The 72,089-nt window shown below is 34.5% G+C and overlaps 2 protein-coding genes, 1 long non-coding RNA gene and 1 pseudogene across 7 annotated transcripts; 1 reads left to right on the forward strand and 3 right to left on the reverse strand.

The window, feature by feature from the left end:
- Positions 1-15,090: 15,090 nt before the first annotated feature.
- Positions 15,091-19,864, reverse strand: LOC108207132 (small ribosomal subunit protein uS2-like; annotated as a pseudogene).
- A 546-nt stretch (positions 19,865-20,410) lies between these two features.
- On the reverse strand, positions 20,411-21,508 carry LOC135150095 (uncharacterized). Of its 2 annotated transcripts, XR_010288403.1 has the most exons (4): positions 21,214-21,508; positions 21,031-21,105; positions 20,770-20,835; positions 20,411-20,449 (listed from the first exon to the last, which is right to left on the reverse strand). It is a non-coding gene; the product is annotated as an uncharacterized LOC135150095 (long non-coding RNA). The 2 variants fall into 2 exon arrangements; XR_010288402.1 differs by lacking the exon at positions 20,770-20,835.
- A 1,240-nt stretch (positions 21,509-22,748) lies between these two features.
- LOC108209919 (fructose-bisphosphate aldolase-lysine N-methyltransferase, chloroplastic) lies at positions 22,749-48,581 on the reverse strand. 4 transcript variants are annotated; one of them, XM_017381133.2, is made up of 15 exons: positions 48,325-48,581; positions 48,061-48,176; positions 47,136-47,199; positions 46,931-47,041; positions 46,743-46,802; positions 46,353-46,460; positions 45,982-46,051; positions 44,577-44,617; positions 44,396-44,476; positions 43,809-43,844; positions 40,732-40,815; positions 24,646-24,779; positions 23,842-23,930; positions 23,586-23,734; positions 22,749-23,142 (listed from the first exon to the last, which is right to left on the reverse strand). In XM_017381133.2, the coding sequence occupies exons 1-15, from the start codon at positions 48,403-48,405 to the stop codon at positions 23,002-23,004; spliced, it is 1,365 nt and encodes a 454-aa protein (XP_017236622.1). In that variant the 5' UTR covers positions 48,406-48,581; the 3' UTR covers positions 22,749-23,001. The 4 variants fall into 4 exon arrangements, with proteins under 4 accessions (XP_017236622.1, XP_017236623.1, XP_063942591.1 ...); XM_017381134.2 differs by having other exon boundaries at positions 24,646-24,773; positions 48,325-48,522; XM_064086521.1 differs by lacking the exon at positions 46,931-47,041 and having other exon boundaries at positions 48,325-48,521.
- Positions 48,582-51,075: 2,494 nt separating this feature from the next.
- On the forward strand, positions 51,076-51,990 carry LOC135150374 (uncharacterized). The gene has a single exon (XM_064086653.1). It carries the CDS (start codon positions 51,076-51,078, stop codon positions 51,988-51,990), a length of 915 nt encoding a protein of 304 aa, XP_063942723.1.
- Positions 51,991-72,089: the final 20,099 nt, after the last annotated feature.

Raw genomic sequence — 72,089 nt, forward strand, 5'->3', positions numbered from 1 at the left:
GATCAAAAAAATAATCCCCGACGGGGATCGGGCCGAGGATGGGGATTGAGTTTGGATTCGGGGATCGGGACCGGGTATAGCAATCCTCGACCCGAAAGGGCCCGATGCCCATCCCTATTTTCAATCTTATTTTAAAAAATACTACCTTCTCCAATCTTATTTTCAAAAATACTACATTCTCTAAAATATTTTCAAAAATATTTTAGAGAAAGTAGTATTTATATATATAGAGAGAGAGAGAGAGAGAGTCATACTCCAATAGAATCCTCTTTATTCTAGAAACTAAAAACCAAGCTGAAATATCACTAAATCCCAAAGCAAATACCACTAAATTCTTAAACAACCCCATCTCGACTTCCATCTTCACCAACCCCACCTCCACATCCGCCACTGCCACCACCTCCGTCGTCACCTCCTCCATAACCACCACCACCTCTATGCCGCCCGCCCCCTCCATCTCCACCTCCACCTCCATTATTTCTCTAACAACACAATCTCCACTCCATCTTCACCAACCCAATCTTGGTCGCTGCTTCAACCTCCTTCAGCCCCGTTCATACTTCTTTCTCCACCTCAGCTCAACTTCAAAACGCGGCGGAGCCACCACTATTCTGGCAACACTCCAACCCCCTACTTCAAGCCGCCCACACCTTCGCTACAATCATCCTTCCTCCATCTCCACCTTCACCTCCACCACCGTCACCACCATCTGAATCGAAAACGTGAACATGTCTGGAGATTTGAGCAGTTTTTGGAACATATATTGAGATTCTGGGCGGTTTCTGCAAGTTTTCACTAAGTCTTGCAACACTGATCACTAAATCCTAAAGAGAATATCACTAAATTGTACTGAAAATATCACTAACTTGTATTGGTTTCTAGTTTTTATTTTAAGAGTGGTTTCTATTTGATCATGAGCCTATATATATATATATATAGGTGTTTGCTCAAATACAAACTTAATAAGTGTACAAACTACAAACTAGATCTTAGCCATCCATTTAATTTATACAACATTGAATCATGTCCATTAATTAAATAAATATTAAACAAATTAAGCAGATGTTAAAATAACTGTAACGGGAATCAGTTGAAGATTTTGGTTTCTCTCTCTTACCATTGCTTTCTCTCTCTAGCTGTTATCTCTCTCGCGTATTGCAGTTAGTTCTCTCTAGCAGTTAACTCGTGGATGATCTGATATTTTCCGCACTTGATTGTGGAGGTCAGGCTTTGTGAGGTACAGTAATCATCTATACATAGCTGTGTTTATATCTTTCTTGTTTTCTTTCTCAAATTTCATCTATATGTATCGTTATGTTCAATTGAGTGACAAGTTTGTGTCTTTTTTTTGATTTTTTGGTGGATTTCAGTGATGAATTGAGTGAGGTGTTTAACTGAGCTTTGCATAAGCAATCTCTCTCTGTTTATGTTTCTCTCTCTCTCTCGCTGTTTATGTTTCTCTCTCTATACATAGCTCTGTTTATGTTTATGTTTATGAATTTAGTAGTAATTACATGGTGATGAATTGAGTGAGGTGTTTAATTGAGCTTTACATAAGCAATCTCCCTCTCCCTCCCTCCCTCTCTCTATGTGTTTATGTTTCACTCTGTATACATAGCTCATCTTATGTTTATGTTTATGAAGCTGTCACTTTATGATGATTTAGTAGTAATTACATGGCGGCTTTAGTGCTTACTACTTGTGATTTGTATTTTTACTGATTTGTCTACTAATTTATAGTGATTTGTTTTGTTAGTGATTTCGTGTTTGATATGATGTGATTTGTTGTTACTGATTTACTAGTAATTACATGATATGATGTAATTTCGTGTTAGTGATTCGTGTTTATAGTGATTTGTTGTGTTAGTAATTTAGCCTAGAATGAGTACTGAGGCAGTAAGAGTGATATTAAATACAAAGAGTGGATGTAAATTATAGTGATTTTTTACTTCTGTAGGCAATAAGAGTGGATGTGCCTCAGTTCTTGTAGACGGATGAGGTAGACGGATGAGATGGACTGATTATTGGATCTTGTCCACATCGCTCTCAATCGTCTCTGAAAGGATATCTTCGATATATAATTATTTATATATTTGTTTCGGTATTTGTGACAAACATTAAATTAAATTTACCTAGTAATCCTCCCAAATAGGTCATTAATTTATTTGATTAATTAATTAAAAGTGGAAAGTTATTTTGGGCAAGTAATTTTTAATCTCTAAATCTTCCTTCACATCAAAATACATTTATTTTCAAGGAAATTTTTCTGATTACGCAATAGTGGCGCAGAGGCGTTTCGTGAGACTACGATTACCTCTTTCTTGCTACTGCAACATTAAATTACATGAAGCTCGAATGAGGACTATCAATATTTGGTATTCTTTAGAGTACTCATGTTACATTATTTACAAAAGTTATATTTAAAGTAATTTATTCCATATTCAAACATTTATTATCTCTCGGAATAAATTAGTTTAAATTTTTCAAAAATTATCAAATCCTTCATTCCTCAAGATTTTTTCTATCCAAGGAAGGATTTATTTTTCTTCATATTAATATTTGTCACTAAAATATTAATATCATTTTTATACCTCTTCTGGAATATTTTCTCCCAGTATCTCAAATTCAGTATTTTTCGGAGAAAAATATTCACAATACTTAGAAAGCCCTTTCAACGTATCAAATTCATGTTTTATCATGAACAATATTTTTCTAAGTATTTTGGTATCAAAACCTTCGTCAAGTATCCTTTTGTATTTTTCAAAAAACGAAGTGTTTCGGTTTTTCGTAAAACGGCTTTTATCTTAGAAAATCGGTTTAAATACCTTAAGATTATTCCCGTCCCTCGAAAGTATTTTATCTTTATGGGAATATATTTTAAGTATTTATTCAAGTTTTAAGTTTGGCCATAATCCCTCTCTGATAATTTCAAAAGAATTATCGTATTTTATTCGAAACCCGAAAATATGATTTATCATTTTAAATTCAAATAAAATACTTCCACTTGCCAAAATGACTTGAAACTTGAGATTAGACAATTAAATATTATTCTTAGTGTATGGTTAAATTTTCGTAATTTTCTGAGAACTTTCATTTCGGAGCGTTTTCTATCTGCCGACCCGATCACTGGCTGAACGTTTGACCAAGCTAGGGTTGACAAAAAATTACCAAAATTTCCAGAATGTCATTTTCTAATATTCTAAGATTTATCATATTTTTTCCGTAATTTATTTCGCACGTTCGAAATATCGCGTTTTTAATGTAACGGTTTTTATCGGTATCTCGTAAAGCGTGTCTGTCTTTTAGTGCATTAATTGCACTGAATTTTTAGTCCAAGATGCTGGTCAAGAACACCTTTTTAGGTGTGGGGGACAAGGGGACAAAGTTGAGTAGTGGCCAAGGTTTGGTTAAATTACCATTTGCATTTTTACTTCTACTTTTCTTACATTTACCCCACCCATTCTTGCCTATAAATACACCCCTCCACCCATTCATTTCTCCTAAGCTAATAGCCAAATATATGCTGAGATTTTAGAGAAGAAACACTCTCCCAAAGTTTATTCAAGTGCCCACTTCTTCTACTTCATCTTTAAAACCTTCGATTCTTCATATATTCCGATATATACAAGGTTTTAAACCCCGAAGTTTCGTTCCACCCAACCAAGCCTCGCTCATCTTAGCATTTTCATAAACCACTCTTTTCAACCTCCCGAAGGGCTGCCCAAATTCATTCGTGTGCTTAAAATCGTATCGAACCTCCGACGAATTTTTCCGGCGAACTTTCGTGCATTAATCGTGTAAGTGGTTTCTTTTAGCTTCAATTATCCGAGTCTTAATCGACCATTTTCAAAGGGCTTTTTAAACAAATTTCTCTTCATCTTAAGCTCTCTTGATTTCAAAATACTCGAGTTGGCCACTCATTATTATCGGGAATATTGTGCACTAACCTTACTTGCTCACTAACTCATAATTTGTGCTCCCATTCCCATCACTCCCAAACCCTTCTTGTTTTAGTGAGACACCCATTTTTCAGCCCTGTGCTCGGTGGGGATATCAATAAGATAAGATACGTGGTTTACGTGTTTATTTTCCGAACGTGTGTGTTGGGTGTGTTTTTACTTGTTTCGGTGGAAAACCCCGTTTGGGCCTTCTCGCTATCGTGGGGTACTATCCGAACAAGCTACTTGGTTCAATTCCGTTCGTGTGAGTGTGTGTGATATATCTTGCTCGACTTCGACTCCGTCATTTTCAAAACTCACTCATCACTCGACCTTATTAAAATCAACAACTTATATTTCTCCGCGCGATATAATTTGTTAAAATTGAACCAACGACTTAACCATCATACTAAAACGTTATAATCGACTAATTTCAACGTGGTTAAAATTGGACTAAAACTTGCGGAACCAAAACTTTTATAAAACAAGGATATATTTGTGTGTGGATATTGTGTTCTAACTTTTCCAGTGAGGTGAAGTGAAGTGAGGTGATCTTCGTTCTAAGACCCAAGTCTTTGACGTATTGATGGGGAGTTGATAGTCATCGCACCGTGAAGAAGAGGAAAGACCCAAGACCTAATACCTAAGATCCAAGACCGACGAAAGGTTTAGAAGTACAAAGACCACTGGAGGTGCAACGACTTTGAGGAAGTAACAAGGATAGTTACGTTCCGAGACAAGTCTTGTTATTTACATTTATAGTGAGGAGGTAACGAAGAGTTACGCTCCAAGATATATATTTGTAAAGGCTTCTCCGCCTACTGTAAAGGAGTTCTTTATAGTAGAGAAAATCTCGAGTCCGGGGAGGAGCTCGGGGACTAGACTAGGGGTGAGTGGACTCCAAGGGTTGAGTTAGCCACCACGAACCAGGATAAAATCGCTCGTGTGATATTTTCCTTTTCTTTTCTTACACTTCCGCACGTAACTGCCAATACTCTCGATACAAGTTCTAAAGAAGGGGTGAAATTTTTTTAAAACAACATAAATATTTTTAATTGGTGATTAAGCTATTCAACCCCCCCTTCTAGCTTAATTAAACCATCTATCGGGACCTAACAGTCTCTGCTGAACACAAAAGCAATATTTGCTCTTCAAAATTACTTTCCCACGAATCCCAACATAACAAAAGCTTGTGTTGATAATTCGGCTCTACTGCTCAGTATGATGGATGCTTGTCAAAAAGCAGCTGGAAGACGATTTGTAAACTTCATTATTGTGGAATTTTAACAGGTTTTGTTGTTTTCACCTACTAGAACATATATGCTAGTCATTTATAATTAATTATTAAGGATCTATATATAGAGCTCGGAAGGAAAACAAACCTTTTGATAATCACAAGTGGTATGTTGTTGCAGAGAAGTGATGGAGAAGGAGCTGCAAAAGCTGTCGACCAAGCAAATGGTTAACTCACTTGTGGGTGCGCCAGCATAGCGTACTGCAAGGTTAGCTAATACCAATAGTTTATTTTTACGTTAGGATAGATTTCATAATACTTTCAAGTTATCATGTAAGATGGGTACTGCATAGCGTACTGCAAGGTTGGCTTAGGGGCTGCCTGGTTTTGACGTGCTAAATTCCAAACCTGAAGAAAGTATATTAATGTTTTAAAACCCCCAAATCAATTTAAAATTTCAAAATGAATAACTGTGAATCAAAATAGAGAAAATTGTTCATCTTTGTAACTGAACCAGTTTAACTCAACCTACTTAATGTGTCACTTGGTTGATTGTAAACAAAGTCTTTCCACTGAATGATGCTGAAGTGAAAGAAATACTTCCAACTTCAAATTTGAACTCTTTCTTTATTTTAAAATTCACCTTCCAATATCGACTCTCTCTTTTTCTATTCATCTATACAATATACCCGTCTATATGATATGCCACTGTATTACTAACCGTAGTTGATGCGCGAGGCTTCTTATGGTAAGTTATTTTCTTTCCAGCTATAGATAAGCTTTCCTTAAAATTCTACAAAATACAGCAGATGTTTAAACTATATAGCGTACTTGCTTTTTACATAAATTGTGCAGAGTTAATTGGAGATATTTATAAATTGTGATGTCTAGTTCAATTCTGCAATTCAACACAGTATTTGTTTCTTTTATAGTTTCATTTATATTTGCTTTCATGTAAACTAGGCAAAACTTTGCTTTGACTGTGTATTTTATATGCAAGCTCTTGTTATTACAATATACTTGTAGAAATTTCACTAAATAGACATCTTTTCATAGCTTTTGGAAAGCTGGGACCTTTTAAAAGAGATATCAAAAACGAACTATCTTGAAACTGTTCATGACAGTGGGACACTATGATTGTAATCGAATGATAATTGCAAGTTTTTTTGATTGTGCTCTCTGTTTTAGGAGGTTATGCCAACGAACACGAAGGATCAAGTAACCTGATGTGTCCAGACGACCACATGAACTTCAGTTCAGGATTAGCGCACAATTTGATTGCAGATAAATCACTGGATAAGATGGCATTACCTGAACCATGAATGGATTCAGAAGATTGGTGGATTGATATTCTTTTGACATTTACTTGATAAATAGTCATTTTGGCCAAAAAAATAACTCTGTTATTGTAGTGTACTTCATCTGATATTGCGAGGCAATTTGGTTATATTTCTCTGAGGTGTTGACAAGATTAGTACTAGGAAGTCAAGTCATTAATATAGTGCATTACCAGAAGAGTAAATATAAAATTTGGATGATGTTAACGTTGGTAAACACATATGTTAGGTCCTATAAACTCACTATATAAACAGATATAGTGAACACAATCAATAACACAATTCAACAATATAAGAGATTGAAAGCAGTTAACTCTTATTCACAAAGCTTGGTAGGTTACAAAAACTCTCTCAGTGATTTATATATTATCACTAAGAGCTGCTAGGGTTCTTCTAAGAATATACTCGATAACTCAACTCTTATAGAGTAACCCTAATCTGTGTTTATATAGACACAGTTACAAAATCAATCTCTGATTTGATATCCTATAAATCAGCTATGTATTCTATCAATCAAAGATTGCTACAGTTTTCTGTTTAGTTTCCATAGTCAGCAAATCACTCCTCTGCTTCTATCCTTCCTTGAAGTATATCCGCTTCTGAGCTCTTTCCACGTGTAAACTCTGACGAGTCTTGACTATGTAAACTCTGATCAGACTTTATCAAACTCTGGTCAGACTTTACTAAACTCTGATCAGCTTCCAGCTTAAACTCTGATCACTCCTGTTCTAAAACAAACTTTAAGAACATTAGTAATCATCAATTATATCTAACAACATAGCTTGAGAAGAGAGAGGTGATAACTGAAGTAGTATTCACTAGCATTGCATTGATCTCTAATAACTACATCTGCAATAAATTCTGAAAATCACAGGTGCAAATTAGTAATCACTACAAGCAGAAGCACTAATCACAGTTTTATACACCACCAATCACTAGTAATTGTAGTATCAATCACAAATAATTAAACCAACAATCAGTACTAATCACAAACTTAATCAACAATTATGGTTTCTGGATCAAAAGATTTCCAAATAGTATGAAAAGTATGAATTAGACATTGTTCCTCAAACATTACAAAGTCTTGTTTGGTAAGCAAATTCCGCACTTCCTATAAAAATATTTTAGGTATTGGTACAGATAAAGCTTTGGCTACTTTGAATTGCTGTGCCCAAATGGGCCCAAACTTGGGCGAATGATGGAAGTTATACTTCTAGTTCGTGGATTATTGCAGCAGCCATCCAGCCTTGAAAGGTCCTCTTAGGTCGCTGAAAAGGTGATCCCCAAAGTAAATCACCTATAGTTCCAATTAGAGAACATATTAGCTTATAAATAAAACCAGTTATGCTTAGTACTGTAAAAGAGGATATATAGAGAAATTTAAAGGAAGAAATTACAATTTTGCCATTGTTAAGTATGATGAATCTAAAATCTGTTGCAACAATATAGAACTTAAACATGTAAATTCTACAGGTTAACATAGTCAGTACCTCAGGACCTTTCCACTTTGTGATTTGTAAGAAACTTTTGAGGCATCCATGGTAAATTTGCAAGATGCAATATTACACTAATTACCTCCAACATAAAGCGCATTCCTCCATCACCAAAATAATATAGCGAGTTAGTCATCAAGAAAAGCTTCTTTCCCTGCTCCTTTAGAATATCCCAAGCTCTATGCTGTTGGGGAACTCTGTTCTTAATAATTGCAGAAGCTGGCCATGCGTGTTACACACGTGACACTACATAAGACACTGCTAAATAAAGATAACAAAGAATGAGTTAGAGACACTTGCATGAGTAACTTATTTAAGTCTATAAACAAATTTACTATCACTAACATTTTTTACAAGGTATCTTTAAGTATCATATAGAATTCCTCTATGAACCAAACCACTTCGATGAACATACTGAATTGAGCGATTAACATCCTCATAAACATAGCTAGCATCAAATTCCAGCTGAGCATAAACTTTTGTGAAGAAAAGACCTTCACAAAACTGTAAGTGAGTTTTAATAATTGCTTTTCCAACCAATGTAGGTAAAAAAAAACTCCCAAAAAGGAATTTCGAATTTTCCACACATTATACCAGGAACAGAAGATTTGGTACCTACCAAAGTAATTTGAATTAGTCCACAGTTGCTGATAAACTGCCAGACAGATACTCCAATATAAGAGCCAGCGCTCTATAATATATTTCATGTGCGGATATAAGATGTATCTACATATAAAACTGGTATGACTTTGTAAGATTGACAAATTGAAAGCTATTTTATATAGAAACCTTTACAAATAACAAATGAGAATGAGAATATCAAAACTATAGTTGGCTTACAACTTTCTTTCTAATAATCCCGTTGTTTTAATCTAGTTAAAAGCACTAATTCCTAATAAACATAAAGCAAGATTGGATAGTTTTTAGTAAATAGCGATCGAGATATTAATTTTTATTTACAACTCAGTAGTAATCACTAAATCTCATATAAATATTAACATATAATCACTAATATATAAAGCATTAACTACTAATGTATAAAGCAAAAATCACTAATATATAAAGTTAATTGACACCTCTGAAGTATGTAAGCCCTGTTTAGTTAAATGTCAAATCTCAAATCTACTTTATCATTTTGAGCACATATTTAGTTATTTTGAATTTCTCTAGCATATGGATTATACAAAATAAGTTTTGGATTGACTATACTATACTATAATAATCATGATTTTAGTGCTCCCCGTTAACAATTCAGCTGGTAATTTGCTCGACTCAACTGTATTTATTCTCAGTAGCTAGCTAACTTTGAATAAATATTCGATTTTAGTGTAAGTTACTAGCCAAGGGTTGACTCAACATTTCTCAAGCCAACTACTTTGGTAGTAATTGCAGGTACATCAGGAGTCTATCTTTTGTGAAGAAAAGACCTTCACAAACCTGTAAGTGAGTTTTAATAATTGCTTTTCCAACCAATGTAGCCAGAAAAAACTCCCAGAAAGGAATTCCAAATTGTCCAAACATTATACCAGCAAGGTCGAACAGAGGATTTGGTACCTACCAAAGTCATTTGAATTAGTCCACACAATACTTGCTAATAAACTGCCAGGCGGATACTCCAATATAAGAGCCAGCACTCTATAATTTATTTCATGTGCGGATATAAGATGTATCTATATATAAACTGGTATGACTCTGCAAGATTGACAAATTTAAAGCTATTTTATATAGAAGCCTTTTCAAATAACAAATGAGAATGATATCGAAACTATAGTTGTCTTACAGTTTTCTTCTTAATAATGCCGTTTTTTTAATCTAGTTAAAAGCACTAATTCCTAATAAACATAAAGCATTAACTATTAATCACCAAATTTTATATAAATATTAATTTTTATTTACAAGCTCAGTAGTAATCACTAGATCTTATATAAATATTAACATATAATCACTGATATATAAAGCATTAACTACTAATGTATAAAGCAATAATCACTAATATGTAAAGTTAATTGACACCTCTGAAGTATGTAAGCCCTATTTGATTAAATGTCAAATCTCAAATCTACTTTATCATTTTGAGCACATATTTAGTTATTTTGAAACAAAATAAGTTTTGAATTGACTATACTATACTATACTATAATAATCATGATTTTGGTGCTCCCTGTTAACAATTTAGCTGGTAAGTTGCTCGACTCAGCTGTATTTGTTCCTAGTGGCTACTTGACTTTGTATAAGTATTCGGTTTTAGTGTAACTTACTAGCCAAGGGTTGGCACAACATTTCTTAAGCCAACTACTTTGGTAGTAATTGCAGGTACATCAGTAGTTTAGCATATTAAACACTTGCATCGTAATTGTTTTATATCTCAAGCTCTAACGTGTTTTTTTATGGAGCCAACCCTTGCTTGAAAGAGGATTTTAATATCATCAGTGTTTTCATTTTTCTTCTCTCCTCCCCCCACAATGCCTACCAAGTACCAATTGATGACAACATTCCCACCCTCACTACCATTACTACTCAATTGCAGAGTGCTTCTGCAAATCCTGTTCTGCCGCTGCTCTACTTCTCGAAACAACCTACTTCATCTTCTGCCCCCCATGATGCTACACAAGTCCCCCGGCAACTGAATAATTCTTGTTAATGGATCCAATTTTCTAAAATTTCAGTACTACTGTTATATTGAAATTTCTTAAATTCCAATATTAACACTTATTAGCGAGTCATTTCTTAATAACAATCACTTTGAACTGAAGCCGATCAGTAAAAATTATAAACAATACAAATCAGATCTAATAATAACTAAAAAAAATCACAAGCACTAGCGACTAAATCACCACAAAATCACTACTTAGCACTAAATTACCACAAATTGACTTGAAATCATTTACACTAATCACTAATCAACATGAAATCAACATTAGAAGCAGTAATCACTAATTGTAGATATATTATCATAAAAAATAACATATAAATTTGTAATTTGAAAATGCAAGTCAGGGGAAAATTAGTTTAAGAGCACAAATTTATGAAAATTAAAAATGAAAAACTATAAAACCCTAAATAATATACCTTCTTTAGTCCTAACCATAATTTTTTGCTTCCACAGTATAATACGAGATTCGGAATGCAGTACGGTACCTATTTGAAGAATTTGAAGGTAATCTCCTTCCGTTTAAGTAGGATGTTGATCTCCACTACGATTTTCCCGAGTTTCTGCAAAATTTGTTCAAAACGAAGGAGTTTAGCTTGTAAAAGTTGCAGGAACGGCGAGAAATCGAAGAATACAAGCAAGTGAGTAGAGCTTTTGGTGATTATATCTTGTGTTTGAGAGAGAGATGAACAGTTTGAAAAGTGATAATTGTTTTGTATCTATACGTATGTATATTTTGTTTTGTCTCAGTTATTTGAAAAGAGTCGTTGTATTGTATTGGGTCAGTTAGGAATTGGGCCAAGCTCAAATTTTTTAGGCCGGGCCTTGGTTTGTAGTTTTTACGATAAAATAGTTTGTACAGGAACAACACCCTATATATATATATAGAGTCATGCTCCAGTGAGAACCACTGTTATTGTGAGATATGAGATCCAATCCTAACCATTCAATTTATACATTACATCAATCTCTCACCACACATTAATTTTTAATATTTAATTATTTTATCACCATCATCCTTCTAATTCCACCACCTGCCACCTCCCACCACCGCCGACCATCATTTCCGGCCACCACCACCTCCGGCGACCACCAGAAAATCACCACCGGCAAACATAAAATCACCACCGTCAAACCGAAAATCACCACCGGAAAATTAAAAATCACCGCTGCAAAACTGAAAATCACTGTCTGAAAACGAAAATCACCACATCACCACCATCTACAGACCACCTCCACCATCCACAAACACCCTAAATCTGAAAATTCACTAACTACAAAACAAAATCAGTGCTAGAAAACAAAAATCACCACTGTAAAATATAAAATCACCACCAGTAAAGGAAAAAATCAACTCCAGAAAAATAAAATCACCAACGCCAAAACAGAAATTACTAAGCGGAGCAAAACAGATCCAACAATAGCGTCTCCGGTGACACCACCACAACACCCACTTCAACGCATATCCACCTTCAAACACCACCCCTCCACCACCGATTAACCCTTTCTTCCCCTCTCTCCTCCTTTACCTCCGATCCCGTCTTCTCCTTCTTCCTTTTCGCTGAAAACTCCACATCCTTCTTCACCGGCTCCTCCATCACCATCGCCAAAAAGCTCCACACCAACTTCATGACGGAAATCGATGGTTTGGCCTGGTGATGTTCCAAAAGAATCGCGGCAAAAGAATCAAATAAGCAGTTGATTGTGTCAATAGGATGGCGGCTGCGATGACTTAGTGGAGGCGACGTCGTAACAGTCGTGGGGAGGGGAGGAGAAGTAGTGGTGGTTGGTGGGGGAGGTGGATGCAAGAGAGATGAAAAATGAAATGGGCAGAGATGAAGTCACGGGAGAGAAAGGAGATTATGAAGAAATAAGGGGTTGGGATTAAAAGTTGTATTATAAAATAGAGGGTTGAGATTAGATCTCATATCTCACATTAGTTGGGGTTCTCATTTGAGCACTTGCCTATATATATATATATATATATATATATATATATATATATATATATATATATACATACATACACATCGACTCCAAAGATGATGTCGAAAATGACATTTGAAAACTGAAACTTGAAATCAGGAATTGTAGTTGCATATATGGTTGCATATGCAACCACCGTATTTTTGGAAAATATTTTCAAAAAGATAGTATTTTTGAAAATAATTTAGAGAAGGTAGTACTTTTGAAAATCAGATTGGAGAAGGTAATATTTTTGAAAATAAGATTGAAAAAATAGTATACAAGATAATTCCCCTTTAAATTTTTTGTAAGATGGCTCTTTCGGTCCTTGTTTGTTGTTACATTAATAAAAAAGAATTGTCTCTAAATAGTTCTCTCATTCTTGTTCTCATGCATATTTATACATATTTTTTTCATATTTATCCCTTGATTATTAGTTTCAATGTTTGACTTTACCACCGATATATACTTAGTATTTAATAAATAAGAGCATTGAAACAACTTGCAACATGTATTCTTTTTTAATATATGTGTTTTTTACAAATGTGACAACTAAAAAGTGACGGATGGAGTATAATTTTATAAATTATTTTAAATAAAATTTTAATTTTTAAAATTTTATTTAGAAATAAACTTCTTCAAAAAAATATTATAAAATTATATATTATAAATGACTTAAAACACGTGTGAGGTATGGAAAAGAGCGATATAATAATAAGTGAGACGAAAAGGAACAAGGAGTAGTTACGAGCCCAGCTTCACTTGCACAAGTTTTGTCAAATTTTTAATACTAGCCTATAACCCGTGCGAAGCACGGGCGACCATATAATTTTAATTTGATTATTTATAAGTTTAATATTATTTTATTTGTGTTTTTTTATTAATTAAATAAAATGGTATTAAATTATATTAGTCGATTCCATATGTGTATGTTTATTTATAAGCTTAATATAATTTTTTTAGTGTTTTTTTATTAACTAAATAACAAGTTATTAAATTATATTCGTCGATTGGTTATATTTACTTTTGAAAGTTTGTGTTGTGGAATATTTTTCTATATTATAAAATATTATTATTAACAATCAATTTGTTTTTGCATATGTGAATGTATTCTTAATATTAATATATGATTATGTGGTTTTTGATTAATATTACTATTACCTCATATTATTCATATTATATGTCTATAAAAAATATTAATGATTCAAAATTAATATATGTAGAATAAAATAAATTTTATATTATAAACATCTCGATTCAATACCAATATAAATATATAAAATTACAAAATTGGATTATAATTCTTGAGTGAAAAAATGAAAACAAATTTTTACATATAATTAACGATTTAAAGCATGACGAATCTTGATTTTAGCTGTATTTTTTTAAAAGTAATCATATTTTTCATTAATATTGTCATTAATTTCCAAACACTACATGGAGAGTTTCAAGGACAAAGATTGGATCCATGCAGGTGGTGGGTTGAACTTCTGCAATTGTTTTCGTTAATTTTATTATTATTAAATAAGCAACTCGACTGTAATTTTTGAATGGTGACAGTGAACACTTTGAGACTGCGATTGTTCAAATTCTTGTTATTTAGGAGAAGTCTTGTTCGAGACATTTTGTCATCTTCTGTATCTTGTTTACCAATGTGTGGATTATATTTGCATCATGTGTGCAAACTTTGTTGGTCCTTGTTTTCGTAGAATGATGTTCCGCAAGTCACTCGACCATCTGACAGCAGTATTCAGGTCTACTTCATTTGATTTAGAAGAGTGCCATACCAGAGCTACCTCAAGTGTTGAAACATATTTGAGAGTGCCTTGATCTTGAAATTATCTTTCAAGCGGAGTCTTTGATTTCGAACTGTGACGGAATAAACTGATGTAAATTACATTCTCTATAAGTAAAGAGTTACAGCAGGATACATTACACAAAACCAAAAACCAAGATTATATTTTAATAATAGTGAGCTACATGCCTTCAACAAAAAAAGTGCAAGTGTCCCCATAACCATGGCAAAAACAAATCAATGCTTTGGGAGGAGTTGCCCCTGGAAGCCAGCTTTTAGAGAAAATCTCCAAGCCCCTGGAGTTAAACTCATATGACTGTTCATGAAAGAATCTCACATCATTAATTTGATATAAATAAGTTTGTTTAACATACATCAAGGCAATAGCAAATATTTGCCGACATGAATAACAATAAGCTTATAGATAATATTTTAACGCTTTTAATTTTATTTTAAAACATGAGAAAATAATTAGTGTGGTAGAGAATATCTTTGCAGTTGAGATGGTTTCTTACCAAGAATTATGTATATGCATAAGATAATAGGTATTTGCTTTCTCGCAGTATACTAAGGGTAGCAATATAAGTATATAACTATTAAAAAACAGATAAAGAGAGATGCAATAATGCATCCTCTTCTTCCCAGTACTCAGTTTCTATTAATAATTAAAAATCCGAATAATAGACATGCCAAACATGAATAGCATGATGTCTAAATGTACTTGGGAAAGAGGCTAATGAGATGCTATGACTTGTATGGATCTCCATCTCAGCAGACATGAGTCAGAAAATTTAAGTTTAATATGGAGCATCTATATGTTCAAAAGAAAGAACAGGCGCATTCTGTTTGCCTGTAGACCGGTCTTCTAATGAGACCTATATAACCTATTGCTCGGACTTTTGAAACTAAGGTTTAGGCACCAGTAAGAACAAGAATGAAGAAACCATAGATGTTATAATCAAGTCCTTTATACCTCTTTCATCTTTACACCATCATAAGGAATCTGTAACAAAAATGAAAGAAGACCATGTTATGCCCATAGTTGGTGCATTTTTAAACTTGGAAAAAGAAACAACAAAAGAGAGTGTCAGTAAATACCCAAAATTGAACATATTATTATGAACTTCAATTTTAACTAATTAAGTGTTGCAGAAGAAGAACACGCTCAAAGATCAGAGATAATCACAGCAGAATAATCAAGCTAATACCATCATAAGGAATCTGCAACAAAAATGAAAGAAGACCATGTTATGCCCATAGTTGGTGCATTTTTAAATTTGGAAAAAGAAACAACAAAAGAGAGTCTCAGTAAACACCCAAAATTGAGCATATTATTATGAACTTCAGTTTTAACTAATTAAGTGATGCAGAAAAAGAACACGCTCAAAGATCAGAGAGAATCACAACAGAAAAATAAAGCTAATATATGTGATGAATACGATTTAGCGATAATCAGAGTGACAACTATATCTCTGTGCAAATATGACATAAGATTCTACACTGCCATGTTATAACCTAGGAGAAAATTGAATATAGTGGAATAAGGTAGAACTTTGACCATACGCAAATTGCTTCTATGTGAGATCAGCTGAGCTGTGTGAATAAAAAGTGACACAGGATACAAGTCTAATAATTCAGAACAGGCATGCTTGTCAAGTAGCTCATATACATTTAAAGCTGCTACAGGGTTGTCAGAACAATTGTTATAACTGCCTCGGCGGTTAGGCGGCATTAGGCGGATTATACATTTAACTGTACATATTAATTAATTTTCACGTACATACATTTATATGCTATACTAAGCAGAAAAGTTGTAGTTATAACCTTGAAATATTGTAAAAAAAAAAACAGAACATGTATAAACTACAAATATTTGGGGCCAAGGGAAAAGAGATCGGTCTAATAGCTATAAAAAAAAGGAAGATCAAAGTCTTCTGCGCATGCTTCTAAAGCTCATGACCACAAGAAGAAGTGTTAGTTCATTTTCGTTTATATATGATTTCTTTACATATTGTATATTTGTGCAAACTACTTTATATATAATGTCACGTACTTGGTATAATTTGCCTCAGTATCTGCTCTATCCATTCTTTTTTTTTTTCCCAGTATAATGTGGTACCTTGACCTTGTCTACATGAAATGTACTATTGATTACTATCTGTCAACATTGAAGGGTAACTGGGCTTATGTGAATATATGACTCAATTACATGTAAACTGGTTAAGCTCCAGATTACTTGCAGATTATATATTGTTTAATAGTGTTTTAGTGAAATAAGATAGTTGTCACAAATAGAAGAAATGTGTTAATAAAGTATAGAGTATAGACTCCATCATAACCTAAAGTTAGGAAATATCATAATTAATGTAAAATATCAGTTAAGACTTTGGTCGAGTTTCTTTAGTCTTGTATTGCTAGTAGGTATATCAAGGACAGTTTCTATAAAAATGTATACTTTAGCTATCAGCTTCAGAGTTCGATTGAGTACCTTGGTAACTTTGTTCATGCGTAATAGTAGTTTTTTTTTTTTTGCTTCTGCAGAACTCTTGTGCACTTGTATTATGAGCTCAACTTCTACAGTTTGAAGTATACATTTAAGACAAAGGTAATTAACTCCTAAATTGGCTAAGTGTTTATTGTTAGGATTTTAAAAACTTGGTTATAAGCCTCTTCATATAATAGTATCATGGCCGGGTTTCGGAATAAGTTAATCTTTCAAACAACTTTCGGATCAATCACTTTACGTGCATTATTCATTCTTAATCTTTCAATGTTCTTGAGGCAGCTGAAACTACCAGGAACCAAGAAAGAACACAACAGGGCTGTGCATAAATTAAGAGTCTTACCAATATAATAAGTGGAATTTCATTAGCATAATATAATAGCGTACACATATTTACTTGTGGTAAAACACTAAACAAAAATACTGACACAAATTTATAACATAAGGACTGTAACACCAGATTTTGCCAATTCAAACATCGATGAAATTAGAAAGATGCAAATCAGTATGATACCTTCTCTTGTGACGCCAAAGATTCGAATAATAGCAGCAGGACCAGAAGAATTAGGCAAACAACTCTTTGTGACTCTCTCCGATCACGTAATCAATTTCCAGCTGCTTGAAAAATAACAACACGGTTCATAAATTAACAGCAACTGAACAAATCATTCACTCGCAGATGTTCGCAAAGTGTGAGATATATCCAATATTAATTATAAAAATATATATGTATATGAAATGCCTTGAAAATCAAAATGATATAACACCAAAGTAGTTTGACAAATCAATCACCAGCTTATAATAAAAAGTAGCACAGGAGCTCGCCGAGATGAAGAGAGAGACAGCGGGCTATGGTCATTGCTGTCAATAATTCTCTATTAAGCTACAATATCTCTGAAGTTGGTCAGAGACAACAGAACATCTGAACAGCGGGCTGGCAGTGCAAATATAAACCAACCCACAAGACAAATGAGAAATCTGACATTCCAAGATATATATACCAGTGTTGTAAACATCAGAACTCTAACCAACTCGGATGAGTACTCGGTGTCAAAATTTTGGATATATAAAAATTTTAATTTTATATTTTGATTATTAAACATGTATATATTATTATCTAATATCCAATTAAATTATGTAAAACATGATGTTAGAGTTTATTCTATTTAATAAATCTTATCTAAGAATTCTGGATTTATCATTCAAAATATTATCGACTTTGACCAATTGTAACCGATTTTGATATGATATTGGTCAAAACCAGGTTGCAACCCGAGTAGTATGAAATCAACTCAAGGACCAATCCGAGTAATCAGCCAATTTCTCACACGAGTTAACTGGTTTTTAAAGCACTCGCATACAAACGCTTAAAGAAACAAAGATGTTTTTGTAATTTTGGTAGTTGTTGCATACAATTACATTGCTATTTATCCTGGAAAATAAAACTATTGAGAGCTAATATTAGTGAAATTTTAAATTCTCACCAGCATCAGCAGTCCAACCAGTAGCTCCAGGAACATCAGGAATAGCAGCTTGAACCCCTTCATTCTTCCACTGAGCATCGGGAAATTGGCTACTCCAATGATCAGTTCCGCCAAGAGCAGGAGCGGAGTAATCTGCATAATCAGCTAATGCCGCTTCCTCTTCTTCTTCCTTTGCCTCTTCAGGCTCTCTGTAGAAAAACAAGTCAACCTGCAAGATAGATGGTTCAGGCTAATATCTAAGGATCTTTTGCAAACTACATAAAATCTATGCTATCAATAAGTTCAAAATAAAAAATATTCTCTGTCCTTACCATAACCTCCCATTTGGGTCCTTGATTGATGACACCACGCATCTGTAAGACCATCCTTGCTAATATCTAGAAGAGGCAACCAATGTTGTGTTTCCCTTTGTTATTTGCAGGGATACCAATGTCTACATATCGCATAGGCGAATCCGTGTCACAGAAGGCAATTGTAAGAATGTTTCCAAGCGCAGCTTCTTTAATGGGCTGCAGGCAGTTTACCATCATTAGGAAAGAAAATAGGCAAATAAATCTAAAAGAGCAATCAAGTAAATACAATAAAAATTTGTACAATATATATACAGATAAAATAAAATCCTCAAGCGAAATAAAAAGCAAGCTCGACAATTAAATGCTAACTAACCTGGTGATCAGTTCTTGGATCGGTCAAAATGAGGAGACGGGGCTCACTAAACGACGTCTGCAACTAATTAGTAAAAGTACCAGGAGTGTGACGGCCAGCAATAGCATTGGCACCCGTGTACTGAGCAAACTTCAACACCGCTCTCTGACCATAAGGCCTGGCAGACTCGACAATAATGTCCTGGGGCTTCTCGATGGCAACAATGACTCTGGCTGCCATCTGAAGCTTATCCCATGTCTTGCCCAAATTGATAATATAAATACCTACTCATTAAAATACACCTAATCAAGCCAATGCAATAAACTATCTAATCACTCTATATCCTTATTATTCATACTTCACGGGAATAATAAACAACATATACCCGTAAACAGAAACCACAAGTTAAAATTGGACCGAAAAACATTATTCATTTATTAAAATTATTTAGTCACCGATATTAAAATTTCTATGTGAGCAATATATACCAAATATGTTTGATGCATATATCGGCTATAAGAAAGTGAAAATAAAAATGTGATGTAAAAAGTACCATCGTCGTTCCATTTGAAAGTCACAATTTTTGGTACCGAGATGGACCTCAGCCGTCAACATCTTCTGAATTTCAGCCTCTTTGGAAGTGAGTTCTTTAGCTACGCCGCCGCTCGCCATTTTCAGATTTTGATCAACTCACTTCAAGCGGCAAGCTCAACTTGTGCGTATGTGTTGTATATAGATAGATGACCCAAAATTGGTTTTGTCTGCAAAGCCTTTTTCGCTGTATAGCCTCTACAACTTGGTCTTCTAGCTAAAGGTGGGATAGTTACAGAAGGAAGTGCTGAGCAAGCTTATTACGGCGCCAAGTCGAGCCTCGGCGCCGGGATACCTTGGAATCGACTAGTCGACAAGTCGCCCGACTAGTTGTAAAAAGTCGACAAGTCATTCTTATACATATTTTTACTAGATTTAATATATAAAATATAGTTGAATACACATCAGTTTATAGTTTGAATCAAAAGTAAAAGATAAGATGTATACGACGTAGCAGATTGTTAGTTCACATATAAATTGAAGCCAGAAAGTAGTGATAGGAAAGAAATAATAATGTGAAGTTGAAATGATACAAAGATTAGGGATGTACTTATATGTTGAAAATGATACAAATGTTAACATAGCCTGAAGCCAAAAAGTAGTGACAAGAAGGAAATAATAATGTGAAGTTGAAATGATACAAAGATTAGGGAGACACTGATATGTTGAAAATAAGTCGCCAGACTAAATAAGTCGTTGCTTGACTTTTTCTATAAAACGACTTGTCGACTAGTCGTCGACTAGTCGACGACTAGTCGTCGACTTGATAACAATGGTGCTGAGAGCTCTGCTATTAGTCTTGCAACAGTTGATCCTGCTTATGGATGTCAATGTCATGTTAACAATTTCAATAACATAACATTCATCATAGAAGCTCACATCTAGGAGTACAATCAAATAAATACCCCCCTCCTAAGCTACATTATAATCATCCGAAGCCAAAACACTTAAAAGTTAGTTCTTTTTATTCAAGGTACTCATAATCGATAACCAAAACGGAGAAAATCAACTCCAAATTAGATTACAATAATCAAGAAAATCAAGAATAAACACCTAAAATAGCTTATGTAATCAAGCAACAAAAAGAACAAGAATGAATGCAAAATGCATAGAAAAGGGGGATTAAAAAAGTACCCAGCTTCCAAAAGCAAAGGAGTGCCAGACAATTTGGCCTTAAGAGCAACTTGTTCATTTTTAGGTCTTCGAGTTTGTGCAGAAACACCAGAAAAAGATACACAAAATAACAGTATAATAACAATAAGTGTTACAAACCTAGATCTAAAATGGGTCTCCATTTACTAAAACTGGGTCGAATTTGATTGATTAATGGCGAACAAAGCTTGGCCATTTATCAAAAACTCGTTAAAAGTTGGAGAGGATAGAGAGAAAACACACCTCCTGGATGATTTTGACAGCAACCCTGTCTTCGATACTTCCACCAGGATTTAAAAACTCAACTTTCCCAAGAATCTGATGAAATGTAATTAACATTACATACAAATAAGACATAAACACAGGCAAATGAAACAAACCCATTTTGAAAAGGAGGAGAGAGTGGGGGGAGGGAGAGAGAGAAACCTGACATCCAGTGGCTTGAGAAAGGCTGTTGATTCTAATGAGAGGAGTGTTTCCAATAGCTTCAATTAATCCATTTTTAAGTTTATTTTTAGAAGAAGAAGAAGCAGAGGAGTAATTGGAATTGTATAATTTACAGAGAAAGTAAGCAAGCAGGGCAACGGAAGAAGCAGCGGCAGCTGTTGCTCTCGCACGGTGCTGTAATTACCCGGTTGTTACGTGTAGCAGTTAGTTCTGTACAGACCAAACTCTGTTGACGGTTAGGAGTAGAATTCTAACAGAGGACGATTTTAAAATATTAGTATAGGCGTGCAGCTGACGAAAAAAAATGACGATACCAAAAAACGTGAACAAAAACTGGGATTACAAATTATACCCATGTTGGCTTATTATAGTATAGTATAGATTTTTATAAGATAATGATTCTGAGCGTGTTCGAATAAATTTAAATTGATGGTTTATGATTTATAATTGTTTAGTTTAAAAAACACATAAACGTACATTGTGTAATGTAATTTAAAATTAAAAATCACATTTGGAACCCGAGTTAATTTCTATGGAGTACATAAAAACATTGGAGTATTGGAGTACAAATTATAGTTTTTTAGTTTAATCATAAATAATATCTCTGATTATCCAAATTTATATATAATTTATCATTTATACGTAGTATTAAACATAATTATCAATTAATCATTAATATCTTTCAACTTTAACAAGCATTAAGATTGTTGTTCTGCTTATAAGTTATATTGCAGAACATAATATCCTACAATTTATAAAAGTAATTGTTCTATCTATTGATTACAATGTTTATGTTGTAGAACATAATCTGCAGGTTATCGGATGTTTACAAATATTGTAGAACAAAAAAAATTAAGATTTAAATGACTAGATTATATTGTATTAATCTTGCACTCCAATACTCCAATATTTTTTGTACTCCATAGAAATTGACTCTTTGGAACCCAGACGTAAACTCTTCCTATCATTGACAGTCTTAAATAAAATTAGTTATAAAATATTTTACTCTTTAAACTTATATATTATATTTTATTATTGAACTCGAGAATGAGACGGGATCAAACTCAAAACCTGGGACGATAGAGGATAAGCTCTTAACCACTTGAGTTATCCAACCGTGCTCTTATTGAACATTGGGTCGTTCGAGTGGGCTTAAAATAAGTGTTTTTTGCTTAAAGTAGAAAAGTGAAGTAGAAATCAGAAGCAAATTAAGAGTTATAAGCGATTAAAGTGTTTCATAAATAAGTAGAAATCATGAAACAAAAGCTGGCATTCTTAACTTCTTTAAGTGCTTCTTGACTTTTTACATAAATGATACAAATAAGTGTTTTTAACTTATAAGCCCAGAAGCCCAACTTTTAAGGTTTTCCCGAACACCACTATTATATTAATTATTTACTTTTGTGACAACTTTTTCTTACATTTTATCTTTTGTATAAGATTCTATGAACAATATACTTACTAATTTAACAATTATTTCGCAATTCATCATGATAAAAACTGGCAACCCTCAATGAAATCAAAGTTGGAATAATAGATAGTTAATAAACGTACAATGTCTGTTGCAACGTTTACAAATTTGACATTCACGTGAAAATGCTCTAATTTATTGCAGTTGGGGGCTTGGGAGGTGGGACTGAACTAATTGATACTGGAGAAAAGAAGTTACTGCACATACACAGATAATTTATTTATTTATCTTTTCTGTAAACTACAACAGAGCAGACCCTCTTCTTGACTCGGGAGTTCCGCTGCTTCTCTGTTCTGTTACAAGGAATCGCAGTAGTTCTTTAGCCATGCACCAGCAGATTTAAGAACCACTAGCTCACCGTTAAGGAGATCTCGAGCCAGTTTCCTTCTTAGAGAATGTTTGTTAGACATACACGGAGAACTGGGAACTGCAAGTGACTGTATGTTGCATATTATGCCAGCAAAAAGATATCATTATTAATCAGTGCAAACTAGTAACTCCATGCAAAAATGTTACTATAACCAGTTGGAAAATCAACAGGGAAAGGACTTGCAACTGCAACTACACAGAATCCTATTATCATATCATGAAATTATTTGATCTTAATGTGTGCAGGGGGAGGGGGCCGAGATAGGTATAACTTAGGTTGGATATATTACCAACCACTACTGCTAATCCAGTAAAAATATACGTGATGGGTATTATAATGCTCAAACATATTGAGTGTTGTCGAGAACAACACCACTTCATAAAAAAAAACTAATAACAACATCATTCATATTTGAATTGATATTTTTATAGATATAGATAATTAGATATTGCCTGCATTACCATGAAAGGATTTTTTTTCTTAAGAGTTCCAGACCAGAAGAGATATTACCTCCATAGCAACATCATGATTTTCAATTAGTTGATTGATCCTTGAAAGCAAGAACTGATGAGCTTGTAACTCTTTGTCTTTGTCCTGTAAGGGTTGTCGAGCTAGCCGACCGTCAGTTTTTGCAGCTTCAATGGCCAAATCACTCAGTTCTGAATACACGCAGTTAATCAAGTAATGATTTGAAGAAATGGGCATGACTGATGTATTCCAGATCATATTAAGATTACAAACAGAAAAAGTATATAAGAACTAAAACCTTGTGAAGATGTAGAACATATAACACGAGCAAATGCACGAAGTGCCTGAGGGATACCTCTCCCTTTCCTGCTACCCAACTTTACTTGTCTGCATCATCAGTATATACATGATGCAAAACTATTAACCAACACGCTGCCAGTTAACAAAGAGCAACAGTAGGAACTAAAATATTATTACAAGGATCAGTCTAACAATTTTTTTTATGCAGTTTACTATGACATTTACAACCAAACGAAGTTATATGGTCTTGGACCCCTATTCACATCTGCATTCATCAATAGATAATGGGTCTAAATAATTATCTAATTGTCTTGAACAGAGTAACAAAGAGTCACAATAAGAACTACTCTAATTATTGTAATGATCAGTCCTGTAATTTTTGCTCAAGCAGTATACTATGACATTTACAACCAGACAAAGTCATATTCTCTTGGACCCCTATTCTTATCTACATCCATCAATACATAATAGGTTTACATAATTATCTGATTCTCTTTCCTCAGCGACAAACTGACAGTAATTAAATCATGTTGGTTTTGCATATAATGTTTATGCCCTTTTGAACATAGATGACCCACTCTCTGTAATTGTTTCCTGATCCAATAAGGAATAATGACCCGCATTGCTCCATATATTCACGTCGTATCTCAGCGAACATAACCAAGCATTATAATTCTGGTTCCCTATATGACTCCTATTTATGTATGTAGACTCTCTCATCTTAATATCGAAAATGAAATATTAAATCTAATGGCTACAAGATAATCAATTAACGGGATCAAGTTGTTAATGAGGCACCAACTTGATCATAAATGAATTTCCACAAGAGCTGAAGGCATTATCATCTTCAAGGACTGGTGTGGAGTGTTGGCAGAGCAAATCCATCTTCATTGAACGCAGGGGATCATGATGAGGAATATCTAACTTGATCTGAACCTGGAAGAAGATGATGTTATTTGCGTCAACTAAATACAAATAATAGGTGAATAAGTTGACAAGATAGCAATGCAGTGTTTAATTATTTAAAAGGTGTTTGGATTGTTTTGGAGGCTTGCCCAGAGTAATATGTTCGCTTTACATATTCACCATGCAAAAGAAACATATTTTGATCTTAAATGCTGCAAACTTGGCCTAATTATTCACCACTTCAGATGCTAAATTAAACCTATAAACAGTTAATACAAATCTAATTTATTCTAAAGTGACTAATGTAATATCACCCGCTACAAATAATAAAGACCATTACCAAAAATATAATATTTCCAGAGAGGAATAAAGGAACCCTGATTTGTACTAAATAGTAACTTGTTCTGGTTATTTGGTTGAGCCGGAATCACAAGTTAGTCGCCCACTGGGTAACTGCTGTCTGCTGATGTTTCCGTGTTCAGTTTTTTATTCACATGTTCCAGCTAGTGTAAACATACAGTCATAAATTACAAAATAAAACTTAACAGTTCAGTAAAGCATAATCAATACTATTTGTCAAAAGGGAATGATACATGAAACGCAGTTGCCCAAGAAAACCTTCCTAAAATTATATTTGTTAGCCAAGAAGGTCATTTCTGATAGAATAGATACCAACACAAAATAACTAGAGCTAAGAATGATTAGCATTTACCTTGTGCAATAAAATAATCAATGTGAATCGTGAGTATTTAGAATAGACCATTTTAAGTAGGGCTATACCATGATCAACTATGACCAGGGCCGTCTGGGAAAATTTCGGGGCCCTGTGCTAAAATATGAATTAGGCCTCAAATAATAAAAAAAAGATGTATATTACAAAAATAAATAAATAATAAAAATATTATTTTTCTATAAAATTAAAACAGGTTACTTAAAATAAGATAAATAATATTATTAAATAATCAATAATTCTAATTTTAAACAAAACTAATATATGAATTTATTTGAGATATATCTATATTTCATTGAAAAGAATGAAATTTATAGTACATATGAAAAAAAAATATCATATCTAAAAAACATTATGAAAACATTTAATAAAAGAGTAATTATTATATAAAAGTAAAGATACAGCACAAAAGAATTTAAAATGCAAATAAACATAATAAACTAATCAAGATTATGTAATTATTTATCTACAAATAAACAGAATTAAAATAAATATATACTTTTCAATTTTCAATTTCATTCTCTAAATTTATTTTTATTAAATAAAACACCGATTTCTAAATTTTGAGGCCCCTATAATTTTGGGGCCCTGTGCCGTCGCCCACCTTGCACGCCTCAAAAACCGGCCCTGACTATGACATTGCTGACTCTAAAAAAGCAATCAATATAAACATTAACTTTTTATTGAGAAACAACATCCAACAGCTATAAGCCTTCTTAATGATGAAACCTACTATGTGAAAGAAATCAGACTTAGGGAAGAAAGAAAACGAATACAAAAGCTCAGGTCTCCTCAAGCATGCGTTCCAGAGGGAGGATGGGTGACAGATAAAAGAAGAATTCAAGGGAAAACTATAAGAAAATCCCCAAGGTACGAGAGCACAAAACACCAGTTCTTCTTTTAAATAAGTAGTGGTTAGGGCTTCAAAAATCGAACCAGTTTTGCAATTTATCATTTTTCAACTGTCATACTTGGTTTGGCAAGGGCTCTTGTCACTATGGCTCATGCAAATTTGCACAGGCATCTAATATGTTATAATGTGAAGTTATTCATGCTTATCTGCAGCAATATGCGGTATTTAGCTGTGTAAACCAATGAAGGCACAATACAAATCCAAATGTTAAGCACATTTGTTTTGGAAATTTGATGTTAAAGGTAAAACAACATTATTTGAAGCTAATTTAGCTAAATCATTTATATCTATTCCTAAAACTATATCATGGTCTGAAATAACATTACCAGAAAAGTGGTTATTACCTGGAGCTAATGTCCCTAGTTCAGATAAAAATGAAAATAGAGAAATAGAACAAATAGTTGAAACCCCGGATGGAAATGTTGAGATATATTTTGGTCAACAAGGAAGAATAGCAAGGTTTAATATAACTAATTTTGAAACTTTAAGTCAATCAGGAAGAGCTTCTACTTCATCTATTCCTACCAGAATAGAAACAGAAAATGTAGTAGGAATTAAAGAATCAAATAATCAAATTCCTCATGCTATTTATAAAGCCAAGGATAAGATAGGATCACCAACTTTTAGTGACATGAATTTCTCTATAAATGTATTAGAATTAAATAATATTCAAGAATTTAAAATAGACAGAAATAAGATTAATAATGAATTTAATCAACCTAAATATAGGATTTTTAGGGAATGGTTTTTTAAAAATTATTCTAAAGAAAAAACTTTAGAATTTAAAGATTTGTTTTATAAACATCTTGAAGAACATAAGATTATATTAAATTTTGTAGACTGGTTTTTCATAACACAAAATGAATTTCCTCAAATAAATATGATTAGTAATTATTATAAAGAATGGCAAACAACACATGGCCCTAAACTAACCTCTTTACACCCTCCAATAGAGAATAAAATATTTTTAACTACAATGAATGGAAACCCTGTAACTGCTCATGCTATATCTGAAACATTTACAGAAAATACCACTCATGAGAAAATATTATCTCAAAATAATTTCTCAAATATGCATACTCTAGGTAAACAATTAACTAGAGTAGAAAATAATACTAATACAATGCTAGAAAAAATACAGCAATCTATAAAACCCTCTACTCCTGTAAAACAGGAAACAGTTTTAATTCCTCCGCCAGTTTATACACCCTTTAATCTTCAATCTAAAAAAGAAACAAATTTAGTTAATGCGTTAGTTACAAAACTAGAAGAATTAAAACAACAGGAGAAAATAACTGAATCTTCGTCTTCAGTAGCAGTTATAAATAAAGAAGAAACTGAAGAAGATAATATCAGTGAAACAGAATTAGCCCAATTAAACAATCAATTTCAATCCTTAGATAATGAAAACCAGGAAATCAATCAATCCTTGAATAAAATTGAATTTGATAAAAGACCTTTAAAAAATAAAGTTCCTTATGGAAGATACTACTATCCTAGGCCAACACCTATGGATGTATTATTTGAAGAAAATTTTATAAATACAGAAAAATCAAGTTTTTCAGCAGACCAAATCTATGAATGGAACATAGATGGTTGTGCAGAGCAACAAATATTTGCTGTTCTACACAAAATGTTAATGTATTCTACAATATGTAAAGCTAATGGTAATACAGATGCAAATATTGCTAGTTTTATAATAGCAGGATTTACAGGACAACTTAAAGGATGGTGGGATAATATTCTAACACCATTTCAAAGAGAAGAAATTTTACATGCTAAAAAACTAATACATTCTAATTCACCTGATAATAGTGTAATAAAATCTGAATATACTACATATCTGCTACTTCAGACTTCTCTCCATAATATGTGAGAGTCTTTTGTTTTCTCTCCGTTCATTTTCACCTTATCGAATCTGAATCGTGTGAGTTTAGAGGTATGGCTCGATACAATGATTTGAGTGATCAAATGGCTGAATTGGATATTGAGGAGGAAGAGAATGCGGCGTTTGTGTTTGAAGGAGAGGTGGAGGAGGAGGTTAACAAGTATGAATTATGCTTGGTGGGTCGGTTTTTAACAGATAGAAGTGTCAATGTTCGGGCCATGAAATCAAAAATGGCTGATATATGGAGACCGGCGATGGGCATTAATATAAAGGAGATTGAACAAGGTATCTTCTTGTTCCAGTTCTATCATAGGGAGGATATGGCCTGGGTGTTGAAGGGAGGTCCTTGGGCGTTCGATAGCGCAATGCTGGTTCTGGCTGAGGTCCCAAATGGAGAGGAGCCCCTGAATGTTCCACTATGGCATATTCATATGTGGTTGCAGATTTATGATTTACCAACTGGATTTATGTCAGAAAGTGTGGGAAAGCAATTAGGGGATTTTTTTGGGGAGTTCCTTGAATATGATCATAAGAACAATGGAAGCATTTGGCGTGAATATATGAGGATTAGGGTGCGGTTGGATGTGAGAAGACCCTTAAAACGGAAGAAGAAAATAGTGAAAAGGAATGGTTCGGAGGTGATAGTATCATGCAAGTACGAACGGTTAGGAGACTTTTGTTTTACTTGTGGAGTTATGACGCATACAGAAAGATATTGCAGGAAGTTTTTGAACAGGGGGTCAGTGGAGCTAGACAAAGAATGGGGTAGCTGGTTAAGAGCTCAGCCACGACGGAGTGCAGGGCCGGGGAAAAGCAAGTGGTTGCGGGAAGACGGTGATACAGACTGGGAGGAGAGACAGGGAAGAGTCAAGGTCAACGCGAAATCAAAGGAAGTCAATTGCGGTAATGTAGGAAACCAGTTGGCTAAAGAGAGAAAATCACGGCCACAGCTGGAGATTACTGAGAATGAATCTTATCCATTAAATGCAGAAAACAACCTTGCGCTTTTTAAGGGCGGGAAGGCAAATTCAAATTTAGGAGATGGGCCTGAGGAAGATGAGCTTATTGGGCTTGAACTGGTGGAGAGAAAACGTATGAGAGGAGGCCCAACTAGCTATGAACATATGGACACTGAAGGTGGGCTTAGGATGGAAGCAGGTAATAAACCAAACATTGTTAACCCAGATATTGTTCTTTCCGAAATGGATTGTGCAACATCTTCTCCTACTGAATTGGCTAAGCTTGCATTGCAAGCTAGCCAGGCATTATGAATATTTTAAGCTGGAACTGCCGAGGGATGGGGCTGCCTCGGAAAGTTCAGTTCCTAGAGGACGTTATGCGTCAAGAACAGCCTGAGATTTTATTTTTATGTGAAACAATGGCAAAGAGGTCAAGAATGGAATGGGTGAAAAACAAGCTGGGATTTGAAGGTCTTATTACAGTTGATCCAATCGGTAAAAGCGGGGGTTTAGCTTTGTTGTGGAAGGAGAAAGAGATGGTTGAAATTCGTAGTTATTCAAAAAATCATATTGATGTAAGGATTTCTTCAGATGACAGGTATGAATGGAGGTTGACAGGATTCTACGGAGAGCCAGATAGGGCTCAACGAAGAAACACCTGGAATCTTCTGCGTACTCTGGCTAGGGACTCTAATTTACCGTGGTGCGTTATAGGGGATGCAAATAATGTAGTATATGGCAGTGACAAACGGGGAGGAGATGAATACCCTGAATGGCTGGTGGAAGGTTTTAACGAGGTGGTTAATGAGACGGGTTTAATCGATATGCCAATTATGGGACATCAATATACCTGGGAGAGAAATCGAGGCACACAAGATTGGGTAGAGGTCAGACTGGATAGAGCCCTCACAACAGAAAATTGGCTAGATAAATACCCAATGGCGAAACTCTATAACTTAGAAGGGGCACCATCAGATCATACTGCAATTCTTTTAGTCACTTATGAGCAGAACAGAAGCAAAAGGAAGTATAGATTTAAGTTTGAAAATGCCTGGTTGACAGAGCCAATGTGTGCTCAAATTATTAAAGAAGAATGGGCAGGAAATGAGGAGATTAATATTCAGGAGAAAATTAAGAGATGCAGTGAGAAACTGGCAGTTTGGGGCAAGGAAATAACGGGCAATTTTAGTGGGCGCATAAAAGCTTGCAAGGAGGAGTTGATTCGGTATAAGTCAGGGTTGGATGATTTGTCGATTGCCAGATACAAAAGTGCTAAGGATCAGCTGGAGCTTGTCTATAATCAGAGAGAAATATTCTGGAGACAGAGGTCGAAGCAACTTTGGTTACAAGCTGGGGACAAAAACTCAAACTATTTTCACAAGTCAGCAAGCCATCGAAGGAGAACAAATCGTATTCAAAGACTTCAAAGCTCAGAAGGTCAATGGGTGGAGTGGGAGAGTGGTCTGCCGGAATTGATTTTTCAGTATTTCTCAGAGTTATTCACTGCAACAGAGAATAGATGGCATGAAGTGGTGGACTGTGTGGAAGGTACAATAACTGAGATGCAGAATAATGATCTTATGATGCAAGTGGATGAGGAAGAGGTAAGAACAGCCTTATTTCAGATGAATCCGGACAAGGCACCGGGGCCAGATGGCATGACCCCGGCTTTCTTCCAAAAAAACTGGAAGGTAATGGGAAGGGATATATTGAGGCTGGTTCGTGAAGTTTTTGAAACAGGAAAGCTGGATGGGGACTTAAATGTGACCAATATTGTGTTGATCCCAAAAAAGAAAAATCCAACTATTATTGGCGATCTTAGACCGATATCCTTATGTAATGTCATCGTGAAAATTATCACAAAGGTGGTGGCGAATCGCTTTAAAAGAACGCTTGAGTCAGTAATTGCAGAGAACCAAAGTGCATTTATGACAGGTCGCCTTATTACGGATAATGTGATGGTGTCGTATGAGGTGATGCATTTCTTAAAACGTCAAAGGAGGGGGAAGGGTGGTCATATGGCTATAAAAGTCGACATGAGTAAAGCCTATGACAGAGTTGAATGGACGTTCTTGAGGGCTATTTTGTTCAAGATGGGATATAATGAGAGATGGGTTAATCTGATGATGCAGTGTGTAAGTACAGTATCTTATGTTATTCCCCAACCTAATGGAGACATTGGGCCTATTTTCCCAAGTCGTGGTCTTCGACAAGGGGATCCGTTATCTCCATATTTATTCATAGTATGTGCCCAGGGGTTAACTGCTTTAATTCAGAAATACGAGCAAAGGAAATGGCTTCATGGAATAAAAGTCTGTAGACAAGCGCCTAGCATTTCTCACATGCTATTCGCGGATGATAGCTATTTATATTGCAAGGCTAATGAAGAGGAAGCTGATCATATGAGAAGATTGTTAAGGGAGTTTGAACAAGCCTCGGGGCAGAAAGTGAACCTGGCAAAGTCTGTTGTTTTCTTTAGTTCAAATGTGCAGCAGGAGGATAGGAATCAGCTATGTGGCAGACTGCAAATGGAAGAGGCAGGGGAGGATTGTACCTATTTGGGGCTACCTAACAGGATGAAGAAAAGTAAAACGGCAACACTGGGGTTTTTGAAGGATAAAGTGAAGAAAAGGATGTCTAGCTGGGAGGGCAAGTGGTTTTCTCAGGGTGGAAAGGAGGTGTTAGTGAAATCAGTAGCTCAGTGTTTACCGAATTACGCCATGAGTTGCTTCTTAATTCCAAATGAAATTATATGTGACATGGAGAGATCAATAAATCGGTTCTGGTGGGGATCAGGTGTAGAAGAGAAGCGGAAAATTCATTGGATGAGTTGGTCGAGGCTAAGTAAACATAAATCTGCTGGGGGCATGGGGTTTAGGGATTTTAAAGATTTTAACTTGGCGCTTCTAGGAAAGCAGGGCTGGCGATTCCTAACGAGACCTCACAGTTTAGTTAGCCGTGTGTATAAAGCGAGATACTTTCCGAATAATAATTTCCTGGAAGCAAAACTGGGTCACAACCCCAGTTTCATATGGAAAAGTTTGATGGCAGCTAAGGGAGTCGTGGCAGAGGGGGCTAGATGGAAAGTGGGGTCAGGAAAAGATATAAATGTGTTGGAACAGCCTTGGTTGTGTGAGGAAAACCCATACATCACTTCAGTCTCGCCAGCTTTGGTGAACTGTAAAGTTAATGCTATAATGACAATGGATCAACTGGGCTGGGATGAAGAGATTTTATCTGATTTATTCAATGAAAGAGATCAAAGATGCATAAAAAAGGTTCCAACAGGTGGTATGCATGCAGAAGATTTGGTGTACTGGTTGTATGAAGTTCATGGTGAGTATTCAGTGCGGAGTGCGTATAAAATGTTGCAGCGTCAGAAAGGTAATTGGAGAGAGGAGTACGTTGATAGTGTGTGGAGAAAGGTTTGGCGGATTAAAGCGCCTGCAAAGATCTTAAATCTGGTTTGGAGAGCTCTTGCGTTTTGTTTGCCTACGGTGACAATGTTGCAGCAGAAAGGAGTTAGGGTGGAGTCCATATGTCCAGTATGCAAGATGGAAGATGAAACAGTCGATCATGCATTCCTTCGCTGCCCGATAGCCATGCAGTGTTGGAGGTTGATTCTTCCTGAAATGCAGTATAGAGGGCAAAGCTTATTTCATTGGTGGGATCAGGTGATAGGGAAGACGGACAAAGCAAAACAAGCGGAAGTTGCAGCTGTTTGTTGGGCTCTCTGGAGAGCGAGGAACGAAGTGGTGTGGAACAAACGGTATACCAGGGTTTATGTGGTGATTGCTCAAGCCAAGCAATATCTTGATCAATGGAAACACGCCCAAAAGAGTGCTGCTTGCACTAGCTTTCCTCAGTTATATGAAGGGGATGGCAGTTATTGTTGGGTGAAGCCACAGGAGTCAATGATCAAGATCTCGGTAGATGCAGCCACATTTCAAGAGTTTAATGCGTCAGGGATTGGTATGGTGGCCAGAGATGATAGAGGCGATGTTATTCTTGCTAGGACAATGTTTCTGGAAGGCCTGCGATCTGTAGAAATGATTGAAGCTATGGCAGTTAAAGAAGCGCTCAGCTGGATTAAGAACCAGAGGTGGCAAAAGGTTATAGTTGAATCAGACAGTTTGGTGGTGATTCAAGCAGTTCGCAGTAAGGTGCATATGAAGTCCCCATTTGGTGAAATCATCTTAGCCTGCAGAAGCATGTTACGCGAACAAAACACAGTGTCGGTGTCATTTATTAGACGATCTGCTAATATGGTTGCACATGAGTTAGCTCGTGCAGCATATTCATTCCCAGATCGAATATTCGATAGGAGTTCTGTTCCTATTGGTGTAGCTAATATTTTGGATAAAGAGTCCTATTAATAAAATTTCTTCCTTGTTCGTCAAAAAAAAAAAAAAAATCTGAATATCAGGAAGATAGTGTTTATACATTAATTCAAACAATTTTAAAACATTTTGTAGGGAATGCTTTCCATACAATGGATTGCAGCAGGGAATTACTAATAAATCTAAGATGCCCTACACTCACTCATTTTAGATGGTATAAAGATGTGTTTTTGTCTAAAATTATGCATAGACAAGATGGAAATTCCACATTTTGGAAAGAGAAATATATTTCAGGATTACCTGCATTATTTGCAGAAAGAATTAGAAATAGATTAAGAACAAAACATAGTGGTTTGGAAATACCCTTGGATCACTATACTTATGGAGAATTAACTAATGAAATGATAGCAGAAGGATTAAATTTGTGTAATGATTTAAATTTAAAAGCACAATTGAAAAAACAAGGAATTAATCATAGAAAAGAAATAGGAGAATTTTGTGAACAATTTAGTTATCCCTTAATAAAGGATAGAAAAGTTCATAAAAAATCTCAGAAGAAACCATATCCTTTTAGAAAAAGGAGAAAGAAAAAACACTATCAAGATTACCAACCTAAAAAGAATTTTAAAAAGAAAATTCCTAAGAAACAATTTATTAAATCTGTAACATGTCATAAATGTGGCAAAAAAGGTCATTATGCAAATAAATGCATGCTTAAAAAGAAAATAAGTACTTTGTCTTTAGACGATTCTGTAAAACAGGAAATTTATAATATTATTGAGTCTGAAATTATAGATTCTGATATGTCTGATTATGATTCTAATGAAATATGTGACATACATGATTCTGATATTGAGGATAGTACTTCTGAATCTGAAGAAGAAGTATGCGCTTGTAAAACAAGTAATGATCCTTATATAGCTAACTTAAACATGAATGGTTTAAGCATCAATGTCTTGAGTAGTTCTGATCAATTTATTTTAGATATGATAGAGAAAATAAATGACCCTATCCAAAAAAGACAAATGATTGAACAATATTTGAATCAGGTAAAAGAAACACCTAGGGAAAAATCCCAAAAACAACCTCAAATTTATACCCCTTATACTTTACAAGAGGTAATAGCTAGATTTAATAATCAATCTGAGAGACCTATAACTCTTAAAGATCTAAAAGAAGAATTAAATTCTCAGAAAAAAGAAATAAATGAACTAAACCAAAGAGTAAAACAATTAGAAAATAATTGTTCTACTCCTGGAAATATAACTCCTAGAGAGGTAGGAGAAACTTCTAATCAATTTTTGTGTAATATACACCAAATTACTTATCAAAAATGGTATATTAATATAACCATTGTAATTAATAATACATTTACTCTGTCTACTATAGCTTTGGTAGATAGTGGTGCAGATATAAACTGCATAAGAGAAGGACTAATTCCAACCCAATACTATGAGAAAACTAAGCAAGATTTAAGTACTGCTGATGGTAGTAAATTATGGATTAAATATAAATTGACAAATGTTGCAATTTGTAATCAAGGAACATGTTTAAATTCTACATTTATAATGGTTCCTTATTTATCACAAGGAATAATATTAGGAACACCTTTCCTTAATAGTATACAACCAATGACCATAGATCAATCAGGAATACATACTAAAATAAATGGGATTGATATATCCTATAATTTTATAACTACTCCTATAACCAAAAATGTAAATGAACTACCTATAAACAATATTAATATATTAAAGAAAAATTTAGAGTATAAACAAAACCATAGCAATTCACTAAAACAAGAAATAAATTTATTAACAATAGAAGAAAAAATAAAAGAAAATGTTATACAAGAAAAAATAAAACAATTAGAAATAACTATACAACAAGAAGTGTGTAATACTTTACCTAATGCTTTCTGGCAAAGAAAGAAACACATGATAAGTTTACCATATGATGAAGGATTTACAGAGGATAAAATCCCTACTAAAGCAAGACCATCTCAAATGGATAAAGAGATGTTAGAATTTTGTAAAAACGAAATAGATACTTTATTAGAAAAAGGACTAATAACCCCAAGTAAGTCTCCTTGGAGTTGTGCTGCTTTTTATGTCAATAAAAAGTCAGAAATAGAAAGAGGAACTCCAAGACTAGTAATCAATTACGAACCACTTAATAAAGCATTAAAATGGATTAGATATCCTATTCCTCATAAAAAAGACCTATTAAATAGAATAAGTCAAGCTAAAATATTTTCTAAATTTGATTTAAAATCAGGTTTTTGGCAGATACAAATAGAACCTAAAGATAGGTATAAAACTGCATTATCAAATTTAGAAAATATTTTAGCTTGACTTATTCTATTTAATAGGTCTTTTTTATGAGGAATAGGATATCTAATCCATTTTAATGCTTTATTAAGTGGTTCGTAATTGATTACTAGTCTTGGAGTTCCTCTTTCTATTTCTGACTTTTTATTGACATAAAAAGCAGCACAACTCCAAGGAGACTTACTTGGGGTTATTAGTCCTTTTTCTAATAAAGTATCTATTTCGTTTTTACAAAATTCTAACATCTCTTTATCCATTTGAGATGGTCTTGCTTTAGTAGGGATTTTATCCTCTGTAAATCCTTCATCATATGGTAAACTTATCATGTGTTTCTTTCTTTCCCAAAAAGCATTAGGTAAAGTATTACACACTTCTTGTTGTATAGTTATTTCTAATTGTTTTATTTTTTCTTGTATAACATTTTCTTTTATTTTTTCTTCTATTGTTAATAAATTTATTTCTTGTTTTAGTGAATTGCTATGGTTTTGTTTATACTCTAAATTTTTCTTTAATATATTAATATTGTTTATAGGTAGTTCATTTACATTTTTGGTTATAGGAGTAGTTATAAAATTATAGGATATATCAATCCCATTTATTTTAGTATGTATTCCTGATTGATCTATGGTCATTGGTTGTATACTATTAAGGAAAGGTGTTCCTAATATTATTCCTTGTGATAAATAAGGAACCATTATAAATGTAGAATTTAAACATGTTCCTTGATTACAAATTGCAACATTTGTCAATTTATATTTAATCCATAATTTACTACCATCAGCAGTACTTAAATCTTGCTTAGTTTTCTCATAGTATTGGGTTGGAATTAGTCCTTCTCTTATGCAGTTTATATCTGCACCACTATCTACCAAAGCTATAGTAGACAGAGTAAATGTATTATTAATTACAATGGTTATATTAATATACCATTTTTGATAAGTAATTTGGTGTATATTACACAAAAATTGATTAGAAGTTTCTCCTACCTCTCTAGGAGTTATATTTCCAGGAGTAGAACAATTATTTTCTAATTGTTTTACTCTTTGGTTTAGTTCATTTATTTCTTTTTTCTGAGAATTTAATTCTTCTTTTAGATCTTTAAGAGTTATAGGTCTCTCAGATTGATTATTAAATCTAGCTATTACCTCTAGTAAAGTATAAGGGGTATAAATTTGAGGTTGTTTTTGGGATTTTTCCCTAGGTGTTTCTTTTACCTGATTCAAATATTGTTCAATCATTTGTCTTTTTTGGATAGGGTCATTTATTTTCTCTATCATATCTAAAATAAATTGATCAGAACTACTCAAGACATTGATGCTTAAACCATTCATGTTTAAGTTAGCTATATAAGGATCATTACTTGTTTTACAAGCGCATACTTCTTCTTCAGATTCAGAAGTACTATCCTCAATATCAGAATCATGTATGTCACATATTTCATTAGAATCATAATCAGACATATCAGAATCTATAATTTCAGACTCAATAATATTATAAATTTCCTGTTTTACAGAATCGTCTAAAGACAAAGTACTTATTTTCTTTTTAAGCATGCATTTATTTGCATAATGACCTTTTTTGCCACATTTATGACATGTTACAGATTTAATAAATTGTTTCTTAGGAATTTTCTTTTTAAAATTCTTTTTAGGTTGGTAATCTTGATAGTGTTTTTTCTTTCTCCTTTTTCTAAAAGGATATGGTTTCTTCTGAGATTTTTTATGAACTTTTCTATCCTTTATTAAGGGATAACTAAATTGTTCACAAAATTCTCCTATTTCTTTTCTATGATTAATTCCTTGTTTTTTCAATTGTGCTTTTAAATTTAAATCATTACACAAATTTAATCCTTCTGCTATCATTTCATTAGTTAATTCTCCATAAGTATAGTGATCCAAGGGTATTTCCAAACCACTATGTTTTGTTCTTAATCTATTTCTAATTCTTTCTGCAAATAATGCAGGTAATCCTGAAATATATTTCTCTTTCCAAAATGTGGAATTTCCATCTTGTCTATGCATAATTTTAGACAAAAACACATCTTTATACCATCTAAAATGAGTGAGTGTAGGGCATCTTAGATTTATTAGTAATTCCCTGCTGCAATCCATTGTATGGAAAGCATTCCCTACAAAATGTTTTAAAATTGTTTGAATTAATGTATAAACACTATCTTCCTGATATTCAGATTTTATTACACTATTATCAGGTGAATTAGAATGTATTAGTTTTTTAGCATGTAAAATTTCTTCTCTTTGAAATGGTGTTAGAATATTATCCCACCATCCTTTAAGTTGTCCTGTAAATCCTGCTATTATAAAACTAGCAATATTTGCATCTGTATTACCATTAGCTTTACATATTGTAGAATACATTAACATTTTGTGTAGAACAGCAAATATTTGTTGCTCTGCACAACCATCTATGTTCCATTCATAGATTTGGTCTGCTGAAAAACTTGATTTTTCTGTATTTATAAAATTTTCTTCAAATAATACATCCATAGGTGTTGGCCTAGGATAGTAGTATCTTCCATAAGGAACTTTATTTTTTAAAGGTCTTTTATCAAATTCAATTTTATTCAAGGATTGATTGATTTCCTGGTTTTCATTATCTAAGGATTGAAATTGATTGTTTAATTGGGCTAATTCTGTTTCACTGATATTATCTTCTTCAGTTTCTTCTTTATTTATAACTGCTACTGAAGACGAAGATTCAGTTATTTTCTCCTGTTGTTTTAATTCTTCTAGTTTTGTAACTAACGCATTAACTAAATTTGTTTCTTTTTTAGATTGAAGATTAAAGGGTGTATAAACTGGCGGAGGAATTAAAACTGTTTCCTGTTTTACAGGAGTAGAGGGTTTTATAGATTGCTGTATTTTTTCTAGCATTGTATTAGTATTATTTTCTACTCTAGTTAATTGTTTACCTAGAGTATGCAAATGCATATTTGAGAAATTATTTTGAGATAATATTTTCTCATGAGTGGTATTTTCTGTAAATGTTTCAGATATAGCATGAGCAGTTACAGGGTTTCCATTCATTGTAGTTAAAAATATTTTATTCTCTATTGGAGGGTGTAAAGAGGTTAGTTTAGGGCCATGTGTTGTTTGCCATTCTTTATAATAATTACTAATCATATTTATTTGAGGAAATTCATTTTGTGTTATGAAAAACCAGTCTACAAAATTTAATATAATCTTATGTTCTTCAAGATGTTTATAATAATTTTTAAAAAACCATTCCCTAAAAACCCTATATTTAGGTTGATTAAATTCATTATTAATCTTATTTCTGTCTATTTTAAATTCTTGAATATTATTTAATTCTAATACATTTATAGAGAAATTCATGTCACTAAAAGTTGGTGATCCTATCTTATCCTTGGCTTTATAAATAGCATGAGGAATTTGATTATTTGATTCTTTAATTCCTACTACATTTTCTGTTTCTATTCTGGTAGGAATAGATGAAGTAGAAGCTCTTCCTGATTGACTTAAAGTTTCAAAATTAGTTATATTAAACCTTGCTATTCTTCCTTGTTGACCAAAATATATCTCAACATTTCCATCCGGGGTTTCAACTATTTGTTCTATTTCTCTATTTTCATTTTTATCTGAACTAGGGACATTAGCTCCAGGTAATAACCACTTTTCTGGTAATGTTATTTCAGACCATGATATAGTTTTAGGAATAGATATAAATGATTTAGCTAAATTAGCTTCAAAGAATGTTGTTTTACCTTTAACATCAAATTTCTTAGCTTTGGGTGCTAAGGTATTTAATACCTTAAAACTGACTCTATAGATTAAAGCTATATTTTCTGTTCCTGTTTTCATATCATAACCACTAGTTTGTATAAACAGAGTTAAAACTTCTGATATATTCTTATCTGTAAGTGATACCTCAAAATTAGGATAACAGTTGAAATAAACAGGGCCTTTACATAGACTAGTCTCAACTAATCCTAGTAAAGCGTCCGTAAATTTATTATGCCTATTATCACATAAGGCTACACACATAGATGTATTTAAACCTTCTCGAGTTAAAGGTTTGAAACCTATTTGTACACATCCTAGATGTAGAAAATTATATTGATCCTTATATCGCTTAACATCATCATTTATTAATGATATTGTTTCATAAGTTTCAGATATAGGTATAGTTTTTTCTACGGTTTTAATTATCATTTTTGATTTTAAATCAAAAGTACCTATCTCATAAATTTCTGTTGGTTTAACCTTAGGTAATGACCAATCTTTAAGATGTTGTTCTAAAAGTTCATATTCTATTTCATTACTATTCTTGATGAAATCCTTATTCATCTTAGTATGTTTGCCAAATCCTATTGATCTTAGCATGTTTTAAGAACTGTAATTCTTAAGTCAATAGCTCGGCTGTCAACGACTGATTACGTGGATATTAAACCCTAACACGCCTAATTCTGGCTAATGGGCAAGACTCCACAACGCGACTTGGGACCGATCGACTACGACGATAAGAAATTAAGTTACTTAATTCACACCAACACAACAGAAATATAGGCTCTGATACCAACACAACAAGGACCGATAAGGATTTCAAGTTATGAACTTGATTAATTTAAACAGATATATTATGACAACTTGAGTGCTTGATAAGAATAGATATGTTTCGCAACTTTTGTCAAATTTTGGAGGAATCCATGAATTAAATAGATTAAAAGCTAGAAAATAAATCTGTTAAATCAAAAAATTTGAAAAATATTTCGCACCGAAGATTTAAATGCACTTCATTCATCATCAAATACCTTTATAGACTTGACCAGAAGGCAGATACTGACCTGTTCATAGACGTTGTCAGCAAGTGTGAAACCAAAATCTAACAGGAGGGTGCGGTTGGAAAATTTTCCATATCTTATCATAACCTGTGGAAAAGCATGTGTGAGTCCTGGAACATTTGTCAACCAATCCTTTCTGTACTAAGTAGTGTTTTGTATTATTAGCTAGTAGATATGATTGATTTTGTGATATAGGTGCAGAGTATTGAAACTGAGATATTGTAAAATCTGTGGTTAATACAATATCTGTCAAAACCTGGTGAAGCTACATTTGTTGGAACGCTTGGAGTTGTCTACAATTGGATTTGAAATTCATGTTTTATGTGATTTTTATCAAGTACGTACTAATTTTCGCAAGCACTGTCCTGTTCTTTGAAAAATCATAATAAATTCAATTTTTATGATATGCTTTTGAGGTTTAGTGATCTGAATAGATAATTCCTTGAGCTACAAAAGTTGTGCATAAGATTTTAACTAGTTTTGTGTTTTAAACGTGTCAAGTGACGAATTACTAGAGTCGTTTAAGCTGCAGATACGCATACCACCAGATTGTTTGCTACTTTCCAAACTGATTACTTGGTCATTTTTATGATTCATATCAAGTTGGAAAGGTCATTCAATTTTCTAAAACCTTCATTCTTTAGGTTCTATATGATTCGGTTACAAACTATATGCATTTTCCTCTTTTTGTCGAGTACTCCCTAAAATTCTACCAGCAGCCCTGTTTCTTGTAAAATCCGTAGAAAATTCATTGTTTTAGCTATGACCTCAAACTTTATCAATCTGAAAAGATAATTTCAAATCCTAACACTGTCATTTATAGTGTTTAATATTATGATTTAGGAAGTTAAAATGCAGCATTACTTGAGTGATTGGTTCTGCAATAACTAGTTCAGTCTACTTGTTTGTCGTTTCAGAATTCGTTATGTGGTCAAATTTAATATGCCTTGCCATTTTCAAAAGGTCCCGAAAAATTCTATCATTTTTATGTTTTCCATTTGAGTACATCTAGATACTTTTAAATAGTATTTTTTCATGCTGATCAGACTTGAGTTTTAAGGTTGCTAACTTCTTATAGGATTTCAGTACTCGTTGTTAAGGTGTTTTTACCCTACTCTTTCGTTATTTATTTTCCCAAATTTGTTGTTATTATTGCACAAATACCATGACAGTACAACTACGACCAGACTGATACCCTTGCCATATTTCCGTCAACGTTTCCCTCATACTTAAAGATCTATACATTTACTTGCTTGCGATACCAAACCCCTGATTACACCTTAAATTCAAACATAGTACTCTCCGATGATCATAAAACCCGAAATTGGTTATGAATTTATACCTTAACATTATAACCTACTAGACTTGGAATAATTTGACCGAGGCGCCGGTCCCATTAATTTTATTAAAGGCCAATATGTGCCAAGGATCCTTTATATTTGAGAATCACATTAGATATGTGGTTCCGAGCTAATGTGTTGGCTGATCACCTAGCTTAGCTCGTAACGTCTTATCGTGTAAGTCCAATTCCTTCTCATTATTAACTGTGCCTTTGCTTAACCTTATTGTTCATACCTTACAAAGAAAAATGATATAATTACCATGTTATCCTCTGAACACTGAATTATGCAACTATTACCCATTTGTGTTGTTTATGCACTTGCTCCTGCTGAGCATCAGTAGCTCATGTTATTGTTTCCTAACCCCATTTCAGCTAAAAAAAATGGTTCGCACTTTAATGACTACCCGTAAGAGGACTGGAGGAGCTGCTAGCGTGTATAGGGAGCAGTTCAACCAGGTAGGACTTGGGTGGTGGACTAGCATAACAATGGCTTATTGACACCCTTAGATTTGAATCAGAACTCTTGACTAGTAATATCTAGAACTTGATTAGCAGCTGGTTACTTGGTTAGCAGTTGTAATATTAAACAATAGACATGTTGTTTCATACACAGACCTGTTGGCGATCACTTAGGGATTTTGTTTTATTAATGTATGCTTTTATCTTATATTACTCATAGGCTAGTATAAGATTAAAGCATACATTAATGCATCCAGTTGGGATCGTCACAAATAGGCATGTATACTTCATAGATAAATAGTTTAATGAAGTGTATCCTACTTTACCTTCTCCTTCCGGGTAGTCTTGCTGGACAGAAACTTTTACATAGATGATGTATGCAACATGGGACATTAAAACTTATACTATACTGTTAGACATAGATTACAGTTCTAATATTAATATTCACCCAATATAGAACGTAAACAGTACGAAGCAGTATTTAATTTGATGCATCTTAAACTTCTTTAACAAACTCTAAAATTTGTCATTTGTTTAAGAAAGCCTGAGATATGAGTTAAGTTTGAGTTACAGTGTAAGTTCTTCCAAGAAACAATTACTAAAACACTCATGAAGTGGTAGAAAGGAAATTACTGTTAAGGGTGAAACAAGAAGAGAGGAAGATATACACCAACAAATAGATTAAAAACAAAAAAAGTAAGCTAGTAGCAACGTGTAGCCGCAAGGGTTATATGTTTACAAGGGAACGAATCAGAAGAAGCCTATGCTTTATCCATTAAGTTTGTTTGATTTACAGGCTGAATGAAAGAATAACCACCATAATTAAGTCCAAAAGTACCTGGATGGTTCACCTTATACTTTTGGACTGAATCATAATAAATATCTTTCACTTATCGTTTACATCATTCAGATTCATCAAACGATTCTTTAAAAGCAACTAACAAATAAATGACGTCGAAGTTGGATATAGTAATCAATTTAGCCTTGCAGGTTACGTCTAATGTTTGATTTATATGGGAGCACTAGGACACAGTAATCTTTAGAAGAAAAAAGAGGGCAGACCAGAACTCTTGGTAGGCCATGCTGATGCATCTTTTAGCGTTGTCAATTGTAAAAGGGGGAACTAAGTAGTTATACAGGAGGAAACTTAAGCAATCATATGGAAAGCGATTGTTCATTGTTTAATAGGAATCTGAACTTCCTAAAACCATTAAATCTCTTAACTGCAGTTCCATTTTATTTTCTTTAGATCATATCCTACCAAATCTTGACACTTTACCTGATCACCTGGAGCGTAGTCACGATCTGCAATGACCTGCATTAATCATAATGTATATTAGATACCATAGGACTAAAGCAAAAACCAGAAAACGTTACAATATATAAATTCAATAAATATATGATATACCCTTCATGATTTGCAAATAAAGGGATGGTTAGTAGAAATAGACTCATATGATGCATGGTGGAAAACATCTCTGGGGAGTGTTCAACTAAACATCAACTATTTGTGTGAAAGTATTTGAATGATGCTAAAGTCATATACATATAAGATGCCTGGCCTCCATCAAGACCATATGTCTTTCCAGGGGATTTTCTTTTTCTTAGGGACATTGCAGAGGGGAAAGTTAAACAATATAGAAATTTATAGAATATATTTTTTAAACATTATAAGGTCGTTCATTGATGTAAAAACGAGATAACCACCAAAAAAGTCAAAAACAACATGTATCAGTCTAAGAACCAACTCAACAATACTCAGCAAGCTAAAAAATATATATTTCATTACACTACTACTCCATACAAAGACTCAATAAGCTTACAGTACAAAGACAGTAAGAGCAACAAAGATTCAGGGACTGAGACCTCGGACAGTTGTTTGGTTTCATCACATAATACATCCGCCTCAGAAATGCCATCATGATTTAGAAAATCTGCAAATGGTATCTGCATCAAAAAAACTATTGTAAGATCATTCAGAAAAACACGAAGTCACTGTTTAAGTCACATATTCAACGCAATTACTAATGAACTTCCAGTAATATACCATGGATACACCCTTCATGCTAGTCCATGCCCGAGAAGAAACTGAAATATTGACAAGAAATCGATAATATTAGTTGAAACCTCTACATTAGCTTACACCAAGAAAACTCCGACTTAATCAAAAGTTATCCTCATTCCTGAATTAGTCTCTGAAATCCGTCTACAATTATTTTAAGAAGTTTTTAATTGAAATGTTATGTCACAGTAATATTATCCCAGTGCATACATCTTAAATGTTAATACTTGTAATCATTTGACAAGCTACAAATATCTTCTTCCAATATTCACATAATGTCAAATATGTGCCGGCGCGATGGACCAAATCAAAAGTATCTAGTAAAACTTCCCAGTGAACACGTAGAAGGTGCACCAATTGGGCTACCCATTACTCCACCACACTGTTAGAAAGCAATCAGAGCCACGCACTTTATAACAAGACATTCCATATTTTCTCTATAGGATTTTACCAAGACCGTGTACCAAACAGTAATAATACATATCTTGTGAGCAAAGCTCCTCAGTTTTATCTCTTATATTTTTATTAAAAATCAAATTTTATACTGCCTATATATCTTATATAAAGTGGTTCTACTTCGTCGACTTTATTGTGGCTTTTAGAAAAGCCATGAAAAAATCTTATTGTGTTATCATACTGTACTATAAAATTGATAATATATAATTAATAAAATATGACAGTTGAAAACTTTGTAATTTAAGATATTCAAGATCCACCTCACAGACTATATAAAATATAAAACAGATAGATGCATTAAAATTTGGATGAGGGCAGTAGTAACTCTCCCATCAAATAGATTCTATTGTCATCCTCCATCTCTGGCATTTACCCATACGAAGTGTATAAAACTTTTGATTTTTGTTGGTAAAACTGGAGTACCAATTTAGCCAAAAAGCAAGATGCTGGTGTATCTATGTCTAGTCTCATCCCAAGGCAACTAGGCATGAATGATTGAGGATACAATAAGAAAAGAACATATATAACTAACAATTAATGATACCCCAGCTCCATGAGAAGAACTACATCTAATTCAAAATGCACTAAACCCCAAACTTTAAGAGAAACTTTGTATGCGGTCAGAAAATTGTATGGTTATTGGTTAATATCAATAATAACTAAATATATTTAAGGATTTAAAGTATAATTATAATTGCATCAAAATAAATAAGACTTGGCTGCTTAACACTATTGCACATTACGAAAAAGAAGTAGTTAAGGTTGTACATGTTACTATAACAGGAATACAGGATCAATGAAAGACAGGCTTTAAGTTTTATTAACACAATGAGACCTATGAACTGGACTATGCAGTTTAATTGTGGACTTAATATCAGTTCACCATTTAGAAGAGAAAGCAAAACCATGGGGGGGCGTGTAATGAAAATTATACCTAAACCATATGCATGGCGGAACTCCTTCAGCGTGACTTCTTGAAAAAACGAAGGGAAGTGCTGAAGAGCCTGGAATCAAGAAGCTCCAAGAATTTTAACTGAGCACACAAAATAAATAATAAATAAGCAACATAAACTATTCTGATTATGGAAATCAAATTTTTTCAAGGCACCAAATTAGCTAGAAGTTAAAACTGTCACACAGAAATCCAACAATATATAGTATGCTATACTTCCCCTTGTACGCATTATTAAGGGACAAATTTTAGTGCACATGCAAAATTAACCAAAATATCATGAAAGAGGTTGCAGAGAGCAGAAAGCAGAAAAACTTAACTCTTTACTCGCACTAGACAAAAATTCAACTCACAGGTTTTAAGGCCAAAAAATCTTCTTCAATCTGAATGTTATGTCTGATTGTTTCTTCATATATAGAGCTTTTCTCAATCATCTCCAGATCATCATTACTCCAAAATATCTGTAATTTCACAATGACGTGCACGTTAACATCCATGGTGACCTTGCACCGACACAAAAACTAACCAGGTTATCCATTAGTAAGTATAAATTGAAGGCTCATAGAGCTTCTACAATCTCGCAACTAATGCATCTTCAGTTGCACAATGATAAACAGAAACTAATCTTCATGATTTTTGTAAGAACATATTAGCCTCAAGTTTTTCCACAAACTATGACATCATTTGGCTAAATTATCAGCTATTAAATATGTATATCACACATTGGTAAAAAAACCCTTTACCGTGCTATTCAATTCTCCCAACCGCGGAAGACGGCTAATGTATGGGGCCCATTCGGAGTCCTGCGCCAATATTGAACAATAAATTTATATATAAAGGAAAAACTTCCTACATATGCTTTGAGTACCGTCACAACATCAGTTACATAAAAGTTCTAAAGATATAATGTGTCTGTAATTAGTATAAGCACCTGGCCTAATTTCTGTTCAACTAGAATGACAACAGCAAGCTTTGCATTATCGCTGACTTCATCTTTTAACAATGATTTTATTTGTGGTACGAGATTATCAGGCGACAATTGCTGCATGATTCAGCAATTTGTTTACACAGCCTATAAAAAGTATAGCTGTGATGTTACCCAAAAAAGTTGAACATAACAAGAGCTAATCACGAACCACGCTGCAAGGAACCTTGAGTATGGAATCCCCTGTGTATATGCACTTGGAAGCAAACAAATACCTGTATTGAGGTCAACATACATATGAAGTCACTCGATAATTTATCATATGTTAATAAAAATTAATGTGCGTTGGTTCAACTTTATCACCATAAGCTCACTAAGTACATTATAATCCATCAGCTCTTCTCAAGTTGATTCTAGTATGAACTCAAAAAGATCCTCTTGACTGATTAACAGAACTCGACTGGTTGAGAAAGGAGACAACATAAAGTCTAGGTCCTGGTCCGTCCAAAAGGATTAACGGTACGTAAGAGTTAAAAAAATCAAGAAAACATGTTTAAACAACTCCGGGGGTGTTTGGAAGTTAGAATTCTGAGAAAAAATTAAAGGATAGAAGCATATTAGAGGTTGGACTAGATAAATCCGCTAATATTGGTGTTTGGTAGTTAGCGGATTGAAATTGCAGTTTGGACCCAATAAGCTAATTTCAGAAAAGCTACTTGGATGAGCTTTTTCAATTAGAGGAGTTTCATATATCTACTTAAAATACAAACATCTAATTCAAACAGCTATATACAGAACTGTCATCCAAAACAACTAATTAAATTGGCTAGTTAGAACAGCTAATTCAATCAGCTAGTCAAAACAGCTGCTAATAGCCAACAGGAATCGGCAAACAAGGGCTATATAAATTATACGATGCAATAACATATGTTAACAACAGGAACTCGCAAACTATGCAACTTAACGAACACGAGATTAATATAAATAAATCAAGTTTTCTGCAATTCAACAAAGCATAAAATCAACATTTTCACTTATATCCATTTAAATCTCGACTTTAGTGGCATAAATCATCGTATTTACACGAAACAATCCCTTGTAATATTAATTACTAGCACGGAAGAACTGCAATGGACCTGCCATAAGTAGAAGAGTTTCCTATAGATAAAAAAGACGAAATGTCAGTTCCGGATTTTCGCCTCAACCAGGGCAAGAAATCGCCACAATCCTCATCATGTATACATACAGATTTCTACAAAAAAAACACTAAAACACTGTCAATGTCTTATAATCACAATTATAATGTTATCAAGGCTGACAAAAACAATTAATTGTTAAATATGCAGACAGAAAATGAAGAAAACAGAAAATTGAAGCGTGAATTAGGAAAGGATGATAACCGTGAGTGAACAAGTAGAGAAGTTAAGGCGAGTGGCGCAGGAGAAGCTGGCGCGATAGTAATATGAGCATCGACCTATCATAGTTACTCACCCAGTCATCAGCTCTAACTCACCCCTTGATTTTCCGGTGCTCTTGAATTGTATCTCTGCTGCATTATCCCTGAACCAACAAGTAATTTATTTGGCGATCAGAATTCGAGATTTGAATCGTAGCTGATATTTTGACCAGCGGATTCAATTATTTTGTAAAACTGAAATAACGGATTGATTAGTTTTTTCAAAACTTTTAACCCCAGAAACTTCTCAAAATAATTTTTTCAAAATTTTGCCCGATACCTTTACATTCTAAATAGGACTTTTATTTGTTTTTTTGAATAGTAATTATTTCCCAAAGATAATAGATTACTTTTTCTCTATATACAATTTTACATAAAAAGATGTATGTGATTATTATTTTATAAATTATATTTTTATTAACTACACAAAGTAAAAATAATATTACAAAAATATTATTTTATATACACAAATTTAAAAAGACATGTTAAGAGCTAATCTATCGATACTATATTAAAATATAATAAGTCAATATATGAATAATTATTTGATTACTGTTATAAATAGTGATTGACATGTGGTCAATGTTCTAAGGGGCTGGTATTGTATCATGATTTTCAATGACTTTTATTGACTTTTAAAATCTAGGTGTATTCAATCAAGAATTTTAAATACTCTTTAAAAGTAAAGAGGTATTGTATCAGGATTTCTAAAAAGTCTTTCAAAGTTTGAGGTATTGAATTACAACTTTTAAAGAGTTATTAAAAGTCAGTTGTTATTCAATATATCAATGATTTTGGTGGAAATATATAATTGATAGACTTTTAATGACTTTCTATGGAAAATTGCATATATTTTTTCAAAAAATCGTCAGGCCATTTTTGAAAAGATTTGACATGACTTTTATCTTCCCTCAATTAACCGGTCGCTCCAACCTAGGGTTCATACTCTGTAAAAAGTCTCTCCAATTCATCCTCTGTGAAAAAGGTTCCTTTTTTTCTCTATTATGATTTTCTATTATCATTCTGTGTTTTTACATACATATAGATCTACTTGCTTCTACTCATGATTTTTAATTTATACAGATTGTCGAAAATCTCAATCTTGTTAGAGCATCTCCAACTATTGAAAACCCTTGGCTAAAAGGTGAGTTGGCATACTTAAAATAAAAAAATTTAGCCAACAACTCGAAAAACTCAACTCCAACCATGCTCAGCTGTTGTCTATAAATTTAGCCAACCTCCTATGGATGGCTAAATTTGTCGAACCTCTACAGGCCTGTAAGGAAATCTGTAGGAAGATTGCACATAATTTATTAACATATTAAACTGATATATTCTATTTTAACAATCTAAAATATTAATAACATACTGTTTTTAAATTATAGCCAACTAATATAGCCAATACCATTGAAGCAAAATGTCTTACAGGTTCAGCAAATTTTACATAATGTCTTACAGGTTCTATTTAGCCAACGATCATAGCCAACGCCGTTGGAGATGCTCTTATAAGCATACAACGAAAATTCAGCTACATTCAGAGCCTACCAGGCATATATGCCATGCAAAGGCCATACCTACCAATTAAACATCCGTACACTTTCAAACCTAACAATCCACATATAGTGACTGAATCAAGTGAAGCAGAATTCTGTATCGACGAGAAGCACTACTTAAGTAGACCAAAAATGTTGCAGTATTAAAGGCAACATGATCAGTCTTCCAACAACTCTACGTACTTGAGCTATATCAGTCCGTTTATGGTATCAAAACACATCATTATTAAATATGAAGAGTAAAAACATATAATTCTCGAACTCTAAAATCCGTAAATTTATAGTATCAAAAGTGAATACGAAAATCTGATACAAGGTCACAATTAACATTATGTTTATAAATATGATTCAGTAAACAATATTATAGTATATACACCCAACTTGGGTATAGCAGAAGATCGAGAGGGCATAGCAAAAGGTCTAGAGGGTTTCAGAGAGGCTATTTATGATTTTAATAAAAGTCTATTAAAGTATTTCAAAGTTATGAATTTGTAAAAAAAAAAAGTCCGTTAAAGTTTTTAAAAGTCATTGTCTCGGGAGTCATGAATTGTTTTTGAAATCTTAAGAAGTCAACGAGAGTCATTAAAAGTTTATAAAATCCATTAAAGTCGTCCTCCCAAAATTTGTTATTAAAAGTCACGATACAATACCAGCCCCTAATAGTTGAGCTATGGCATAGACATGAAGAATTACTGCATTGCATTTATTACTTGTTACTTTTCCTTTGCTATAAATAGGATGCAAGCTGAATGAAGAAAATGCATCGAGCAATACAAATTCATCAGCTCTTGAATTCTCTCTCTGCTCTCTTTCTGCTCTAATTATTATTATAGCATCAGCTCTCTAAATATAGAAGCTAGTATATTACAACACGTTATCAGCACGAAGCCCTGCCGGAACTGAGAAGGATTTTCCACTTAAATATATTATTGGTTGGAGATAACCTGTATACGCAGACGTTCGTATGGTGGGTGAAAATCCATTTGTCATTTTATATATAGATCTATTTATAATATCGATGATAATAATGATGTACACATTTATTATTGCTTACTTGTTAACGCACCAGATTCAGTAGGATTTTATGTAATATTTATATTGAAAATTTAAGTTAATAATTTTGGTGTTGAATTCAGATTAAAATGACAAATCTTACAAACTTGTCGTTCGTTGCATTGGACATTTCTGGGGAGAATTATCTATCGTGGGTACAAGACGTAAAGTTGCATTTGGGTTCAAAGAAATTAGGTAACACAATAAAGGCAGGAAACACATCCACGATTGAAGAAAATTTTACCTCTATTATTTTCCTTCGACACCACATGCATGAAGATCTAAAATCTGAGTACCTAGAAGTCGAGGATCCCTTTATTTTATGGGAAAATCTAAAGGATAGGTTTGATCATCAGAAACTAGTTTATCTACCTGCAGCTGAAAATGATTGGGTTAATCTAAGGCTTCAAGATTTTAAGAGTGTTCGGGCATATAGCTCTGCCCTATTCAAAATAAGTTCTAGGCTCATTATGTGTGGTGAGGTTGTTACTGTGAAAAGAAAGATCGACAAAACACTATCCACTTTTCATCCCAATAATATCAACTTAGCCGAGATGTACAGGGAGCGGAAGTTTACCAAGTTTGGGGATCTCCTTTCAACCCTCCTTGTTGCCGAGCAGAATCATGAATTGGTGATTAAGAATCATCAATCCCGTCCAACGGGATCTGCCCCTTTACCAGAAGTAAATAACACGACATTCCAGCAGAATGTACGTGGAAAAGGGCATAGAGGTGGACGAGGCCATAGTCGCTACCGTGGACGAGGCCGTGGTCGTGGGCCTTTTCGTCCTTATAATAGCTCTGGTCACCAGAAGTGGCAACTGAAACACAGAGCAAAAGAAAGGCACCACAAGGAGGGAAAACAGATAATTTATGCCACAAGTGTGGAATGGAAGGGCATTGGTCACGAAATTGTTATATCCCACAACATCTTGTTGATTTATATCAGTCATCTAAAAGATCGAAAGGGAAAATGGTGGAAACCAATTTCGCCAACAACTTAGATGATTCCCTCATAATAGTAACCGGAGGAATAAGTGTTAATGGCCCTAATAATGAAACTCCCATATGGGAGGCTGAGGATTAGTTTCATTAGCAATCAGAGGAATGAGCATTAATGGTCCGAATTATTATAATTACTAGTGTGTAATGTGTGCTTTATTTGAACTATGTAATGTGTTATGTTCTTATAAATTATGTTTCTTAATTATATACAGAATGGATTCTGAAGATATATGCATTGCTGATTGTGGTACAACTCATACGATTCTACAGAATCGAAAATACTTTACCCATATAACCAAAACCGAAGCTCAAGTTGGAACGATTTCTGGCGTATCTAATATAATCGAAGGTTTTGGAAAAGCTAGTTTCGTCTTACCTAATGGTACACACATACATATTCCAAATGCATTATTTTCTAGCAAGTCCACTAGAAATCTTCTTAGTTTTAAGGATATCAAATTTAACAATTTTCACATCGAAACCACTTCTGAGGCTGGTAAAGAATATCTCCATATTACTTCTGCTAATTCTAGCAACAAGAAAATCTTAGAAAAGTTTCACTCACTTTCCTCAGGATTATATATGATGAAAATCAGAACCATTGAGTCACACAATATCACTGCTTCCAAACTTATAGATCCAAAATCATTTACCCTTTGGCATGAAAGATTAGGTCATCCCGGAGTCTCTATGATGCGTCGTATTATAGAAAATTCTACTGGACATCCTCTTAGAGATCTTAAAGTTCTTTCCAAAAATGACCTTCCATGTTCAGCATGTTCTTTAGGAAAGCTGATTACTCGGCCATCTCCTACTAAAGTTAAGCTTGAAAGTCCAAGTTTTCTAGAAAGGATCCAAGGCGACATATGTGGACCTATCCACCCATCATCTGGTCCATTTAGGTACTTCATGGTACTAATCGATGCCTCAACTAGATGGTCACATGTTTGTCTTCTCTCAACTCGTAATGATGCTTTTGCAAAATTACTTGCCCAGATAATCAAATTGCGAGCTCAATTCCCTGATCATTGTATTAAGTCAATTCGTTTAGACAATGCCGGCGAATTCACATCTGCAACTTTTGTCGACTATTGCATGTCTGTAGGAGTTTCAGTTGAACATCCAGTTCCTCATGTACATACACAAAATGGGTTAGCCGAGTCCTTTATCAAAAGGCTTCAACTTATTGCAAGACCGTTGTTATTGAAAGCCAAATTACCTACCTCTATATGGGGTCATGCAATACTTCATGCTGCTAATCTTATTAGGATTAGACCAACTTCCTATAACCAACATTCTCCACTACAGCTGGTACTTGGTCAAATCCCTAATATTTCTCACTTCAAAATCTTCGGAAGTGCTGTGTATGTACCTATTGCTCCACCACAGAGATCGAAGATGGGAGCTCAAAGAAGAATAGGAATCTATGTTGGTTTTGATTCGACATCAATAATTAGATATCTTGAACCACTAACAGGAGACTTATTTACTGCACGATATACAGATTGTCATTTTGACGAGTCTTTGTTTCCTCCCTTAGGGGGAGATAAACATGTGAATAAGGTTAATCCTGACATAACATGGAATGCATCAGGATTACATTTTCTAGATCCACGTACTGGTCAATGCGAACTTGAAGTTAAAAGAATTATCCATATGCAAAATATCGCAAACCAAATGCCTGACGCATTTAACGATTCTAGAAATGTAATAAAATCTCATATACCTGCAGTAAATACTCCAGCTAGAGTAGATATACCAATTCAAAAATCAAGTACAAATGAATTGGTTACAGATTCAAAGCCACGCCTGAAGCGTGGTAGACCGGTCGGTGCAAAAGATGTTGCACCAAGAAAAAGAAAAACAAAGAAAATTGCCCCTGAAGTGGCACATGCTCCAGAAGAAGCAAATACCCCTGAAGTGGTATTATCTCCTGAAGAGATTCCCGTCCCTGAAGATTCAGGATTAAACAATCATGAAATTTCAATAAATTATGTGCATGATATGAAATTATGGGACCGAAGTAAAGCCATAATCGATGATGTATTTGTGTATTCTGCGGCATTGGATGTCGACATAAATTCTGATCCTGAACCACAAAGTGTGGATGAATGCCGTCGAAGAAAAGACTGGCTAAAATGGAAAGACGCAATTCAAATAGAATTAAATTCATTGCGTAAAAGAGAAGTATTTGGACCTGTTGTCCAAACACCTATCGGTGTGAACCCTGTTGGGAATAAATGGGTATTCATAAGAAAACGAAATGAAAAGAATGAAATTGTGAGATATAAAGCCCGACTTGTAGCACAAGGGTTTTCTTAAAGGCCTGGCATTGATTATCATGAGACATACTCGCCAGTAATGGATGTAATTACTTTTCGTTTTATATTAGGTATGGCATCTAAAGAAAAATTGGAAACACGTCTTTATGGACGTTGTTACTGCATACCTATATGGATCACTTGATAGTGATATTTTTATGAAAATCCCTGAAGGATTAAAAATGGATGAGTTCAGAAAACCTCGTCATATATACTCCATTAAACTTCAACGATCATTGTATGGATTGAAACAATCTGGTCGTATGTGGTATAACAGACTTAGTCGTTATTTACAAAAGAATGGGTATATTAGTAATCAAATTTGTCCATGTGTTTTTATCAAAAAATCACAATCTGGTTTTGTGATTATTGCTGTATATGTGGATGATTTAAACCTTGTAGGTTCAGCTACAGAGGTTGATGAAGCTGTCATATATCTAAAGACAGAGTTTGAAATGAAAGATCTCGGGAAGACAAAGTATTGTCTTGGTATACAAGTCGAGCACTTGTCATCGGGAATTTTCCTCCACCAATCTACATATACAGAAAAGGTTTTAAGCAGATTTTACGTGGATAAATCTCATCCGTTGACTAGTCCAATGGTGGTTAGATCTTTAGAACCAGATAAAGATCCATTTCGACCACGAGAAGATGATGAAGAGGTTCTTGGTCCTGAAATCCCATATCTGGGAGCAATTGGTGCACTTATGTATCTTGCGAATAATACAAGGCCAGATATTGCTTTTGCTGTGAATCTATTGGCTAGATTTAGCTCTGCTCCGATGGCCAGACATTGGAATGGGATCAAGCATATATTTCGTTATCTTCGTGGAACAATTGATTTTGGGTTATTCTTTCCGGAAAACTCGACATCTCAATTGATTGGATATGCTGACGCTGGATATCTGTCAGATCCACATTTTGGCAAATCACAAACTGGATATGTATTCACATATTGCGGTACAACCATTTCCTGGAAATGCACGAAGCAAACTACAGTGGCAACCTCAACAAATCATTCAGAACTAATTGCAATACACGAAGCCAGTAGAGAATGTGTTATTTTACACTAACTATAAGAAAGATTGTAGAAGGGAGGGGTTGAATACAATCTTTTACAAATTTAAAAGATTCAAGAGCAATACACTAAGAACACAGTAAACAAGAAAACACCAAGTATTAAAAATACGGGTGGATTGAATGATCCACCCGTGAGATTTTATATAGAAGAATCTGTGGATTGTTTACAATTCGCACAGCTGCTGGTTCATCACTCAAGAACAAGTTCTAACTCTCAGATTTTCTCTTTTTGTAATTTGAACAAGTTCAACTGATGCTTCTAACTTGGTTATATACTCCAAGTTTTACAAAGCTTTTAGCTAGATTACAAAATGCACTCTAATCTAAAAACAATGCTGCACAACTTTGTCTTATGCATGCTTTCTGAGATGTCTTCATCTTTGACCATCATCTTGATTTGATCCAGATTGCACTGCATGAGATAAGTATGTTTCTGCTTCTTCTCTATTTTCCTAATTAGGCTTCCATGTCTATTTTAGTGTAATTCGATCCATGTGATTTTCGATCCATGTGATTTGTCAGACTTAAGCTCTAGTCACTTTCAACTGCTCTTTGCTTCATCAGTTGAAATTTCTGGTTACTTTCAACTGCTCTTGACTTCATCAGTTGAATGTTGTGCTAGGCTCATCAGTTGAATGAATTACAAACTTCATCAGTTGAATGTTGTTCCAGTCTCATCAGTTGAATTCCTTAGCATCATCAGTTGAATACTTTGTCTTCAGTTGAATGCTTGGTTTTCATCAGTTGAAACATGGTTCAGTCTTCATCAGTTGAATAATTACATCTCATCAGTTGAATATCCTTCACTTAGATAAAATTACATGGCATTGGATATTTACAATTAGCCAACCTATTCTACCCATCCGTTGATAATTCCCAAGGATAAGAAATATAACAATTACAACTGAAATTTGATAAAGATTCTAAGTAAGACATGTTACAAAATGTTTATGTTATCATAAAAAATTATTGATTCCTAACAATCTCCCCCAATTTATGACTGGAGAAGATGCAGACATAAATTCTACACTTGATGATAACAAAACATAAATAAAATAAAATGCAGAATTTAAATACAAGAGTTAGAAAAGTTTACAGATGATTATGCTCCTCTAGATTGAGCAGTTACTTGTTCCTAGAAGATCTTCTTCTTCTGGACTTAAGTTTTTCTTCAAGAATATCAATCTGTTTCTGAAAGATCCTGTAAAACCATTCTTCATCACTGTCTTGCCTGTTGAGCTTGGATTGGAGAGTCTTCAGAGTATTCAAGCTAGCAACCTTGAGTTGATCTTTAGGTCTGAAAAATCTCCTAACACCTTGATTGTCCCTAAATTCCATGACTGGAGTAGGTTCATGATGAATTTTCTTTCCAGTGTAGGGGATTTTCAGCCTTCTCTGTAGACTAGCATCTAGGGACCATTCCTTCCTGATTTCAAGGATTCTCTTTAGTACCATTTGCTTTGCAGGTGGTGTAAATCCTCTTGTCCTCTTCATAGATCCATATATCTTTGTTAAAAAGCTGAATCCCTCAGAATTCAGAACTCTGTGAAGAGGCCAGATGACATCACCTTTGTTTTTGTAAGAGAATGCCAATCTTTCAGGTAATTTTGAAGTTGCTTCTATTCCTCTTACTTCTTGAAGATCATCCAGCTCCAACTCAGAGATTTCTTCAATGTTGGCAATGACAAGATAGTCATCTGGATTTTCAGGTTCTTTTGGAGGTTTAGGAGGGTTAGCCATCCTCTTAGCCACAAACTTGACTTTCTTCTTTGGCTTGGAAGTTTCTTGAACAAGAAAAGCTGGAATTGGGATATCTTCCAAGTCAATTGGCTCCTCCTTTGGCATTATTGGCTCATCATGAAAGTTGACATCTGGATGTACCACTGTGGTATCCTTGATTGGAGAAGAAGGCTTTGAGATAGGCTTTTCAGGCACTTTTTCTCTTCTCTTGGCTGCCTCAGGCATCTTAGATCTAGATTTGACTCTCTTTTTCTTTGGAGAAGATTCAAGAGGCAATCTTTTCTCAGTTTGAAGCTCAGCTGCCAACTCCTCTTCTAGCTCAATAGCATACCTTTCATCAACCTTTATTTCTTGATTCAAAGAGAGTTGAGATTCATACTCCTTTCTTTCACATTCTCTGGCCACCTCTTCAGCTTTTGTAAATGAGTAGTGAGGATGGCCAGTTCCAATAAACAGCTTTTGGCCTTCTCTGTAGATGATGGTAAAATGAGCTTTTAAAGCCACATCTGTAGAGTCTTTGTAACTTTTGATCTCTTGGCCCAAAAGCTTATATTCATTTTTGTCAGGCCTGGCTAGTGGAAAGTAGATTGAGCTTGAGTCTTTTCCAGGCCTGGAGTAACCACAACTGTTTGGAAATAGGATGGCCTTGAACTCATTCAAAAATGATGGCTCACCCTTTTCTTTCTTTGAAGGAATAATAATTTCAGGTGTAATTACCCTGAGAATTGTAGTTGTGGTTGGAAAAGAGATTTGAGATGTGGTGGCTGCAGAAGATTTCTTTCCCAACTGAGCCACTCTCTTCTCAATAGAATCCAGAACTGCAATTCTTTCAAGCCTTTTCTTTTCCTTTTCAGTGTGAAAAGGAGGAGGAATTCTGCTAACCAATTCTGCAGGAGTAGGCAATGGTTCTTTCTCCCCCTTCTTGTTAGCAGCAAGTGTAGTAGATGGACTGGGAAGAGAAACACCAGAGGCCAGAAGCAGATGTTGAAGAAGGCCAGTTTGCACCCTCTGGTGTTGGAGCATCTCTTCCATTCTAGAATTTAAGATCTGCACATTGGTTTCTAGACCCTCCACTTGCTTTTCCAACTGAATTTGCCTTTTCTCAGTTGCAGAGATGACTGACTTGACTTGAGAGGGAAGCTTCTCATCAATCTGGTTGGTAAGATCAGTTTTGACAGAAGTGATGAGAGAGTTGAGATGCTCTACCTCCTTCTGAAAGTGCAGCGATTGATATTTGTGAAGCTTGAGATTGTCCAGAGCCTGACTGGCAATAGTGGCTGAAATGGATGGAGAAGAGGATGAGCTGTTAGTTGGAGGTTGGAGAATGGTTGAGACTTGCCTTTGTAACTCCATACTAACTGCAGCTGCATTGGCTGACTGAATAGAGAGCCAGGAGGGAAGAGAAGTTGTAGGCTGTTCACTAAGAGATTCCTCAAGTGCATCATTGAGGTCTTCATCACTGTCATCATAATGAAAATCATCTCCAGCATTGGCAGGCAGAGCTGTAAGTGCCTCCTTTGCTCTAAGCATAGATGATGAAGTGTGAATCAAATTTAGGCTCCTCTCAGCTGCTTGATTATCCATCCTTGCAAAAGCTTGGATAGAAGACATCCCATGAGTAAAAGTCTCAGGGTCTAGTGAAACACTATCCAGTATGGATCTGTATTCTGCTTGAAATTCTTGTTCACTAAACCCTTCATTGACACCTGCATTTCTCTCATTATCTCTCTGTTCTTGCATCAAGGGCTCCCCTTGGCTCACCACACACCTCACCTCTCCCTCACTTACCCTTGCTAAAGGGTCACTCATTATCTCTCCTTTTTCCTGGCCAGAAGAAATTGCCAGACTCTCCACACCCTCTCCTTTTGCCAGCACCCAAGGCTGCCTCTCCACTCCAGTGCTCACATCACTCAATCCTAGTAGTGTTTGTGCTACCATGTGATCAACTGCTGTAGAAAGAGGTAAATTAATTGAAGTAACAATAGTTGTCAACTGATGAGGGACATCAGTTGAAACATGAGTAGAGGAGGCATTCAACTGATGAGAGCTGTTAAGCAGATCAGTTGAAGGACAAACACTATTCAACTGATGAAGGAGATCAGTTGAAGAAGGTGAAGAAATAGGTTTAGAAGCTGTGACAGTTGAGTCTGTGGTGATTGATTTTGCATGTAAGTCCACAGAACACATTGTCATAGAAGAATAAATTTGATGAGATTGATCCAACAAATCATCAAAATGATGATGATCAATCTCAGAATGGGGCTTCTCCAAGAAGTCTAAAGATGGAGAATTTACAAGTGTGGTGTGAATTAATTCCACATCCACAGAGGAGGTTGGGGATAGTGTTTGAATAGTAGATATAGTAAGATCATGTATATGTGTAATTTGTTGAGAAGAAGAAAGTTGGAGTCACATCAATCTGACTTTGAGAAATAGTGTGTGCAATGTGCTTTACCTTGTCACTTCTCATCTTCTTTCTCCCATAGGCTTTGATTGGTGAAGAAGTGGTGTCCCTCCCCCTCTTTTGCTGTGTCCCTGGATGGGGACTATTTTCAATAGCAACATCCTTTTGGGAGGATGCTGCTAGGGATGAGTTTAAATCCTTTTTAAGCTCCACAGTCTTTTGGGAGACTGCAGAGTGGCTTGGCTGGTCATCACTCTTCTCTCCAGCCTTATCCTTAGGGTTTCTTTGATGATCACCCTTTCCCTCCCCCTTACTTCCACCAACCACACTCCCCTCAGGTTTGTGCTTCTTGGATTTTACAACAGATGCCTTTTGGGAGGCACCTGAGGTTGGTTTAGAAGATTTGGATTTTGAAGGTTGTGCCACTTGTGTGGACTGTTGATGGGCCTCCTCAACAACCCTGATGGCAGAAAGCAAAGAAGGTGAGGGTTGAGAAGGAGTAGTAGGAAAACCATGTACCTCTTTTTCCTTTCCAGCCTCCATGATTGGCAGGAAAGCCATCTCTAAAGAGGGATAGAGATTCATCCTGAAGAGGTCCTTGAAGATCCTCTTTTCCTGCACAAAACTTGGAAGCTTGGCTTCCTGGTTAGTGATGACTAACTTGTCATCAACATGGTTAGCCAACATCATCAAAAATCTAACATAATATATGTTCTTAGGCCTATCAGTCCTATCACCTAGCTTCTCCCCAATTTCATGGATCATCAAAGTGCCAAAGTTAAAGTACTCATTGGTCAAGAACATATAGAGCATTTGCAGAATTTGAGAAGTAATAGCATTGAAGTTACTAATTTAACAGAAAAAGACTTAACAAATGCATCACATAAAAAGCTCCACTCTCTTCTAAGACCTCTCCTCTCAATTTTACCTAATGCATCAGTGGGCAAAACATAATTCATAGCATATAACATGTTAACTAACTGAATGTCAGAAGGCAAAGTTGTGACAATATTTTCAGGAATTTTAAAACATGCATTCATAACATCATAGTTAATTATATGAACAGTATTTTTGAGAGAGAAAGAGATAGTGTCATCCTCACTATTAAATTCAGCCGTAGTCCATATCTCTTCCACAACTTCATGGTAGATAGTAGGAGTTGAGAGCATGGAATGAGACAGTTGGCTTGATTTGATGAACTCCATCATCTTGTGATATTCCTTCTCCTCTACTGCCTCAGTGTCTACAAATGATGCGAAGTTGTTCTTCTCATAGATGAACCCACTTGGTGCAGTACATTTCTTCATGGGTGCCATTGTAGTTACAGGAAAGAGCTTGAAGAAAATAAGAACTTGTTTTTGCACAGAGAGAGAAGAGAGCTTGGTGAATTCGAAAGAGTGAGATGAAAAGAAATGAAAATAAATTAAAACACTTAAATACTTTCTCAGAAAATTGCTGTGATTGGCTGAGAAATTACCGTTGAGAAGAAATTACTCTTATTGAACTCTACACAAATTACACACATGATCGTGTGTATAAAGTAGGAGAGAGACAAAAGAAATTTCAACGGCTCAGATCTGATAATGATTTCAACGGATGAAATAAGCGCCTCTTTAAACTTCCTATTCAACTGATGATGATCAGTTGAAAGTGTTTTCAACTGGTGTCATCAGTTGAATGAAAAACAAAACAAGAGGATATTGTTTCAAACATCAGTTGAAACAATTTCACTAGTTCATCAGTTGAAATATTATAGATTTTATCCAGAATTATAACTAACTCAATTTTGATAAATCAAAATTAATCAAATTCTGGCTGCCAAATTACAGAAAAATTCACTCTAAATTAGGAGAAATTTAACATACCTAATTTACTTACCAACCTTGTGAATGTGGATTCATCAAGAGGCTTTGTGAAAATATCTGCAATTTGTTCTTCACTTGGAACAAAATGCATTTCAACAGTACCAGCCATCACATGTTCTCTTATGAAGTGGTATTTGATGTCAATGTGCTTGGTTCTTGAGTGTTGTACTGGATTTTCAATTATAGCAATAGCACTGGTGTTGTCACAAAATATTAGGATTTTTAAGAGATTTAAACCATAATCAAGTAATTGATTTCTCATCCACAATATTTGTGCACAACAGCTTCCAGCTGCAATGTACTCAGCCTCAGCTGTAGAGGTTGATACAGAGTGTTGCTTTTTGCTAAACCAAGAAATCAGTCTGTCACCAAGAAATTGGCATGTGCCTGTTGTACTTTTTCTATCAATTTTGCATCCTGCAAAATCAGCATCTGAATATCCAATTAGATCAAACCCAGAGTCTTTAGGGTACCAAATACCAAGATTTGGTGTTCCCTTAAGATATCTGAATATTCTTTTTATAGCAATAAGATGTGATTCTTTAGGATCAGATTGAAATCTAGCACAAAGGCATGTAGAAAACATAATATCTGGTCTACTAGCTGTCAGATATAAAAGAGAACCAACCATGCCTCTATAATTAGAGATGTCCATAGATTTCTCATTAGGACTTAACTCTAATTTGGTGGCTGTTGCCATGGGAGTCTTAGCTTCTTTGCAATCCATTAAATCAAACTTTTTAAGTAGATCATAGATGTACTTAGTTTGATTTATGAATGTACCTTCCTTTACTTGTTTAACTTGTAAACCAAGAAAGTAGGTGAGCTCTCCCATCATGCTCATTTCATACTGACTTTTCATTAGATTAGCAAACTTTTTGCAAAGTTTCTCATCTGTAGAACCAAAAATTATATCATCTACATAAATTTGAACCAGAATAAAGGCACCATTTACATTTCTGTAAAATAGTGTTTTATCCACAGTTCCTCTGGAAAAATGATTATCTAACAAGAATTGAGATAGAGTGTCATACCATGCCCTTGGTGCTTGCTTTAGTCCATAGAGTGCTTTTAATAAAAAGTAAACATACTCTGGAAATTCTGGATCTTCCAGTTCACCATTTAGAAAAGCACTCTTGACATCCATTTGATAAACTTTAAAGTTTGCATGAGCAGCATAGGCCAGGAAGATTCTTATTGCTTCCAGTCTTGCAACTGGTGCAAAGGTCTCATCAAAATCAATTCCTTCAGACTGAGAGTATCCTTTAGCAACAAGCCTTGCCTTGTTTCTGGTGACAATTCCATTCTCATCCACCTTGTTTCAGAATACCCACCTTGTGCCTACAATTGTTCTGTTTTTAGGTTTGGGTACCAGCTTCCATACATTGTTTCTCTCAAATTGATTTAATTCTTCTTGCATAGCAAGGACCCAATCAGCATCTTTGAGAGCATCTTCTATGACTTTAGGTTCATCCTGTGAAAGGAATACACTATACAAACACTCATCTTGAGTTGCTCTTCTTGTTTGTACAGATGCATTTGCATCTCCAATAATTAGCTCAAAAGGATGATCCCTTGTCCACTTTCTTTGTGGTGGAAGTGATTGCCTTGATGATGTGGCTTCATTGTTGAAGTTCAGGTTTCCATGTTGGAAAGCTCCCCCTAAATTTGACATCTCATTATTTCTAGACTGATTGAAATTTTGAGACATTCTTTCAACTGATGATCCTTGAGGTGTTTCAACTGATCCCTCCAATGTAGTTTCAACTGATGCTTCAGTTGAATTTTCAATAGCAGTTGTTTCTTGCACCAGAGAGTCATCAGTTGGAACATTAATTCCAGGATTGATTCCAACATTCTGAATAGTGTCATCACAATCATCATCTCTATCATACAGATCACCTTCACCTTCATTCTCAAATCTGAGATTATCATGAAATCCTTCATCTGACAATCCTTGAATCTTCTTATCATCAAAAACTACATGAATTGATTCCATAACAATGTTGGTTCTCAGATTGTATACTCTAAATGATTTTCCATGAGAATATCCAACAAAAATAGCTTCATCTGCCTTGGCCTCAAATTTTCCAAGATTTTCACCTTGATTTCTTAGAACATAACACTTGCATCCAAATACATGAAGAAAGCTAATTGTTGGCTTCTTTCCTTTGAAGAGTTGGAAGGGAGTTAGATTATGAGGTTTGGTAATTAGTGAAATGTTTTGAGTAAAACAAGCAGTATTCACAGCTTCAGCCCAAAAATAGGTTGGAAGTTGAGCTTCATTAATCATGGTTCTTGCAGCCTCAATAAGAGTTCTATTCTTCCTTTCAACAACACCATTTTGTTGTGGAGTTCTTGGTGCAGAGAACTCATGAATAATTCCCTCTTCTTCACAAAATTCTTTCATCACAGAGTTCTTGAATTCTGTTCCATTGTCACTTCTTATCCTTCCAACTTTGACATCTGGATTGTTGTTTAATGCCTTGATATGATTGATGATGATTTTCCCAGCTTCATCCTTAGAATGAAGGAAGAAAGTCCAAGTAAATTTTGAAAAATCATCAACAATCACTAGGCAATATTTCTTCTTTGAGATGGACATTATGTTGACTGGTCCAAATAAATCCATATGCAAGAGCTGAAGGGGCTTCACAATTGATGAAAGAGATTTGCTTTTGAAAGAGCTCCTCTTTTGCTTTCCTAGCTGACAAGCTCCACACAAGCCATCTTTGGAGAATTCCAGCTTTGGTATACCTCTTACCAAATCCTTCTTAACTAACTCATTCAAGGTTTTGAAATTCAGATGAGACAACCTCTTGTGCCACAGCCAACTGTCATCTGAGCTTGCTTTACTGAGAAGGCAAGTGATAGATTCAAACTTTACAGAATTGAAGTCAGCTACATGCACATTTCCTTTCCTTTGTCCAATCAGAACCACATTGTTGTCATCTCCTTTAGTGACAACACAGGCTGCAAGAGTGAAATTAACTTTGTAACCTTTGTCACAGAGCTGACTGATGCTAAGCAAGTTGTGCTTAAGACCAGACACCAATGCAACTTCATCAATGATGACATTCTCTTTTGCAATCAAGCCATATCCCATAGTATATCCTTTGCTGTCATCTCCAAAGGTAATGCTAGGGCCAGCTTTTTCCACAAACTTTGTGAGCAGGGAAGAATCACCAGTCATGTGCCTGGAGCATCCACTATCCAAGTACCACAAATTCTTCTTGTGGTTTCCCTGCACACATTTCACAAACAGATCAAGTTGATTTTGGTACCCAAATTGCTTTGGGTCCAGATTTGTTAGTCTTAACAGCTTTTCCCTCATTCTCAACTTTTCCCTTGGATTGAACTGGTTCAATCTTTGGTTTTGGTTGAGAGGTTGGAATATCAACTTTGTTCTTAAACACAGGCCTTTGAGGTATGCATACATTGTTCATGCCATGCAAATTTGAATGGAATTGAGGCATGTTAAAAGCATTGAAATATGGATTGAACATATATGGCATGCTTGGTTGAGAATATGGATTGTGAGGCAATAAACCAGGCATCATATTCATAGCAGATAAATTCATGTGAGGAACAGATGTCAGAGATGTCATAGGAATAGGCAAAGATAAATTAGAAGCAGTCACAGTTTTACAGTTAGCAGATAAATGATTTACACTACCACATTTACTGCAGGTTTTCCTAGGAGCACTTGCATTGGGAGTGTAATTGGTGTGCTTGTTAACTCCTATTTTACCATTTCTATTTCATTTCTTCTTTTTAGTCTCTTCTGATTTATGCTCACTAGCATTCAACTTCTTCTTGTTCTTATTACTGGAATTAAGAGTGTTGTTAACACTATCACTTGTCTCAGAAGAACTATTCTCACCTTTTACAAAATTCTTTTTAATAGGATCATATTTCTTGTTGAGCTTCTTGAGAACTTTCTTGTCAACTGGTGAGTTTTTGTCCAACTGATGACTCTCATCAGTTGAGACTTTGCTTTTCAACTGATGATCATCATCAGTATTCTCATCACTTGAACTGTTCTCAGATATCTCAAGAACTTTCTTATTCCTTTTCCATTCATTCTCCACAAAGGTTTCTCTACCTTGCATGTTGATGATATTAGTGGAAACATCTCTCCCAGATTTCCATTTGGCAATAATCTCTTGTTCCTTATCAAGCTGTTTTCTTATGATCTCTTCTCTTTTCATAACAACCAAGAGATCATCTTTGGCTGTCTGACACTCAATTTTCAGTTTCTCAAACTCAATAAATTGAGCTTCTAAAGCACTGTTTCTGTCACTAAGAAAGGTGTTAGCTTCCTTAATCCTACTATTTTCCTTAGTGAGAGATTTTAAAGAAACATGCAAATGATACAGTTCTGTAGACATTTCATTTATGGTAGCATTGCATTCATCTTTAGTTAACTCAACTAGGTTTGTAGTGAATACCTGACTACTGCTTCCAGTGTTTTCTTCTTGATCTGTGGAGTTGGCCATTAGAGCTAGATTGACAAACTCCTCCTCTTCATCAGAATCATCTCCAGCTGCCCAATCATCCTTTGTGATGAATGCTCTTTCCTTTTGTTTGAGAAGTTCATAATATTTCTTTTTATAGTCAATGTTTTCACTTGACCTCTTCTCAACTTTAGGCTTTCTGCACTCATTTGCAAAGTGACCTACATTCCCACAATTGAAGCACTTGAATTTTGATCTGTCAACCATGTTTCCATCAGACTTGGGATTGCCTTTGAATGATTTTGCAGAATTGAAATTCTTTTTGAATTTCAGTTTGGAGAATCTTCTTGACAGGAAGGCTAGATGTTCATCAATTCCATCACTTTCTTCACCAGAATCAGCTACATCTTTCTCTTTTCCTTTTCCTTTGCTTGACTCTGAGCTTTCTTCTTTGACCAACTTCTCAATTTCTTCAACTTGAGACTTTCCCTTGTCCTTGACAGCATCATCAAGAGATGCAACTAGAGCCACAGATGAATGCCCTTTCTTTTGGCTTTTCTTAATCTCTTCATCTTGCTCCATTTCAAGCTCATAAGTCTTTAAGGTTCCATACAGTCTCTCTAGAGTATAGTCTTTGAATTCTTGTGTGTTTCTGAGAGAGACTGTCATAGGTTTCCATTCTTTGGGAAGAGCTCTTAAGAATTTCAAATTTGAATCCTTAACTTGATATACTCTTCCAAATAGCTTTAGACCATTTAACAGTTTTTGAAATCTGTTAAAAGTGTCACTCAAACCTTCACCAGACTTGAAATGGAATGACTCATATTGTTGAATCAGAAGCTGCATTTTGTTTTCTCTTACTTGCTCATTCCCTTCACAGATGGTCCTGATGGTGTCCCAAACTTCTTTGGCACTTGTGCAGCTGATAACACTATCAATCATTTCTTGATCCAAACCATTGAACAGAAGGTTCATGGTTTTCTTATCCTTGTGCACTTCTTCAGTATCTTATTGAGAATACTCATGGATAGGTTTTGGAATCATTTTACCTACCATGTCTTCACCATCAGCTCCCATACTGGTGCAGACCTTCATTGGGACATGAGGTCCTTTTTCAATGCAGTTCACATAGCTTTCATCAATGGACAACAAATGCAAATGCATTCTCACTTTCCAGTGAAAGTAGTTGTCTTTGTCAAGAACAGGAATCTTCACTCCAGCATCCTTCTTTCCCATCTTTCTTTAGCAGTGTTGATCTTTTTCCCTGTTTGTTGGGAACCTGGCTCTGATACCAATTGTTATTTTACCCTAACTATAAGAAAGATTGTAGAAGGGGGGGTTGAATACAATCTTTTACAAATTTAAAAGATTCAAGAGCAATACACTAAGAACACAGTAAACAAGAAAACACCAAGTATTAAAAATACGGGTGGATTGAATGATCCACCCGTGAGATTTTATATAGAAGAATCTGTGGATTGTTTACAATTCGCACAGCTGCTGGTTCATCACTCAAGAACAAGTTCTAACTCTCAGATTTTCTCTTTTTGTAATTTGAACAAGTTCAACTGATGCTTCTAACTTGGTTATATACTCCAAGTTTTACAAAGCTTTTAGCTAGATTACAAAATGCACTCTAATCTAAAAACAATGCTGCACAACTTTGTCTTATGCATGCTTTCTGAGATGTCTTCATCTTTGACCATCATCTTGATTTGATCCAGATTGCACTGCATGAGATAAGTATGTTTCTGCTTCTTCTCTATTTTCCTAATTAGGCTTCCATGTCTATTTTAGTGTAATTCGATCCATGTGATTTTCGATCCATGTGATTTGTCAGACTTAAGCTCTAGTCACTTTCAACTGCTCTTTGCTTCATCAGTTGAAAGTTCTGGTTACTTTCAACTGCTCTTGACTTCATCAGTTGAATGTTGTGCTAGGCTCATCAGTTTAATGAATTACAAACTTCATCAGTTGAATGCTGTTCCAGTCTCATCAGTTGAATTCCTTAGCATCATCAGTTGAATACTTTGTCTTCAGTTGAATGCTTGGTTTTCATCAGTTGAAACATGGTTCAGTCTTCATCAGTTGAATAATTACATCTCATTAGTTGAATATCCTTCACTTAGATAAAATTACATGGCATTGGATATTTACAATTAACCATCCTATTCTACCCATCCGTTGATAATTCCCAAGGATAAGAAATATAACAATTACAACTGAAATTTGATAAAGATTCTAAGTAAGACATGTTACAAAATGTTTATGTTATCATCAAAAATTATTGATTCCTAACAGAATGTGTTTGGTTGCGATCTATTATCAAGAATATTCAAGAATCGTGTGGATCACCGGATATCACGAGAAGTCCTACTGTTATATTTGAGGATAACACTGCATGTATTGATCAAATGAAAGAAGGATATATCAAAGGAGACAGGACAAAGCACATTTCACCGAAATTTTTCTACACTCATGAACTTCAAAAGAATGGTGAAATTGATGTACAACAAATTCAATCATGTGACAACCTTGCAGACTTGTTTACAAAATCCTTACCGAATTCAACATTTGCAAAGTTGCGACGTAACATTGGAATGCATCGACTCAAGGATATGCTGCAACAAAACTTCAGTGATTGATGTCTTCATCCAAGGGGAGATTGTACTCTTTTTCCTTCGTTAAAGTTTTTATCCCACTGGGTTTTTCTTTGACAAGGTTTTAATGAGGCAATCTATGATCCACACCACCATGACAATCAAAGGGGAGTGTTATAAATAGTGATTGACATGTGGTCAATGTTCTAATAGTTGAGCTATGGCTTAGACATGAAGAATTACTGCATTGCATTTATTACTTGTTACTTTTCCTTTGCTATAAATAGGATGCAAGCTGAATGAAGAAAATGCATCGAGCAATACAAATTCATCAGCTCTTGAATTCTCTCTCTGCTCTCTTTCTGCTCTAATTATTATTATAGCATCAGCTCTCTAAATATAGAAGCTAGTATATTACAACAATTACATATTTTTTACACTCCCTGCATTATGAAAACAAACAGAAAAAGAAAATATAAATAATAAAAGACATACCATCGTGAGTCTTCTTAATTCGAGAGTGTTGTAAAGACAAACTATTATATTGATATAATATAAATAATAATATTTTCTCTCAAAATAAGAAATATAAAACTATGATCTAAATTTATTTAAAACAAAATCAAAAATATCAATAACACTTATTAATATTATGTTAGGTCCTATAAACTCACTATATAATATAATGTAGTGATCACAATCTGTAACACAGTAAGACAATATGAGTAATTGGAATCAATAAACTCTTATATTCACAAAGCTTTGAAGGTTACAAAAACTCTCTCAGTGATTTATATTGTATCACTAAGAGCTGCTAGGGTTCTTAACAATATACTCGATAACTCAACTCCTATAGAGTAACCCTAATCTGTGTTTATATAAACACAGTTACAAAATCAATCTCTTATTTGATATCCTATAAATCAGCTAATAAATCTATCAATCAAAGATTGCTCCAGTTTTCTGTTTAGTTTCCATAGTCAGCAAATCACTCCTCAGCTTCTATCCTTCCTTGAAGTATATCCGCTTCTGAGCTCTTTCCACGTGTAAACTCTGTCGAGTCTTGACTATGTAAACTCTGATCAGACTTTATCAAACTCTGTCAGACTTTACTAAACTCTGATCAGCTTCCAGTTTAAACTCTGATGATTCCTGTTCTAAAACAAACCTTAAGAACATTAGTAATCATCAATTATATCTAACAATCTCCCCCAACTTGTGCATGAATAAGTTATGTGCAAGTTAACAGATAATTGATGATGTCAAAACATTTAAGTCAAATGCAACAGAGTTTAACTGTATAACAGAAAACTTTTAAAACTTACAGATACTTTACTCCTTAACTGCATAGATGCCATTTGCTGTCTTTAGATACTCTCTGAGGAGTTCTTTCTCAGCTTCTTCAAGCACTGTAATCATTTGTCTCTTGATCTCTCTCAGCTCTGGATCTGAAACTCCAGTTTGATAAATTGCAGCTCTGAGATCATAAATTTTGTTCTTCTTCAAGTCCCTATCCAGCCTGATATTGTAAGCTTTATCAGACTCTTCATTAAATGCAAGAGTTCTGATTCCACCTATTGTTTCAGTCTTTGCTGAATTTTTCTTCATCTCCACCAGCTGTCCTTTATGATTGAGGTATTTAGGAATGAAAGGTCCAGCATTTTTATTTCCTGTAATCCCCATCTTTCTTCTGATTTGATCTTTAAGCAGGTTGGAGATGTGTTGTCCTGACTTATTCTTCACTTGAAATATGTATGATACATATCTCAATTCTTCCCAGTGTTTAGCATATAGATCTGCTTCAAGTACTCTAAACACTGTTCCATCAGACATGAAGTAGATAAGGATATTATCTCCTCTGTCATTCTTTACCAACTGGACTGAATCAAGTTTGTCCATTCTGTCTTGCAATACTCCAGTCTTGGGAGCACAGAGAGATGAGGGGTCATCTGGTCTTGATCCTATACTCTGATCAAATTTTTCATATTTGGATCCCAGCCCTCCTTTATCTCTTCCTGCCTTTTGATGAGAAAATGGTTTAATTGAGCCTTTTTCAAAACTTATTTCAGTCATCAGAGTAGGCTTTGCAAATCCAGCCAGTGGAGTAGTTGTTGGTTTGAACACAGCTTGAGCTTTGTCAGAGACTGTGTCTTTCTTTGCTTCCTTATTGACTTGAGCTGTGTCAGAGGTCAATTTTTCTTTTTGAGGTTGTTAGGTCCAGATACGATTGTAGAAGGGGGGGTTGAATACAATCGTCACAAAATAATCGCGGCGGAATAATCTGATTGGAGTTTAACTTGTTAATCAGATTTAAATTAATTAATATAACAATTTTTAAGTCGTTATATAATTAATATGGTTCGTTTTAATGTCCACTAGTTCGTAGAATAAATTCGACAGGATGTATTCTAGTTTAGTGATTAAAACAACCGAATGATCAAAGCACAGGAAACTGTGGATTTAACGAATAGCAAGTTACAAACAACTTGAAAGTTTACAAGGCAATGAACATTGAACAAATGAAGTGGTGAAGCCATATATATAGGCAAACCATTGAACTTGTATGACAAAGCTAGGCATGACAACCCTTAGGAAGCCCTATGACAATTACACAAGTGCTATGACAAAAGGTATGACAATTACAAGCATTGTCATGGCACAAATGAGAAGGTATGACAATCTAAGGGAAGGTATGACAATCAGAATGACAATCAGTGGGAAGGTATGACAATTACAAGCATTGTCATGCTGATTTTGAATAGGTATGACATCCGTATGACAAACGGTATGACAATCTAAACTTGGAGGCTAAGGCTTGAAGTAGTATGACAAGCGGTATGACAAACGGTATGACAAACCGTATGACAGACCGTATGACAAACGGTATGACAAACCAAAGGTTTGTCATGCCTCCTGACTATGGCAGTTGGCAAAGTGCGGTATGACAATCAATTAGATTGTCATACCGTGCTCAAAAACCATTTAACAATTGATTTTTCCTATATAATTAATTCAATAATTATCCACTTAATTATATTAATTATATAAATTCATAAATTAAATTAATTCGAGTGTGAATTAATTTAATAAATAAATTACATAACTTATATAATTATTTTGAGATGTGAATTAATTAAAAGAATAATTATATTGAGCACTTCTTCAGCAGCAGGCCTTCTGACTTCTTTTAAAAGATCTGATTCTTTGTCTTGATTGAACGACCACCTATTGTTGATGCAGAATATTTAATCTGAGTAGCTGACACACAAATGTACTGTCTGGTTCATCTGTATCTAGCTGAATCAAATATTCTTTATCAATTAAACATTTGTGAAGTGGCTTGTTCATCGAGTCTTTGTCTTCGTAGTTCTTCTTCATAAGTAGAAATAGTTTGGAATCTTCTGAATAAATAAAGTATTAAAACTTTATACCTTCTGGACTTCTGGACGTGCTACAAAATATTATTTGTACACTGAGGCTTGAACATATTAATGAACTTCTTTCAGTGGTGTGCAGCAGCATCCTGAAATTCTTCAGACATATGATTTTAATAAATCACTTGACGTTCTTCGTACGGATTCCTTCAATAGTTCTTGCTAATTTACTTTCTTTCTTATCAGAGTTGAGTTGA

This window comes from Daucus carota, chromosome 2 (genome assembly GCF_001625215.2).
Source record: "Daucus carota subsp. sativus chromosome 2, DH1 v3.0, whole genome shotgun sequence".
NCBI lineage: Eukaryota > Viridiplantae > Streptophyta > Magnoliopsida > Apiales > Apiaceae > Daucus > Daucus carota.

What these genes read in the sequence shown, in the direction of transcription:
- LOC108209919 (XM_017381133.2), bottom strand. Translation starts at nt 48,405, where the DNA reads ATGATAGGTCGATGCTCATATTACTATCGCGCCAGCTTCTCCTGCGCC. An exon ending in GCATGAAGGGTGTATCCATG is followed by an intron (nt 44,477 to 44,576) that starts GTATATTACTGG and finishes TTTTTGATGCAG; the next exon opens with ATACCATTTGCAGATTTTCT. An exon ending in ACTACGCTCCAGGTGATCAG is followed by an intron (nt 40,816 to 43,808) that starts GTAAAGTGTCAA and finishes GCTTTTCCACAG; the next exon opens with GTTATGATAAGATATGGAAA.
- LOC135150374 (XM_064086653.1), top strand. Translation starts at nt 51,076, where the DNA reads ATGACAAATCTTACAAACTTGTCGTTCGTTGCATTGGACATTTCTGGG.